The following is a 72089-nucleotide window of genomic DNA, read 5'->3' on the forward strand; positions in this document are numbered from 1 at the left end:
CTTCACCTGTGTTCTAAGCTGCACGGCATCGGGAGAAAAGCTTCACCGATGGTGATTTTTAAACGCATGACGATGCCAAAAGAAAAACTCTCGAGAGAAATAATTGTGAAAGGAAGGAGGAAGACAGTGAACAATGACTTTCTTGGTAGGCTACTGTTTAGATACAAGCCGTGTAACAGACACTGTCTTTCGTTAAAGCCTGTGTAAAGATCATTAGTTTCAGTGTAGACACCTGCGGCTTATAGACAGGTGTGGCATATTTATGTTCAAAATAAAAATCTTTGTAAAATTCAGTGGGTGCGGCTTATATTTGGGTGCGGAAAATATTTGGGTGCGGAAAATAATACCGGAAATTACGGTATATGTATGTATGTGTACAATCTACCATACTTTTTTAAAGGACCCGCCTGTGCACAGTACTCATTCCCCAGGTTTTCAGCAGGCTTTAGATTTAAGCTCTAACTGAATCATTCCATAACATCGACCTTCATTGTTCTGGAAAAAAAATTAAATAATAATAATAATAATTTCCTTATCTTAAAGAGTTTTTGCAAGTTTCTGTACCAAATTAGATTATTCTAATTATTATTTGAGCTCTGCATGATCCTATCTTGCTGCTGAACAGAAGCAACCTCATATGATGCTGCCATCACCATGTGTATGTTGATCTTACGTTATCTTGTTTTTGTGGCAAACTTATTTTTTAGTGTTATAGTTTCTGTAAAGCTGCTTTGAGACAATGTCTGTTGTGAAAAGTGCTATAGAAATAAACTTGTCTTGACTTGACTTGACTTATAATTTTTTCAACAGCAAAAAAACCTGCCATCTTAACAGGGGTGTGAAGGCTTTTTTTTCAACTGTAGATATCTTTTAATCTAAAGTCATAATAAAAATCACTATGTTAAAAAAATGATGATACTTATGTTAGCAGGAATGTTAGGTCAGGGAAGTATTAAGTAAACACACTCCAAAATCTAGTGGAAGTTCTTCCCAGAAGAGTAGGTTTTATTATAACAGCTAATGGAACTAAATGTGTTATGGGATGTTCAAAAAGCAAATACATCAGGTGTCTACAATCTTTTGTTCATAAAGTGTATCTGACATTAATGCAAAATGAACACATGCCACCTACCCCACCCATAAAATGTTCTAGGTAATGACTAAAAATTACTATCTAAGGTAAAGTTGATACATCATGGTCCAAATGTGAATTTAAAATCTTCATCTTCGCTTTGTTGTGGAGTTAAATCCAAAGCTGGAATATATTTCTTTTTGAAGCAGTTGAGTAATGTAGAAGTCACTTTCTATTCTCAGCCTTTGTGGGTTTATAGTTTCTAATGAGGGGGTGCCACATTTTTCTGTCACAGATTGAATCCTAGTGCAATGTCTGTCTTCCGCTGTCCATATTTCTTCCTTCAGTTCTCTCCGTCTCTCTTTTCTCCTGCTGATCCATTGCCAGTGTGTCCTCAGTTCACCTATGTGCCGGACTGCACCACTCAGTCTTAAATGATCACTGCACGTCTGGTTTTGGATTCCTCAAGATGCTTTTTAAATACAGTCACGCTTCTACAACAGACAGACCCACACACTTCAGAGTTGGCAACAGCTATGTGTTCAATGATAGCAAGGCTGTTATAATAAGCAACTAATGCAGTTATGGGGATAATGGTTAGGTTGGGTAATTTAGCAAAATTGTGAACGTTTGTTGTGTATATAAAGAATGCACTGTCATTATCATGGGCTTTTTTTGTGTGCAATAACATATGGATACAAGAAAACCCATTCTGCAACCGATGCATTTGTCTTTCTTAGCTAAAAATAATTTTTAAAAGAGTGATATTCTACGATTGATATCTAATAATAAATAATTAATGAATCCCTCACTGTATTGTCTCTTAAGAAAAAAAACAGTGTGTGCGTGTGTGTGTGTGTGTGTGTATGTGTGTGTGTTTAAAGGCTGTGGAATCAGTTAACGGAATGCCTGGGTGGCGCTGCAGAACTGCATTCCTCATCATCACAATGCACTCACTGACCTACTCTCTGCCACGCCTTCTTTCCAGACTAGACACTCGCACAAAAACTGCGGAGGTCCCCTGCTGGGCAGATGTGGAGCTTTGTCTATCTACTCTCTTATTACAATCTCATATGTTTTGCAAAATGATATTACCATAAGGTTATAAAAAGTATGTGATCTTTCCTGAACCGATCTCAAACGGTGAAGTGTGTGTAATACTTTTAAATGCTGACATAAAGTATTTTTTTTGCATATGTAACCAGATATTAGTTTTACTAGAAACACTGAATGTACTGCCTGCTTTTTAGACCGCACTATGTAGAGTATTTATTACCATATAGTTCCTCAAATTTAAAGGTATTCTTAATAATCCACCAACTTATAATAACAATAACAACAGTGGCCATGTGGTCAGAAAATAAGAGTGGAAAAGCATCAGAGCATGAATAACACAAATTGTGCATCAAAGAAGAGAAAAGTCTCTTATTGTACACATACTTGGTGAACTAAACAGATAGGTGCAGCATCTGGAGCCTCAGCTGGATCTGAAAATTCTACATCTGTACAGAGTCAGTGCTGTCTGTAGCCAAGTGCCATTACTGTTGAAAAGAAATTAGCTATTATCTCTCCTTGGTTTGAAGTATAAATAAGATAGCATAAGTAATTATTTAAGACACAAAAGAAATTCCCATGGTGGACATGCTTAATTTAAAAAGAAAATGTTTAGTAAAGCTGTGTGTAAATGCTTGAGCCACCAAACTGATTTAAAATATATATATTTTTTAGAATTGTACATGGATATACAAGTTTCAGAAATGCTTGAATGCATTTGTTGAAGAATGGCAAACGTGCAAATTAATCACAGAGCTTGTAGATGACACAAGTCATTTGCATTCAGAGATGCCCATAAAATTCCATAAAAGGCAAAGCTTTAAAATTACAGCTTTAGAAAGAGAAATACATTGCAAAAAAAAAAGTGGAAGTTCCTTTGTGTCATATCTATACATGCTCAGCAGTTTAAGCTGATGTTAGTTTAGAGTTGCCTTGCAGAAAAAGAAATGTAGCCATATACTGTATATATATGACTGATCTCACATTTGATAAATAACTGAACACAGAGATTCTTTGACTACCTTTATCAAAAGATTGTATAGTAACAATATTATCTGACTTGTCTACCTTTAGATTTAGAGACAAACTGCAAATGAAAGAATGGTTGTTATTGTTGTTCATGATGCATGGATCAACCAGATAGTTGCAGCATAAACAGCCACAGCTGGATTAGAGAATTACACATCTGTACAGAGTCTGTGCTTTTTGTAGATAGTTTGAAAATTAAAGACTGATATGCAATGTTTAAACACACACACACACACACACAAACACACACACACATACATACACAAACACAGACACACACACATGGTGTGGTAGCAGCACTGGGTAAGTGCACCCTCAATTTTGACTAAATCACCAACAGTGTCACCAGCAAAGCACCTCGACATCATCATACCTCCTCCACAATGCTTCACAGTGGGAACCACACATTCAGGAACTGTTCGTTCACCCTCTTTATGTCTAACAAACACACAGTGGTTAGTACAAAAAATCTAAAATTTGGATTAATCAGACAAATGGATTGTTTACCACTGATCTAATGTCCATTTCTAGTGTTTTTACTTTTACTTTTACTTTACTTTTATATAACACATTTCTCTGACACACAATAAGCCTCCCCTTGTGTTTACATTTGTATCTGATCACTTTAGATCATGATTCTTTAGCATCTCTCAAAATATTTAAACATGTAGGAACCTGTGGTGCTATGACAATGTACCTGTATTCTCTACACTATCATTCAACTTTGTAACTTTTTAAATTTACCCTTACAATTCTTTATCTTTAAAAAAAAGGGTAGTGAATGAGGTGGAAGGCTAGTGATGTGGTGTCTTAATGCAAACAGGTATGCTGTATTCCACAACTGCATTAATTAAGAAGTTTCTGAAGACTATTAGCTCAAAGGGTTTGCCACCAGTTGGCTCTTAGGAGACACTGCCTCCTCAGAACTCATTAGAAAAAGTGGGCACACACTAGCAAACCCACAAGCATCTCCATGGAAACAGCTGGATCTTATTTTGCTGTTGGGTCCCCGGATGGATGAGCTGAAATATTCACATGCTTCAATGCGTCTTATCCATCTGGAGGAAAGAAGGCATTTATTTAAAAAAATAAAAAACAATACACACACAAATTACAAATATACTCTTATGCACACTGACATCTGCAAGTTTTTTTCACAAATTCTTGTTATGCATTATTGATATTGCAAAGCTTCAAGTGTATGAATGATTATCATTATAACAAACTTAAAAAAATGTTAACAGCCAGATCTGCATTCTGTACTGAACGCTTCACATTAATTTCAATGAAAGCTAAAGAACACTAAAATACCTTCATGAAATACTTTAAATGAAGTCTTTCACAATGACAGGTAAATCCTTCCTTTTCTGCTGTTACTGTTCTCATCCTCTGCTGAATTCCAGCACACTTATTCACGAGATCTGCACTTTCTCTCAGAAGCCTAATGCTTAACAGCATCTTCTGTGACATTTAGCTCATGCATGCAGCCACATGTTTAGCTTTTCACATCCCTAAAAAGGACATGTGTCTTCTTACTGTGCCCCAAACAGAGATGGTTCACATTGGCTTGTGATGGAGCGGCCATTGTGAAGCAACAGCTGACCATGTAGGGATCTGGCATAAGGCTGCCCACCCACTGGCAGATGCTGCAGATGTGACTTATCACAAACTGCGGATATTATATTGGTCTCCCAAGTCATCCACCCACCACACACAGATTCAGTCTGTACAAACACATCTTGGGCGGCTGTGGATGGGGTAAAATTTCCCTGAAAGGCAGACACCAGTGAGTCAGGAACAGCTGGGCTGCAGTGCTCATGGCCCTATGTGCTAATAGAGTAATGAGGCCATTTGCTTTCATTCCAAGTAGACACACTTGTCATCCCAAAATATGAATTAATAAACTAAAATTATGATTGACTTTGTTAATTATTTTGTTAGGGCAGAGAAACATAACTAATGACATAGTCTCAAACCAAATCATGCAATTTGAGAGTCTACCACTTTGCTATTTTGGGCAAATGTAGTGTCTTTATTTAGATTTTATTAAATTGTTAAGTATAAGTGCTTGTTGATTTATGATCTAAACTTGGTGTTGGAATCCAAGCAGCCATCACCATACTTCATTATCGATATTAGCATCTTTTTTTCTTTTGTTACCCTTTATTTTCAAGACACAGGTTGTCTTGAGATCTTGCTTTTCTCCTTGATCACAAATAAGATCACAAATCTGAAGTCCTGAAATCCAAATCTAAATCCTATATTCTGAATCAGTCGTAAGCAGAACCTGTTAAAAAGTATTTTATTCAAAAGCATGAAATGAGTATTACTTAGATTAATTAACTATGTTGACCTTCATTCTTCTTTATTTTAATGTCATATTTGGCAAATACTTTTCATCTACTCACTGCTTTTATTTTAAATGATTAACTAAGCATAATACACTGGTTTGTACTAGTACTCAACATTCTTCTTACTTGTTCTCCTTATTTAGGGAGAGATGAAGAGGCTGGAGGAAGATGCTTTTGAAAGGTGGAAGCTGAGTGGGGGTGCTTTGTCAGGGACCATGTGCTTAGATCTCTTAGCAAAAAAGGCCCAAAGGAACCTCCTTGCCTTTTCAAGTAAAGTAAAAGGAGTCAAGAGGTCACTAGACAAAGGTGTTTCTTCTTTTCATTTACCAAAAGACCTAATCAGATTTAGTCAATAAACTGAGCAATAAGGTAAAATGTAATAAAATATGCATTTGTCTTACATATGCATCATGCATTTAATCAACAGCACCAAAGCCAATAACAGGCACAGCTCCATATAGCTTTTTTGAAGAATAGATGCTGTATAGAAGGAAAGCACTCTCCCTTTGTTCCAAGGGGCTGGTAACAGGTGTCACTTCTAGTGCTGTCTTTGGTAAGGAATGAGACACTGGCTGAGCTCCAATGAATAGCTAAACAATGCTGTAAATCTGTAAACCTGTAAATCTATATACTGTATTAAAATCATGGGATATTTTTCTGTGTTTTTAGTATATCGTCATTTTAATTTTTTTTGTTTGCTTTCTGTATAATATACATTTGATTTTGTTCTTAGGAATAAAAAAGTCTAAAAATTAAATAGAATACATGAAGGGGGTCAACCTGATTTTTGGAATCTCAAATAATCATTAAAAATTAACTAGTGAAATTTCATCCATTTCCTTAAAAATCTTCTCTGTGAGTGTCAAATGCTGTTTCTTGGTGACAGTTTCTGAAAAAATACTTCACATTACGGAATTTTATTTGTAAGGATTTATAGGTTTTACCACAAAGATTGTAACATTTAACATTTATATATGTTAAATATTTGACAGTTTAGAAGAATTATTTTAATAATTATAATTAGCTACTTAGCAAACTACAAATGCTAATACTTTTATACGTTTTCTAGTGTACAGTGAGCTGGAAACCAGTATAGCTTCAGCATCTTGGCAGGTCTACCTCTGAATGCTCTTCGTCCACTGCAAATGATCCAAAACACATCTGTGTGAACCTGCACCCCACTGCTGTGCTCCCTCCACTGGCTTCCGGTGGCTGCATGCATCAGATTCAAAACACCGATGCTTGCCTACAAAGCCTGAAATGGACCAGCACCTTCTTACCTCAAAGACCTCATCATTCCTCGCACTGCACCACGCTGCCTGAGATCACCTAGCACTGCTAAACTGATCCCACCTTCTCTCAGTGTAAGCGGTAAGTATTCTTAAAGGCTCTTCTCTAGTCTGGCACCGAGGTGGTGGAATGAACCTCCCCTAGATGCCCGAACAGTAGGGATGGCGATACCAATAATTTTCGTTTTCGTTTCAAAACCAAGTACTTTCAAGACAAGTATCGTCGATATTGATACCGATACCAATACTTCTATAAAATATATAAAATGTTTTAATAAAAATCTTACTGTTAAAAAAAATGTCCAGTTGGAATATTTATACTCAAATGCAGTGTAATATTCTGCTCCACATTAAATACTGTAATATTTTCATATCTGAAACAATCTGTATGTTATAAAGTATAGCTCTCTGAAACGATTCTGCTAAAGATCTCTGCCTCAAGCCAGAATATGGGGGTCGTGTCTGTGTTACCTCCTTTGCTCTCCTCAGCTGTACTTCGTTCTTTGTTATACTTGTGGTACTGCCACAGTGGCGTATTGTTTTTGACATGTCACATTAGCTTCATCAATGTTAACTGGAGTAAAATAACTCCAGATTATGCTTCTTTTTCTTTCGGTCATGATTGCAGCCATACACTGGAATCCCCTTTTAAACCTATGCTGTGTGAGCAAACGCTGTCATAGGAAGCAGTGGTACAGCGAAAGAAGATATAGTTCCCATTGACATTCCTATTTAAGTATTATAAATATTTATATACTATATAGCATATTAATATTATTAAAATATTCTAAACTCACTTGTTTAATTAAAACAAATAGGATAGATACTTCTATTTGAGAATCGATCCTTTTGATACAATGGCTATAAAAATCGATAGTTCAGGATTGATCCGCCCATCCCAACCGAACAGTAGAGTCACTGGCTATCTTCGAGCGACAGGTGAAGACCCACTGAAACACTTAAACTAGCACTTTTCCCAGTTTGCTTTGTCTTTGTCTAAAAAAACATTCTCCCAAAAGAGTTGTAGGCTTGTACATCTTAAGTTTTAAGTTGCTAAATGCTATACATGTAAATGTAAATCTTGTTTTAGGCCGACAGGAGTGGATGTTGATGTGGCCTTCTGCCGTTGTAATCCATTTGCCTCATGGTTTGTTGTGTTCTGAGATGCTTATCTGCTCACAGTGGTTATTTATATTACTGTAGACTTTCAGTGGGCTTGAAGCAGTCTGTTGTTGTTTTTTTGACCCCTCTAGTCAACTAGGTATTTTCACCAGCCAGCAGTTTTTGAAATATTAAGATCAGCCAAAAATATATCAAATATTCTTCCACCAACAACCATGATAAATCTTTTTATCACAAGTTTGAAGTGAAGTCTTCCTTTATCTGCTTCATTTCATATATTGTGTTCTGGCACATGATTGGCTAACTGAATACTTGCATGATTGAGTACATGTGCTGGTGTTCCTATTAAAATGAACAATTAGTATATACATAGACATGGAAGTGATCAAATGCTAATGAAGTGTTTTAAAATTTGCACATTTTAATTGCTTAAATTATTGCGAGTAGAAGATCTGTATGCATTGATATATGTTTTGTCTGGTCATGCTTTCTAGGGATAAGGGCTAGAAAAGTAAAAAAAAAACCAACACCTGAAGCTTATTGTAAACTTAAACAGAGTACAATTATAATCAACAGCTGCAGCAACAGATTTAGTGACACAAAGCTTCACTCTTCTGTAATCAAGGATCAGCCACCATTAGCAACCACAGGACCTTCTGGGAATACTGACTCACTTTCTAGGAAATTCTCTCTTGAGACACCATGTCCTAGAATTGTTTACTTTCATTTGGCAAAGCGACCACCGCATGTTTTAACATACTTGTTGCACAGCTGAATGAAATGGAATTTTCACATAAGACAAATATTTATATTTGTAATTGACTGGTTGTATAGACTTAGTTATTTACCATGTTAACAAATGATCAGTAATGTCAGAAAATTACAATAATGGACCTCTTTCTGTAACTGTGCTATGTCTCTTATTATTTTACATCAACTGTGATCATATCATGATATTAATATCATATTGTTTCAAACCGCTTTTGTTGGTGTTAGTGATACTCTTCAGGTTGCTAATGTCACTATATGCTCTTTCATGTTTTATATTTGTTTTATATACTGTTTTACCATTTAATATGACACATCATTTCTTTTCTTTCTTGAATGCATCAATAGCAAAATAGCCAATTAGTAAAGTTGATTACTATAACAGCTGAACAGTGTGAACAATAAAATGAATTTGCTAATAATAAAAAAAAAAAATCAGAAGGTGACTAGAACAATTCATTCTTAACTGCATGTAAAACCCTCCAGTGCAAACTTTACACAAAATGCTGTAATTTCACAGTATAACCACAGTAATCTCGTAAAACCAGATTACTCTCATTATACAATAGACTGAGATGTTTACGTTGACTTTACTATTATGTTAACTGACCTTTACACATCAGTTCAGCTGACCACTGGCCTGTCCATTCAGGAGGTTAACGAAGAGCAGATGGGGAAGTCTAGAAATGTATTGGGAAGCTCAATGTGTCTGCAGGTGCTACATATTTAGGTCTCTACAGTGCACTAGTAGCAATTGCTCTTCACAGAAGGGATCATTATGGTTCAACAGGTTGAACTGAAGCATATGAAATGACATTGTTTGGTTCAGTGGACACTGCATTGCCCATTATAAAGGAGGTGTGTTTAAGGCATGTAGAACAACACATGGAAAACCACTGAGGTAGATGTCTGCAGGACAGCTAAATTTTGAAGACAATGAGGTCATTTGTGAAGATGCTGACATATGGTCTTACTTTCACGGTTCCACGGTGCTTAACACACCTAAAAACTGTGAATAAACTCAATCCATATATTACACACAATATAAAACTTTATGCTTTCAATTCATGGAGTTGTTAACCTTATACTGTATTCTAGGAAAGTTACTGTAAAAAAAAAAAAACTTTTTGTACAGACATTTTGATGTAACAAGACTATTTCTTGCACACAATTTGCATTTACTGCTAAGCAGAATGAGACATGAATGCACATAAGCACACTTATCTTACTTTTTTCTGTGTCTACATTGGAGAGTGTGGCAGAAGAAAGCCAGTGTGGCTTTTTTGGCTGCATATTCCATATTCCATTGTGTGGCTTTGACTTCTATCAGTAGAGACAACTAGCTATGTGGACAGAGAGGTAGGGTGACCATTATGTTTGGAAGGTTTTGTTTTTAAGAACAGGTGATGATTAGTTGCCAACTCTACTCATTTAGATCAGCTGAAACGACACTTTAGGTTTGTTAATTTACTTAATCAACTAATATTTTTAACATACCATCCAAACCACCATTTACACAAAAGCTTCAGCAATAATAGGATTGTATAATGAAAAATAAATGAATAATACATTTCACAAGTATTGATGTGATGACCACACAATTTTGATCTCGATTTACAAACACATTTACAGAGCTTATACTAAATGCTGACAGTGCTGACTGACTACTGTGCTCGCATTATAACAATTGGTATAAGATGAGGAAACATACAGTTCCATTTTAAAAAGTGGTAATTATTTAATCCGAATAGTATCCAAAAATGAAATATATCTGAAAAAATAAACACAGATTTTTATTTTTTGATATTGGACTGTGTGTTTGCATATATATATATATATATATATATATATATATATATATATATATATATATATATATATATATATATATATATATATATATATATCTTGAACCGACTTGAATTCACTGGCATTTATATTGGACTGTGTGTTTGCATATATATATATATATATATATATATATATATATATATATATATATATATATATATATATATATGCAAACACACAGTCCAATATTAAAAAATAACAATCTGTGTTTATTTTTGTATTTCAAAAAAATTATAAATGCCAGTGAATTCAAGTCGGTTCAAGACAAGTGGTCTTTAGAGCCTCTTCAGTTGTGCCTTTTATTATAGACTATAGTCAGATAGTCGTGATGCACTGCAGTTAGCAATACACCAATCAAGGTACACCACAAAAAAAATTACATTTACTGTAAGCTATTTAAACATGTAAAATGTGGTGCTCTTGCTGAGACTGTCAGCTAACATTTAACATGGATTTTTCCTTCATACATTCTCATATGCTATGGATCATCAGGGATTGACTACTGATTTAGATGCATTTGTAGAATTCGTAAAATATCTATTAATTCCAGTTGTTTCAACCATCAGATTGATCCAAAGAGACATTTTCACAAGTTGCTTGCAATGACATAGGCAGGTCTTTACACCCCTAAGATTTGCATACTGCAGCTGTAAACTAATACTATGCAAATTATAATTAATTTCCAAAAATGTGTCATGGTGTCTGGAGGAAAAGTTATCTTATCATTTGTTTACTAATGACATCACTGAGCAGTAATCACTGAACACTGACATGAGTAGCCAAGAACAAAGATATAAGACTATCTAGTGCTCAGTTGTGCAAATCAACTAATGTGAAACTTGAAGCACTGTCTATGGGAAAACTAAGAGCCTAATTATCTTTGCATGTTTTGCATGTCTCTGTCAAAAACAGCTTCTGAGCTCAACAGCAAGGTAGCAGTGCCACCTGGTGCATTTTTATGTGAAGTTCACAGAGCACAAAAACTCATGGTCAATAAGCAGGTTATGCATTACACAATCACAATCATTATAGATTAATTTGTTAGTGGTTAGTTAATTGAGAGGCGTCTCTGTCTGTTGTGTCTCTATGTCTCACATTTTTAAACAATTAAGTAAATAAATTGATTCGTATATTATACTGGCATCTATATTTTGCATAGCTAACAGCCCCAGTATAATGACTCTACCTAGATGTTACTAGTAGTGTTACATAAACAAGAGTGTATTTGTAAACATATTGTGCAAAGACATGAATATGTATAAATTTAAATGAGTATTGTGTGTGTGTGTGTGTGTGTGTGTGTGTGTGTGTGTGTGTGTGTGTGTGTGTGTGTGTGTGTAAATGTGGTACAGTTCAGTTCTGTGTGTTGAGCAGCCTGGTGGCTTGAGGAGAAAAAAGTCTGGATGTGAGGACCCGAATGCTTTGAAACCTTTTTCCTGATGGTAGGAGAGTGAAGAGTGTGAGGGGTTTGTGGTGTCGTCCACAATGCTGTTGGCTTTGCGGATGTCCCACTACCCTCTGTAGGGTCTTTCAATAGGAGATGGTGCAGTTCCCAAACCAGGGAGTAATGCAGCTACTAAGGATACTCTCAATGGTCCCTCTGTAGAACATAGTCAAGATGGGGGGAGGGAGAAGGGCTTTCCTCAGCATTTTTAGGAAGTAGATTGCTGATGGAGCTAATGTTAAGTGACCAGGTGGAGTTCTCCGCCAGGTAAACATCAAGGAATATGGTGCTCTTGATGATCTCCACAGAGGATTCATTGATGTTCAGTTGAGAATGGCCTCTTTGTGTTCTCCTGAAGTCAACAACCATCTTAACAACCAGTCTGTTAGCTGTTGCACCTCCTCTCATGTATGCTGACTTATCATTCTTGCTGATGAGATCCACCACAGTCATGTCATCAGCAAACTTGATGATGTAGTTCAAGCTGTGCATTGCTACTCAGTCATGAGTCAGCAGTGGGCTTAGCACACAGCCCTGAGGTTCCCCAAACGTGGTGGTGTGTGATTTGACTAAGGTCTCCTAGTCAGGAAGTCCAGGATCCAGTTGCAGAGGGATATGTTCAGGCCCAGTAGCCTAGGCTTCTTAATTAGGTGCTGAGGGAGGATAGTGTTGAATGCTGAACTGAAGTCTATGAGCAGCATTCGTAAGTATGTGTCCTTATTGTCCAGGTGGGTAAGGGACAGATGGAGGGTCTTGGCGATGGCATCATCCGTGAAATGGTTTGGAGGATATATAAACTGCATGGTGTCCAGTGAGAGTGGTAGCTGGTTTTTTATGTGCCTTATGATAAGCCTCTCGAAGCACTTCATTATGATGAGTGTTAGTGCGATGATAGTCATTTAAGCAGCAGACTGTAGACTTCTTTTGTCGTTGTCTTGAGGCACGTAGGAACAACGGTGCTGTTTAGGGAGATGTAAAGGATGTCAAGTCAAGTCAAGTCAAGATTATTTCTATAGCACTTTTGACAACATACATTGTCTCAAAGCAGCTTTACAGAAATCAACAGCTAAGGTGAATGGTGTACATTTGTCCCTGATGAGCAAGCCGTGGCAACTGTGGCAAGGAAAATCTCCCTTAGATAGTCAGTGAAGACATATGCTAGCTGTTCTGCACATACCCTGAGCACTCTACCAGGAATGTTGTCTGGTCCAGCAGACTTCCATGGGATAAATCTGCATAGAGTTTTCTGTTTCATTGTAAGTTCAAGTGAGTGAATGTGTGAGTACTGGAGAAGTCAGGGTAAACATTTAATTCAGAGTTGACATTACTGAAAACAACAAATTGTGATTGAGTGTATGACATGAGTGAGTGAATAGGTGATTATATGAGTAAGCGAGTTATATGAGTGAGTTTGTAAATGATTGTTAGTGAGTAAATGAGTGAATAGGTGATTATATGAGTAAGCGAGTTATATGAGTGAGTTTATGAATTATTGTTAGTGAGTGAGTGAGTGAATAGGTGATTATATTAGTAAGCGAGTTATATGAGTGAGTTTGTAAATGATTGTTAGTGAGTAAATGACTGAATAGGTGATTATATGAGTAAGCGAGTTATATGAGTGAGTTTATGAATGAGAGTGAGTGAGTGAGCTATTATATGATTGAGTGAATAATTGATTATGTGAGTGAATGATTGTATTAGTGATTGAGTGAGCGAGTAATTATATGAGTGAATTAATAGCTGATTATGTGAGTGAGTGCGTGAGTGAGTGAATAAATGATTCTGAGTGAGTAAGTGATTATATGAGTGAATGAATTAGTGATTAGATGAGCGTGTAAGTAAATGAGAGAGCGAATGAATATGAGTGAAATACTAAAATACATTTTGCAATTCAGAGAAAACACAAATCAAATGTGTGTGATATGATTATGTATACATATGATTATGTAAGTGAGTACTGGGCAGGTCAGGGGACTACACATTAACACTAACACACACACTAACCCTGATGACAGTGATAGAAGTGGGCTTCTCTCCCTCTCTCTCTCTCTCTCTCTCTCTCTCTCTTTTTCTCTCTTTTCTCCACCCCTCCTTTGTTACTCGGTGTAAAAACATAGGCACTCAGAGCGGTGCTAGTTGTTAGCTAGTAGGCTAGCTGTGCGCTCGCTCCCCCCGCGGCCTGGCTGGAGATGAGTGGAAGATGTCCGTGTCGGCGCTTAAGGCCGAATTAAAGTTCTTGGAGTCGATTTTTGACCCGAATCACGAACGTTTTCGAATAATCGACTGGAAACCCGACGAGCTTAGCTGTCAGTTTAATGTGACTGGTGAAAAGCTACTGATCATCCATTGCAATATTACGGTAAGGGCAGATGTGGGAAGACGCAACTAGCTAGTTAGCCTGATCAATAACACCTCATATGTGGGCTAAAATTAACGTTAAATAAATAACACATTTAAATATTTTTTCTAAAAGAGCTCTAATAAAGGCTCACTTGTCTATTAATATTTATTTCACAACTTATTCTTTTAAATCTAATGAATCTAAGAAGCTAATTGGGTTGGTTTGGGGTGAAGTTCTCCCAAGTGATTAAAGTTGGCCCGGTGCCTGTATAGTCGCCATTGGTAATTAATTCAGTCATCTGTTTACGGAGTCCTGAAAACCAACAGGAGTATGTTTAAAGTGTAAATGTATTTGTAAAGTTTGCAGTAACTTGTTTTAAAAGCGATGCGCCACTTCTGCTTTATTCAGCTAATGCACTGCTACATGTTCGCTACTTAAACCCCCTTCACTTGTACTAAACTATTAGCAGTAGCAATCTGTGTGTAGTTAAGCCCTGGTTAGCAGACCTGGAATTCCCCCAGAAATAATGGCAACCCAGTGTTTATGATTTGGATTAGGCCCCGTGTCGGCTAATTTCAGCGCATAAATCCGTGATGGTGTGTAACAACACTATAACCAGTTTATTTAAGATTGGTGACTGCTTGCCTGGGTGGCTAGTGCTAATCTACTCTTTAAAAACAGAGGAAACAGTTGGTACCAACGACCAGCTGGTTAATTAGCTAGCAAGGATACTATTAGTAGCAGTTTGGTCTAATCCACGCACGCAAGGATTTCAGACATCAGATAAAGTCTGTACAGTCTTGTTTGAGTCTTGGGTAATGTAACAATAACTGACACCTTCTGATAAAGTTGTCGAACCTGGGAAAAGATTGTCAAGTCAGGATCTTGTGTTTATAGATTGATGATTTTTAGCTCATGAAATTTTGAAATTCCCACAAGCTACTTCATGACATCATCTTGTAATGCCCACTAGCTAGGATCAAGCTATTTCACAGCCAAAACCTTGGCATCTGTTCCGTTATCTAGATGTATATGGTGTTAACAGATATGCTAAAATATACAAAAGATATAAACACTTACAGAGTGAACTAGGCTGATACTTGGTATGGCCTTCTTTCATATCAGCCTACATTCCTTTTGGATTCCACAAGATGTTGGAAGATGTGGGTTCCTGCAGATCTTTTCAGCTGCTCCATGCTGCTCCTGAAGAAAATTAAACTTGTCTTGAAAGCAAGATGACTTGTTTTGTGATGTGATGCATTATCATGCTGAAGATTAGAAGATGGTAAATTATGTTTAGGAAGGAATAACAGGAATACTTTAATAGGCTGTGGTGTTCAAGCGCTAATTGATTGGTATTACTAGGCTCAAAGTGATTCAATCAAATTGATCAGACCAGGGAATGTTTTTATGCATTGCACTGCCACCACCTTACTGGCCTATTAGATAATTGCATGAATGATTAAGTGTGTAGGTGTTTCCCATACAATGTTCCAAATCTATTTTTTTTTTAAACAAGTATGGCATGTTAACTAGCTTATTATGGTCAATATAGTTAGCGCAAAGTTATTTACAAAACGTATTCTACTTTCGGCTGCTCCTGTTAGGGGTTTCCACAGTGGATCATCTGTCTGCATACTACCCTGTCCTCTACATCTGCCTCTTTTGAACCAGCTACCTGCTTGTCTTCTTTCACCACATCCATAAACGTCTTTTTTGGCTTTCCTCTTTTTCTCCTGCCTGGCTTTTCCATCCTCAGCATTCTTCTACCGACATACCCCATGTCCCTTTTCTGCACATGTCCAAACCAGCTCAATCGGGCCTCTCTCACCTTGTCTCCAAAACGTCCTCATGCGCTGTTCAGGACACCATCCTTGTCACTCCCAGTGCCACTCTGCCACCTCCAGCTCAGCCTCCTGTCTTTTTAAAAATGCTTCTGTCTCTAAACCATACAACGTTGCAGGGCTCACAACAGTCCTATAAACTTTCCCTTTCACAAATCACTTCTGACACTCCTCCACCCTGCCTGCACTCTTTTCTTCACTTCTTTAACACACTCTCCATTACTTTGCACTGTTGACCCCAGGTACCTGAATTCCTCCACCTTCTCCACCTCCTCTCCCTGCAACCTCACCACTCCACTGCACTCCCTTTCATTCACACACATGTACTCTGTCTTACTTCTACTGACTTTCATTCCCCTTCTCTCCAGTGTGTACCTTCACCTTTCCAGGCTCTTCTCCACCTGCTCCCTACTCTCACCACAAATCACAATATTGCAAAGTTATTTACACATAAAAATACAAAAGAAGCCAATGTTAATTCTTAACATGACAGGCATTACACAAGCAGTCTTGACTGTGAGGATGTTGTTTTTAGGGTTAAAAAAATAATAATAATTATTTGGTAACCAAATTGCTATGTATCAAGGACAGAAAGTCTTCAGTAAAGTTCACACAGTTTTTTCTTCGGCTGTGGAAGAGCTGCTGGATTTGATCATAGAAAAAACTAAGACTTTTTTGATCAAAAGTCAAAGTGCTGATATATTTTAAAGGCATGTTCTGCATTTAGGAGGCTTACCCCTCAACTCCCCCTTTATGGTTTGTGGAATCAGATGATCCGAGCCTGACTGAGGTGTTCGAGCGCCTGGAGGATGTCCGGAAAGGCAGTACCTTGGTAAGAAATGATTCTTAAAAGATCTTGTCTCCTCAAGTTGTTCTTTTGATTTTGATCTATTACTGCTATTCAGTAATTTACAGGGGTGTAATAAGCACTTGGAGAAATTGACTGTTATTCTCTCTCTCAGCTTGTACAGCAGTTGAAAAGACTTATCTGTGATCTTTGTCGGCTGTATAACCTGCCCCAGCACCCTGATGTAGATATGCTGGACCAGCCTCTTCCTGCTGGACCAATCAGTCATGAGAGAAAGGTTAATTAAATCAGTCATTTTCTGTATGCTTTTGGAAAAAAACGTCTTATCTATATTTAAATATATTTTTTCTGTTATTTGCCAAAAGCATGTAACAACAGATGAAGTAACATCTGATGAAGAAGAAGAGGAAGAAATGACTGAGGTTGACTGAGGCTTAATACAAATGCCCTTTTTATTTGTTTATTATGAAGTGTCTTACATGACTTAAAACATTGTGTGTATTAGCAGGACATCGAAGATCTTGACCACTATGAGATGAAAGTGGAGGAACCTGTAGAAGGCAAGAAGTCAGAAGATGACGGGATAGAAAAGGAGAACCTTGCTATACTAGAAAAAATCCGAAAGACCCAAAGGCAAGATCACTTGAATGTAAGTGTTAGTTGAATGTGGAAACATTAACACCGAACCTGATTGAATAATATAATATCTTAACCCACCCATTCTCAATAACTCATTGCCCAAATTAATTTCATAAATTGAAACTCCTTTGTGTTTTGATTTATTTTATTTTATTAAATTTAGTTTTTTTTATCACAAAAATCATTTGTTTGTCCTCTGAATCAAGGCTGCACCATTATTAAAATTGTCTAATATTACTGATGTTACTGAATTTAAGATCCCCTTATGTATCTCAGTACAGGCTCACAGAAATGTCTGTGATTTGTTATAGTGCTGGACCACTTCACTGAGCAGGAACATCTAAAATTGGTCAGCATTCACACTGCACATTTCTGTAGCAATGCTTGATTTTGATGCAGAAGGTGTACTGCTGCAAGAAGTATATTCCTGGTCTCCACATTGTTCTAAAATCTCAATTTTTACATGTCAAAATTAATAAATTTTCTTGAAAAGTCTTTGTTTTATGTTCTTTAGGGTGCAGTGTCAGGCTCTGTTCAGGCCTCAGACCGTCTTATGAAGGAACTCAGGGAGATCTATAGGTCACCGAGTTACAAGATGGGTAAAGATACAGTTTTGTGTGTTGTACATATACATAAATGGGTATAGGGGTGTTTTGGAGAGAAATGTGATGCTTATGCAGTTATGTTTTTTGTAGTTTATATTCTAAGATGAAAAGAGGCCTCTAACAGACTGAGCCAAATTAGTTATGCTTGACCAGATGTCATTTGATGTCAGTCAAGATGGACTTTAAAGTCTAGAAAAACAAGATTTTGATGATTCTTAATTAATATGATGTTTATAGATAGATAGATAGATAGATAGATAGATAGATAGATAGATAGATAGATAGATAGATAGATAGATAGATTTCTTTTTATATTAAGCTATTTTTGTTTGTGTTGGTATGTCATGTATTGTGTATATGTTATGCAGGTATTTATTCAGTGGAACTTGTCAATGATAGTCTTTATGAATGGCATGTCAAGCTGAGGACGTAAGTACAGTCATTTCATCATTGATATTGATATATAAATGCTTGTGACTTGACTGCTTGTTCTAGCTTTCAACTAAGAAAATTCAATGTATTACAGGGTAGATCCAGATAGTCCATTACATAGTGACTTGCAAGTCTTGAAAGAAAAAGAAGGAGTTGACTATATTCTGCTCAGCTTCTTTTATAAAGTGAGTTAATTGCCTAAATAACTTGATTATTTAAGTGTTCACGTTTTAATAATTTCGTTCTATTGGTTTCACAGGATAACTTTCCCTTTGATCCCCCCTTTGTACGAGTAGTATCTCCTATACTCTCTGGAGGGTCAGTACAAAAACCTTATTTATGCTTTTAGAGTGTGTTTGTATTTTTATCAGCTGTATCCATCTTATTATTAGCTTAATCTCAACTTATTCAACTTTTCCATAAAAGAAATGGCTACAGTGATCAAAACACATGGAAATCAAAACACATCATTGTAATTGTGTTTGTTATTGTTTTCTTATAATTAATATCTTATATGACCCACCAGATATATTAAATGGGTTTAATCCAAACCTCTATAACTAATGAAACTAATGACAGCTTGGATCTAATGTGGTATGTTGGTAGCAAGTTCAATAATTGAAAGCTCTCTTGTTCTAATACAAAGATTCCCAACCCTGTTCTTTTAGTACCCCATATTATTGTTTTCACTGCTACTTCAGCTCAGGAGTGGCTGTTTAATCAGTTGTTAAGTCAGGTGTGCACTTTAGTACAGGGGATACTCCAGGACTGGGAACCTGTGATCTAATAAATTAATTCATTTCTATTGTATTCATTGTAATTGTATTTAAGAAATACGTATGCAAATGTAAGGTTTAAAATGTATGTTATAAGTGGAGGCATACATTTTATAGCCCATTTCCTATTTTAAATATTTCAAATTGTATATTATTTCTAGCTATGTTCTCGGGGGAGGGGCCTTATGTATGGAACTACTAACAAAACAGGTTAGAATTCCTAATGTTTTTATGGCTCTTTGATATAGTTCATGTTGCTGATTGTGTATGTGCATTCTAATCAACACTCTCTCGTTCTCTCTCTTTTTCATATGCACTATCAGGGCTGGAGCAGTGCCTATTCCATAGAGTCTGTCATTATGCAAATCAATGCTACTCTGGTGAAAGGGAAAGCTAGAGTACAATTTGGAGCTAATAAGGTTTGTTTTCCTGGCCTCTTGGCTTTTTTTCTTCCATTTATTTGTAAATATTTATTTGCTAACTGCAACATGCAACATTGTTTTTTTAAATATTGCTTTTTCCTCCTAACAGAACCAGTATAATCTTGCCAGAGCGCAACAGTCATATAAGTCTTTGGTCCAGATCCATGAAAAGAATGGTAAAAATTGTTAACATATTTTATAATTTGCTGTTTCTTATCGTTATACAACAGTGCTTTCAAACTTATTGCTAGAGTTTGTTTTTTTCCTCTACTGAAATATCATATTTGATTTTTGAAACCTTTCAAATTAATTACACCCCACAAGACAAATGATCATTTATAAAACTGATATTAGTTTATTGAATGGTCTTGTTTTGGGACTTTGTTTGGTGGTGTGTCTATGGGTGATATTTGGGATCAACTTGCATTGTCAAAAGTGTTGTGGTGTGTTTTTGTAGGCTGGTACACACCTCCTAAAGAAGACGGTTAAGAAGAAGTAGAAGACGACGACGACACATCATTATGGGAATGTGGCACTTGAGATCAACTATTTTGCATTTGAATTGTTCTAAAATTCCGCTAAATTTCTTTCGTTCAGCAGGAGTGTGAGGTCCATTTAGTCTGTTCCTCTTATTTCACTCGATCTTCTGTCTGTAACCTTTTTCCTTCCTGGATGTGTCTGAAGCACACAGCTTTGGTAATAATGCGTGATTTACACCGAGCAATGTTTAGCGACCAAAAGATTAATGTTTTGCCTGGAACTGAATGGAATAATGTAAGAGTCTGGATTTTATTCTCATTCTCTTCTTTTCATGTAAGATATTGTGGCTATCAGATCAGGCTTTTGGTTCACTGAACTTCAAAATGATATGGATGCAAAAAAAGACAATATGAAGATTTGGCACCTATCTTATCTCTGCAGGCATTGCTCTATCTTTTTAAAACCTTTGTGTTCGATGTTGTTAAAATGTGCTGGTATGTTTAATGCTTTTAGAAAAAATATTATTTTCTGTAATAATAAAATTAAGGTTATTGTAAGGTATGGGATTCATTCCAGTTTTCAGTTTAATAACTGTGAATGAATACCACTCTGTGCCCTGTTTTCTGCTTTTAGCCTTGTGTTTAATCTGAGGTCTGTTTAGCAAACACAAGCCTGAGAACATGCAAATAAATAAATGCCATGTTCTCTAATTCAACAGAAACTTGCCTGTGTACTCGTTAATGTGCTGTTAATGTGGAATTTCGGCTATGCCATGATATACAGTCAAGACCTTGATCATAAAATATTTAATTGGATGTCATGTGGAAAATTATAAGACACTAAACGTTTTTTTTTTTTTTTTTTTTTTTTTTTAAATAGGGGCTTTAGAAACATTTATTTGTTTAATTCTGAGGTTGTCGAGTAGTCATTCCTTATTACCTTAATCCATGCCTGTTTTTAAATCTTGTCCTTTATTTTTCATACTGACACTAATTCAGCAACTTATTTTTCTGGTTCACCCAACCACCCCCCACCCTTAGTTACCCACCCTGCCACCTGTTTCCTAATGAGAAGGACTCTTCTTTTCGATGTCCTTCCCCCACATTGGACTGCTGTAAAGTGCTAATTGTACATTCAATTTTGCCATTACCTGGAAAACCTCAGGAACTCTGCTAGACTGATGTTATTATTGATGATATTACCATGGTTCATATCCTAAAACCAATGGGTTTAGAGTTTTACATAAGCTGGTTTAATTGAAAGCCTATTGTTTCAACAGACTTTACAACCAGGCATTATATAGTGTACTATAATGAAGAATCCGTTTCTGTTACTGCTGTTTTGTTTGTATTTTTAATTTTTTTTTTATTTACCAAGTGCAGCAGAGGACCAAATAGCAAGGATCATGGTTTCATTATGATTATTTGTAACTGTTTCCTTCCCAACTTCATTGTCTCCTAGTATTGTAATTTTTGTTTTAGGAAATTGCCCAGGGTTAAACTTCTTGGCTTTTTTGCACAGAGTATAAAAATGTGCCTCAGTAATAAACATAAAGGGTTGGAGTCATGTCCAGACTCTAAACTATTCATGATTACATAAAAGCCCCATCTAACAGTGGCTTGCTGTTCTGTAAATCTGTGAAATAAAATCAACCTGTCAAGTAAATGTTTGGTGAACAGGAGTATTAAGTAAGGTGTCTTGAAGGTTATGATGGCATTTGCACTCTAAGAGAAGCACAGCTGAGCACAGTCTTTAAATGTATGTTCTCCGGGTTTTAGTGTTCACCCCAGGTTAGTCATACTCTGTTACTGCAAAGTCGCTGTTTGATATTTAAGTTAAGTTTTAAATTCAACACATCTGCACCTTGTAATCAGGATCCACCTGGTATGCTGTGTTATTATTATTATTATTATTTTTTATTTAAGTAATGCTATGTTTGTTGTCCTACCAAGTATGACTGGATATTTTAAATACTGACCTCAGCTTAACTAATGACTGTGCTCTTACTTTCTTTTTTTTTTTATTGGCGCCATCTCATGGTGGAATTATTCTTTTGGCATGCATTCAGGTTGTTCTTTTCATTTGCAAGAGAACTTTGATCATGTACAGTAAATTTTGTAAACTTGCATCAAGTTTATGAATAAAGAATTTTACAACAGTTGTTTTGTAATTGAATACCTGGTTTTTGCAAAAAAAACTAACAAACAAAAAAATACATTAAAAAAAAGTCTGAAAAGCAGTTCTGTGTATTCTATTAATCAGAAAAAAAAAATCATTTGTTTAATATTGTGTATGAATATGCAAAGGGCCAGACATCCCCATCAACAGGGTCAGTAACTAGTAACCTACATTACTCAATTATGAATGAATTCTTCAATTATCTTTTATATGCATATTTATGATTCTGTGGTCTGGGTTAAAGGCTTGTCTTATCTACTTGGCCCTGCAGTGATTCCACAGGTTGCGCAATGCTAGGGGTGGCTACAGAGAAATTTAAAACTTCCAATCTAAAACAGTAAAAAAGGAAAACTCTTTAGAAAATGCATAATTATTAATGAATAATTATTTAAATTTAAAATAATCAGTTTTAAAATTCATTCAGTTGGTCAGACTGAAGCATTTTACCAGGCTGCTCCCAGCCCTCAATCCACAAGTGTAACAATGCTGTAGTTTGAAACTACAGCGTCAACATCAGCCGTACTGAAGCCTTATAAAGTTGTTATCATCACGAGAAAGAGCAGGACCAAAAGATATTATCTTATTGTTTATCCGTTTATTTTTTTATTCAATAAACTACTGTAGGTTTGTGAACTGTATGTTCTTTAGATGTCGGTCTGCTTATCTGTTTATGTATCGATTTTTGTATTAAACCATTCATTTCTCTATACACCATTTATTTTCTATGCCAATCTTGAATGTGGTTAATAAAGAGCTTCTTTCAAAGTCTGACTTAAACAACACCACAACCCAGATAACCATCATTATAATATAATCACAGTTTAGATTTTTAAACAAATAAAGGCTTTTGGTTGACTGTTGTGTAGATGAGAATTCATTAAGATACACATAACCATTGCGTTGTTTACGTAACTGAATAACTTTATAGTTATAGAGCATATCAGAAGGGGAAAGTGGTTTTACCCTTTTATCACTAGAACATGATCTTTGGACATTATGTGTACACTGCTTTCCAGGTCTGAATGTCACTGATGAGCTCTCGCACTGCTCATGCACTTACATTGTTTTTTCTTTTTTTTTCTTTATGTACATGCTTAATGTAAGCAGTATCCATTTCCTGAAGATTATTTACATACTCCTGTTCTGGGCAAGTTCTGTTTTTGCTTAGGTGAGTATCTGTAATTCTCTTTGTGGTTCATTTTAGAGAAAAAAAACAAAATAAAATTAATACGTATAATAATAATACCGAAGAAGAAGAATTTATTGTGGACCACTTTAAAATGTTTTTTTTTTATAAATGTTGGCACCTCTAGAACTAGCAGTCGTTGTCCTTTCGTGTATTTGTATAAATCTCAGCTAAAATCTACCTTCAAAGACAAAAATTGTGTCTGGCTTATTACAATTAATCTACACTCAAATAATGAAAATGTTTACTATTAAAACACTGTAGATAAATTAACACAATCATTGTATTTGCATTTTGGGGACGGATTGGATCAGTAACAATATTTTCAATGCTACATTTATATATTAACTGCTTTTTTCACATTCACGCTTATATACCCTTTTAATCATGTAATGAAACACCATTTTAGCATCATAAATTTATAGTAAATTTAAGGATTATCTTTGCAAGAGCTGGAGGTTATATATTCTTTTAGATAGGATAAAGTACTAAACGAAAACCTGTGTGTTAGTCAGACTGTCCAGATGAGCTGCAGCAGGTTCTCCAAAAACTATACAGACATCTTGTATGTCATTTTAGTGAGCTTCCTGGTGACATCTACAGGTGCATTCACAAAGTTAATGGCTAATAAGCTTTAATAGATTTTTTGGCTCGTGTACCAGCAAATGTATATACATTTTTTTACAATAAATTAACTGTTCAGTAGCTGCTCATATTTTGGAACAACTGTAATACAGTGTTTTTACTGCACTCAGGTCTTTTTATTTCAATATATCAGAGAACATGCCAGCTTTAATGGAGTGGGTGTAGATAATAATCAGAGCACCTCCCACTTCTAAATCAGTTAAACAATAGATATTTATATTGAACGCTCCAAGACCCACTCCGCTAAATTACCATTAAAACTGTGACTGATCAGCAAATAAAAGAGTCTGAATCACAAGTTAAGTTTAAATAATTAATTTTGATTCTTATTATATTTCTTTATATTTTGTTGTATATTATATATGATTTTTTTTTACATTCATTTTACATTTACGATCATTCATATTTTTCAATATTTTGCGATATTTTGTGTATATTCTCTATTTTACACAAAAGGCTTATTTTATAATGCATATTATTTAAGCTTTTTTTCTGTTTTTTTATTTATAGGTCTTAAAAGATGATGTATTTCTCAGCCCTTCTTATAATATTGTCCCTGTTATCTGTTCCATCTGGAGTCTATTCTGGAAAAATTCTGGTATATCCAGTGGATGGAAGCCACTGGATTAATATGAAAGTTCTCATTACAGAATTATATTCAAGAGGCCACAACATCACAGTGATTCGCAGTTCAGACAATATGTATATTAAAGAGTCACCCTACTACAGTTACATCACTGTTGATATGGGTGAATATAATGAAAAATATTGGAATAATCTTTTGTCTGTGTCACTACTAATGCATCGTAACGAAATATTACCTTGGAACAAAATCATCTTTGGAGTGGAGGTTATGAAAATGTTCTCTGAGATTCATAAACAGATTTGTAACATGACCGCCAAGATATTTGAAAATGAGACCTTGATGAACTCTTTGCAGCAGGCTAACTATGATATGCTTTTAGCTGACCCTGCTATGGGAGGCGGTGTGCTACTTGCACACAAACTTGGCCTCCCTCTTGTGCTTAATGTTCGTTGGACTGTTCTTGGAGAGAGTCATTTTGCTATTGCTCCATCACCTCTGTCTTATGTGCCTGTTCCTGGTGCAGAGCTAACAGACAAAATGACTTTTACTCAGCGAGTGACAAATGTGTTGATTTATTTCATGACTAACTATCAACATTCAAACTATTTTGGCCATCATTACAAGGAGTTTTGTCAGAAATACTTTGGACCCGATGTGGATTACTTTTCCCTGTTTCAGAATGCAGATATCTGGCTCATGAGAAATGATTTTACCTTTGAATTTCCACGACCCACAATGCCAAACGTAGTATATATGGGTGGTTTTCAGTGCAAGCCCTCAAGTCCACTTCCTGATGATCTAGAAAAGTTTGTCCAGAGTTCAGGTGAACATGGGGTCATCATAATGTCTTTGGGAACTCTTTTTGGGGAACTTATAGATGACATTACAGATGAGATTGCAGCTGCCTTTGCCCAACTGCCTCAAAAGGTCATTTGGAGACACACTGGACCTCGACCCTCTACTCTTGGCAACAACACATTACTAGTGAACTGGATGCCACAAAATGACCTACTTGGACACACCAAGACTAAGGTCTTTGTAGCACATGGAGGAACCAATGGTATTCAGGAGGCTATTTATCATGGGGTTCCCATTTTAGGTTTACCACTAGCATTCGATCAGCCTGATAACCTGTCAAGGATGAGAGAAAAGGGAACAGCTAAGGTTTTGGATATTACTAATTTGGACAGATCAGTATTTTTAGAGGCATTAAAGGAAGTGCTGTATAATCCATCTTACAGAGAGAACATGCAAAAATTGTCTCAGCTGCATCATGACCAGCCCATGAAACCCCTTGATCGCGCAGTCTTCTGGATTGAATACGTTATAAGAAATAGAGGTGCTCCTCACCTGCGCACACAGTCTTTCAGGATGTCTTGGATTACCTATCATTCTGTGGATGTTATCCTTACATTGTTGGGGGTTGTGATGATTAGTGGCTGGATAATGATTTTGGCCCTGAGATGTCTTTGTGTTACATTAATCTTCAAAAAGAAAAACAAATGTGAATGATATGTTTGTTTAAATAATTATGTACCAATGTATAAGTTGAAATTAGTATAAACTATCTACTAAGATTTTTACTCTTTTTAAATCTTGATTATCAAGCAAATTTGTTAAAATTTACACAACATAGAACTGACTTCATTGTATTAAGGTAGAAGTAAATATTGCGCAATTCAAATTATTCTGACAATTTCTGATTTCAATATTCTATGCTATCTCTGGTTGGAATAACTTACAGAAGAAACACACTTAACACAGAGGGACTCCATGAAACTCCAAACAGACAGTATCCTGAACTGTGGCTCTAACAGGTGACCATAGATCCGTGAGATGGCAAAATATTACCTCCTACATAACTATTTCACTCCATAAGTGAATATAAATTGTATCATTATATACCTAATCAATTGTTTCACAACATAAATGTGACAATAAAAACATGCAGGTTTTTAAAAAAAATAAAGACAACACTAGGTTGGACTTTTTAAGGCATGTAAAGCATGTTTCTGCTCAGTTAGCTATTCATCATTAAGTGCTCCATTTGTTTACACGCTAATTAAGCATTCATGAGATCTTATTATTAGTTTATGATCATGTTCGTGACACAAATACTTTATTATATAGGTCTAGGCTAACTATAAACAGATTATACGTGTGCGTATGATGTATAGGGAATGTTGAGAATGTCTGTAACCCCTTTTTGTGTATAAATGTGTTTCCCATCATTTACTGTATTTTCCTTAAGTTTCAAACAATTAAAATGAAGAGTATAATAATCAATACTTGCATTCTTCTTCTTCTTCTTTCGGCTGCTCCCATTAGGGGTCGCCACAGCGGATCATCCGTCTCCATACCACCCTGTCCTCTACATCTGCCTCTTTCACACCAACTACCTGCATGTCTTCCCTTACCACATCCATGAACCTCCTTCTTGGCCTTCCTCTTTTCCTCCTACCTGGTGGCTCCATCCTCAGCATTCTCCTACCAATATAATTCATGTCCCTCCTCTGCACATGTCCAAACCATCTCAATCTCGCCTCCTCACCTTGTCACCAAAACATTCTACATGCGCTGTCCCTCTAATAAACTCATTTCTAATCTTATCCATCCTCGTCACTCCCAACGAAAACCTCAACATCTTCAGCTCTGCTACCTCCAGCTCCACCTCCTGTCTTTTACTCAATGCCACTGTCTCTAAACCATACAACATCGCAGGTCTCACCACAGTCCTATAAACTTTCCCTTTCATTTTGCAGATACCCTACTATCACAAATCACTCCTGTCACTCTTCTCCACCCACTCCACCCTGCCTGCACTCTTTTCTTTACTTCTAACACACTCTCCATTACTTTGCACTGTTGACCCCAGGTACCTGAATTCCTCCACCTTCTGAAGCTCTTCTCCTGCAACCGCACCACCCACTGCCCTCCCTCTCATTCACACACATGTATTCTGTCTTACTCCTACTGAGTTTCATTCCCCTTCTCTCCAGCGCATATCTCCACCTCTCCAGGCTCTTCTCAACCTGCTCCCTACTCTCACAACAAATCACAATATCATCCGCAAACATCATAGTCCAGGGAGACTCCTGTCTGACCTCGTCCGTCAACCTGTCCATCACCACTGCAAACAGGAAAGGGCTCAGGGCTGATCCTTGATGCAGTCCAACCTTCACCCTAAACCAGTCTGTCATACCTACTGCACACTTCACTGCCGTCACACTGTCCTCATACATGTCCTGCACCACCCTCACATACTGCTCTGACACACCTGACTTCCTCATACAATACCACAACTCCTCTCTTGGCACTCTGTTGTACGCCTTCTCTAAATCCACAAATACACAATGCAATTCCTTCTGTCCTTCTCTATACTTCTCCATCAACATTCTCAAAGCAAATAAGGCATCTGTGGTGCTCTTCCTCGGCATGAAACCATACTGTTGCTCACAGATGGTCACCTCTTCTCTCAGCCTGGCTTCCACTACTCTTTCCCATAACTTCATGGTGTGACTGATCAACTTAATACCCCTGTAGTTACTGCAGGTCTGCACATCTCCTTTATGCTTAAAGATCGGTACCAGCACACTTCTTCTCCATTCCTCAGGCATCTTCTCACCTTCCAAAATCCTGTTAAACAATCTGGTCAAAAACTCACTGCCATCTCTCCTAAACATCTCCACGCTTCTACCGGTATGTCATCTGGTCCAACCGACTTTCCACTCTTCATCCTCTTAATCGCTGCTCTCACTTCCTCCTTACTAATCCTATCTACATCCTGCTTCACCAACTCCACATCATCCAACCTTCTCTCTCTGATTTTCCTCATTCATCAGCTGCTCAAAATACTCCCTCCACCTTCTCAACACACTCTCCTCACTAGTCAACACATTTCCTCTCCATCCTTTACTGCTCTAACTTGCAGTACATCCTTTCCAGCTCGGTCCCTCTGCCTGGCCAATCGGTACAAATCCTTTTCTCCTTCCTTAGTGTCCAACCTCTCATACAGCTCCTCATATGCCTTTTCCTTGGCTTTCGCCACATCCTCTTAGCCTGCTGCCGCATCTCCTTGTACTCCTGCCTACTTTTCTCATCACTCTGTCTATCCCACTTCTGTTTTGCCAACCTCTTTCTCCTTATGCTCTCCTGCACTTCCTCATTCCACCACCACGTCTCCTTGTCTTCCTTTCTATTTCCAGATGTCACACCAAGTACTTTTCTAGCTGTCTCCCTCATCACTCCTGCAGTAGTTGCCCAATCATCCAACACCTCCTTAACACCACTGAGCCTCTCTCTGACCTCTTCCCTGAACCTCACACTACACTCTTCCTCCTTCAGTTTCCACCATCTTATTCTTCTTTCAGTCCTCACTCTCCTCCTCTTCTTCTTCGCCTCCAAAACCATCCTACAGACCACCATCCTATGCTATCTAGCTACACTGTCCCCTGCCAACACCTTACAGTCGCCAATCTCCTTCAGGTTGCATCTCCTGCATAGCACATAGTCCACCTGTGTGCACCTTCCTCCACTCTTATACGCCACCCTATGATCCTGCTTCTTCTTAAAATAAGTGTTCACCACTGCCATTTCCATCCTTTTAGCAAAATCTACCACCATCTGCCCTTCCACATTCCTCTCCTTAAAACCATACCTACCCATCACCTCCTCATCACCTCTGTTCCTTCACCTACATGCCCATTAAAGTCCGCCCCAATCACCAACCGTTCTTTCCTAGGTACACCATCTACCACTTCATCTAATTCACTCCAGAATCTTTCCTTCTCCTCCATCTCACAGCCAACTTGTGGAGCATAGGCACTGATGACATTTATCATCATCCCTTCAACTTCCACCTTCACGATCATCACCCTATCAGAAACTCTCTTCACCTCCACTACACTCTTACTGTACTCTTCCTTCAGAATCACCCCTACACATTTCTCTTTCCATCCACACCATGATAAAACAGTTTAAATCCACCTCCAATGTTCCTGGCCTTACTCCCTTTCCACTTGGTCTCCTGAACACACAGCATATCTACCTTTTTCCTCTCCATCATATCAGCTACATCTCTCCCTTTACCCGTCATAGTACCAACATTTAAAGTACCAACCCGAACCTCCACTCTCCTACACTGCTCCTTCCCCTGCCGTCTCCGTAGACGTCTTTCTCCTCTCCTTTTCCTCCTTCGGCCAACAGTAGCCCAATTTCCACCGGTACCCTGTCGGCTAACGATACCTGTGGCGGTCGTTGTTAACCCGGGCCTCGACCGATCCGGTATGAAATTCTCATTTGTGATCCGCATATTTGATTTGGCACATGTTTTACGCTGGATGCCCTTCCTAACGCAACCCTCCCCATTTACCCGGGCTTGGGACCGGCACTAAGAATGCACTGGCTTGTGCCTCCCTAATGGCTGGGTTTATAATCAATACTTGCATACATTGCATATTTTGCAGTGATCCTCAGTAAAGTCCTCTGGTGGACTTTGGACTCTTTGGACTCTTTGGACATTATGTTCAGATGTACTGTTTACACTGCATTCCAGTTCTGATTGTCACTGATGAGCTCTCGCACTGCAAGTGCATTTACATTGTTTTTTATTTTATTTTTTTATTTATGTACATGCTTAGTGTGAGCAGTATCCATTTTTTGAGGATTATTTACATACTCCTGTTCTAGGCAAGTTATGTTTTTGATTAGGTGAGTATCTGTAATTCTCTTTGTGGTTCTTTTTAGAGAAAAAGAATAAAATTTAATTAATAATAATAATAATAATAATAATAATAATAATAATAATAATAATAATAATAATAATAATACAGAAGAAAAATAATTTATTGTGGACCACTTTTAAATGATTTTGATTATAAATTTGTCCAGTTGTTGGCACCTCTAGAACTAGCAGTCATTGTCATTTCGGATTTTTGCATAAATCTCAGCTAAAATCTACCTTCCAAGACAAATATTGTGTCTGTCTTTTTACAATTAATCTACACTCAAATAATGAAAATATTTACTACTAAAACACTGTAGATAAATGAATACAATCATAGTATTTGCATTTTGGGGACTGATTGGATCAGTAACAATATTTTCAATGCTACATTTATATATTAACTGCTTTTTTCACATTAGCTTATATACTCTTTTTATCATGTAATGAATCACCATTTTAGCATCATAAATTTATAGTAAATTTAAGGATTATCTTTGCAAGAGCTGGAGGTTATATATTCTTATAGATAGGACAAAGTACTATACGAAAACCTGTGTGTTAGTCAGACTGAATAGCAATTATTTTCAAATATTAATGTATAACAATAAAGCTTATTTATCTGTTTTTTTATTTATAGGTCTTGAAAGATGATGTATTTCTCAGCCCTTCTTATAATATTGTCCCTGTTATCTGTTCCATCTGGAGTCTATTCTGGAAAAATTCTGGTATATCCAGTGGATGGAAGCCACTGGATTAATATGAAAGTTCTCATTACAGAATTATATTCAAGAGGCCACAACATCACAGTGATTCGCAGTTCAGACAATATGTATATTAAAGAGTCACCCTACTACAGTTACATCACTGTTGATATGGGTGAATATAATGAAGAATATTGGAACAATCTTTTGTCTGTGTCACTACTAACGCATCCTTACAAAATATTAGCTTGGAACAAAATCATGCGTCAAATGGAGGTTATGAAAATGTTCTCTGAGATTCATAAGCAGATTTGTAACATGACCACCAAGATATTTGAAAATGAGACCTTGATGAACTCTTTGCAGCAGGCTAACTATGATATGCTTTTAGCTGACCCTGCTATGGGAGGCGGTGTGCTACTTGCACACAAACTTGGCCTCCCTCTTGTGCTTAATGTTCGTTGGACTGTTCTTGGAGAGAGTCATTTTGCTATTGCTCCATCACCTCTGTCTTATGTGCCTGTTCCTGGTGCAGAGCTAACAGACAAAATGACTTTTACTCAGCGAGTGACAAACGTGTTGATTTATTTCCTGACTAACTATCAACAGTCAAACTATTTTGGCCATCATTACAAGGAGTTTTGTCAGAAATACTTTGGACCCGATGTGGATTACTTTTCCCTGTTTCAGAATGCAGATATCTGGCTCATGAGAAATGATTTTACCTTTGAATTTCCACGACCCACAATGCCAAACGTAGTATATATGGGTGGTTTTCAGTGCAAGCCCTCAAGTCCACTTCCTAATGATCTAGAAAAGTTTGTCCAGAGTTCAGGTGAACATGGGGTCATCATAATGTCTTTGGGAACTCTTTTTGGGGAAATTATAGATGACATTACAGATGAGATTGCAGCTGCCTTTGCCCAACTGCCTCAGAAGGTCATTTGGAGACACACTGGACCTCAACCCTCTACTCTTGGCAACAACACATTACTAGTGAACTGGATGCCACAAAATGACCTACTTGGACACACCAAGACTAAGGTCTTTGTAGCACATGGAGGAACCAATGGTATTCAGGAGGCTATTTATCATGGGGTTCCCATTTTAGGTTTACCACTAGCATTCGATCAGCCTGATAACCTGTCAAGGATGAGAGAAAAGGGAACAGCTAAGGTTTTGGATATTACTAATTTGGACAGATCAGTATTTTTAGAGGCATTAAAGGAAGTGCTGTATAATCCATCTTACAGAGAGAACATGCAAAAATTGTCTCAGCTGCATCATGACCAGCCCATGAAACCCCTTGAACGCGCAGTCTTCTGGATTGAATACGTTATAAGAAATAGAGGTGCTCCTCACCTGCGCACACAGTCTTTCAGGATGTCTTGGATTACCTATCATTCTGTGGATGTTATCCTTACATTGTTGGGGGTTGTGATGATTAGTGGCTGGATAATGTTTTTGGCACTGAGATGTCTTTGTGTTACATTAATCTTCAAAAAGAAAAACAAATGTGAATGATACAGTGAGGAAAATAAGTATTTGAACACCCGGCTATTTTGCAAGTTCTCCCACTTAGAAATCATGGAGGGGTCTGAAATTGTCATCGTAGGTGCATGTCCACTGTGAGCGACATAATCTAAAAAAAAAATCCAGAAATCACAATATATGATTTTTAAACTATTTATTTGTATGATACAGCTGCAAATAAGTATTTGAACACCTGAGAAAGTCAATGTTAATATTTGGTACAGTACCCTTTGTTTGCAATTACAGAGTTCAAACATTTCCTGTAGTTTTTCACCAGGTTTGCACACACTGTTGGTGTTTTCCGTAAGTTTCAGACAATTAAAATTAATATAAAATGAGTATAATAATCAATACTTGCATACATTGCATATATTTGCAATGATCTTCAGTAAAGTCCTCTGGTGCAGGTGTTCTCTTACCAGATACGTAATTTAGTCAGTAAATGCAACACCTGCAAATTTATAAAATGCACATATGCACTAAAAAGGTATTGAATTTACCTAATGCAAATATGTACATCAGTTCCATGTATCTTTTGTGCCAACTAACTTTTCATTTGTTTGTACATGCAAACATGATATGTTAGTGTAATTTTTAAATCCGTGAATAAATTTATACTGCAGCATCACAGCAGATATAATTACTATTGAAGAACTTGGATCATGTGCAGTAGATTTGTAAACCGGCACCAAGTTTATGAATAAAGTATTTTACAAGGGTTGTTGATGTGTTTAATTGAATTGCAAATATGCTATTGAACTAGTATCATACATTACTTTATATTAATTGTCTGTAATTAACATTTATATTTTATATTCATGTTTCTATGGCCTGGGTTTAGGGATTGTGTTATCACAGTGCCTGTGCAATAATTCCACAACTTGCACAATGCTAGTGGTGACTACCATAACTTTGATCTTGATAAAGAAGAACCCACCCCAGCTGAGAAATCAGACTAAAATACTAAACTAGAGTGAGAAAACAGTATAGAAAACAATATCAGCTTTTAAATTAATTCAGTTGGTCAAGTCAAATATAAAACTACATTGTCAACAGCAGCTTTACTGAGACCTTATGAAGTTTATAATCATCAGAAATCAGGACTAATTTTTTATACAATAAACTACAGTAGGCTTTGACAGGCATCTTTTGTCCTGAAAATATTTATACTTCTGAACTGCATGTTCTTTAAATGTCATTCAGTTTGTTTGTCTGTCTGTCTGTCTATCCATCCTTTTATTAATAAACAATAAATTTTTTTCATATACTATTTATTTTACTATGCCAATCATCAATGTGCTTGATTTGGGTGGAATCGCTTGAATGGTAACTTGAGCTTCTTTCAAAGTCTGACTTGAGCAACACCACAAGCCAGATAACCAACATCATAATATAATCACAGTTTTTTTTTAACAAATATAGCCTTTTGTTTGGCTGTTGTGTAGATAAAAATCATTTAGATACACATAACCATTTGCTGTTTACGTAATTGAATAGCTTTATAGCTATTGAGCATATCAGACGCGGAAAGTGGTTTCACCCTTTTAAGCACTAGAACATGATCTTTGGACATTATGTTCAGAGGTACTGTTTATAGTTCATTCCCAGGTCTAATTGTCACTGATAAGCTCTCGCACCACACGTGCATTCACATGGGATTTTTTACCTATGTACATGCTTAGTGTGAGCAGTATCAATTTCCAGAAGGCTTTTCACAAAATCCTGAAGTTCTAGGCAACCAGCAAGATTTAGTTTTGCTTAGGTGAGTATCTGTAACTCACTTTGTGGGTTTTATTTTTATTTTTTTTTAATAAATTGAATTTGTACCATATAATAATTATAATAATAACAACAACAACAAAGAAGAACAATTTAAGATGGACAACTTTTAAATTACTTTATGAATTAGTCCAGTTGATGGCAGCTCTAGAACTAGCAGTCAGTGTCATTTCAACTATGTATAAATCTCAACTGAAATCTACCTTCTAGGACAAAAATTGTGTCTGTTTCATTATAATAAAGCTACATTCAAATCAATTAAATATTTACTACTAAAACACTGTAGATAAATTTATACCATAATATTCTTTGCATTTTGGGCACTCACTGTTTCAGTGTTTTCAATGCTACTTTTACATGTTAACAATAATATTTTTCCCACATTATATACCCATTTTATCCTGTAATGTATCACCATTCTGGCATGTTAAATTATAGTACACTTTAGGCTTTAAAAAAGACATTTCAAAACATTTTATCAGTGGCGGGCCGTGCATTTGATACCTGGGTCTTCAGTGGGGACTTGCCCGACTTAATCCAACTCTTAATACCACCACTATCATGTTGCAATTATAGAAACTATCAGTAAAATATAAAAACGCAATATAACAACACGTGGCATTACAGAGAAAGAGGCATTTAACATATAGAGGGTGAATATAATTTTACTAAAGCAAGAAACTCAGTTACAACTCCAAACCTCTACACTACAACTGTGCCACCTACATTATCTGGAGCAGTTCAGAATCAATATTTGTCTAATAACATGACAAAAACATAAATAAATAAAAATAAAATACAACCTACTCACCAGAGATGCAGAGTCATAATTTGCACCGCTCCTCAGAGGCTGTAATCCAGTGGTGCTGCTCGTATTCACTGGTCTGAAAGTGGTAAACAAACCCTTTCCCAGGCTGAGACAAGCTAACTAGCTTCAGGGTTGGCCAACCTCCTCATGATGTCTATCTTTGGGCAGATTAAATTGACATGGCAGCACATAGAGGTTGAAATCTGATTGGGCAAAAAATCTGACATCCACATCCACATACTGGAAGCAGTGCAGCCAAGAGAAACACTACGAAATGAAGATAATAAACTGTTGGGAATAAATTTATACAATTTCATTGAACAAATATTAGAATTTAGGTTGTAAATGTAGGTCAGTGCTTCTGATAGTGTTTAGGCCAGCAGAGAAGGCTTTGCTGACCCTGACCTCCCGCCACTGCATTTTAATGTGTTTCACATACAAAAACAGAATGAAGTGTGGCAGTCAGATTCTCCAAAAGAAATGCACTAGATTCTCCAAAAAAGATTTCAGACAATTTCACATGAGCTAACACTTGTAGATGGAGTTACACTCACACAATAACCTTCACCATTAAACCTTATTCTTAAAATGTCCCAAAATCTGAAAATCTTGTTTAAAATAAATAATACTAACAACAATAATAACAATAATAATGATAATAATAATAATCTATTTTTCTTCCTTGTAGCTCTATCCTCAGCATTCTCCTACCGATATACCCCATGTCCCTCCTCTGCACATGTCCAAACAATCTCAATCTCGGCTCCCTCACCTTGTCTCCAAAACGTCTTACATGCGCTTTCCCTGTAATAAACTAATTTCTAATCCTGTCCATCCTTGTCACTCCCAACTAAAACCTAAACATCTTCAGCTCTGCTACCTTCAGCTTCACCTCCTGTCTTTTACTCAATGCCACTGTCTCTGAACCATACATCATCACAGGTCTCACCACAGTCCAATAAACTTTCCCTTTCACTCTCGCAGATACGCTTCTATCACAAATCACTCCTGCTACCACTCTTTTCCAAATGCTTCACCCTGCCTGCACTCTTTCCCTCACTTTTCTAACACACTCTCCATTACTTTGCACTGTTGACCCCAGGTACCTGAACTTCTCCACCTTCTCCACCTCTTCAACCTGCAACCACACAACTCCACTGCCCTCCCTCTCATTTACGCACATGTACTCTGTCTTACTCCTACTGACTTTCATTCCGCTTCTCTCCAGCACATATCTTCATCTCTCCAGGCTCTTCTCCACCTTCTCCCTACTTGCACCACAAATTACAATATCATCCGCAAACATGATAGTCCATGGAGATTTCTGTCTGACCTTGTCTGTCAACCTGTCCATCACCACTGCAAACAGGAAAGGGCTCAGCGCCGATCCTTGATGCAGTCCAACCTTCACTTTGAACCAGTCTGTTGTTCCTACTGCACACTTCACTGCTGTCACACTGTACTCATACATGTCCTGCACCACCCTCACATAGTTTTCTGACACATCTGACTTCCTCATACAGTACCACAACTCCTCTCTTGGCACTCTGTCTCAGCCTAACTTCCACTACTCTTTCCTATAACTTTATTCCCCTGTAGTTACTGCAGGTCAGCACATCTCCCTTATTCTAAAAAAGCCAGTACCAGCACACTCCTGCTCCATTCCTCAGGCATCCTCTCACCTTCCAGAATCTTGTTAAACAATCTGGTTAAAAACTCCACTGCCATCTCGCCTAAACATATCCAGGCTCCATGCTTCTACCGGTATGTCATCTGGTCCTACCAACTTTCCACTCTTCCTCCTCTTAATAGCTGCTCATACTTCCTCCTTACTGATCCTATCAACTTCCTGCTTCACCATCTCTACACCATCCAACCTTCTCCCTCTCTCATTATCCTCTTTCATCAGCTGCTCAAAATACTCCCTCCATCTTCTCAAAACACTCTTCTCTCTAGGCAAAACATTTTTATATCCATCCTTTATTGCTCAAACTTGCAGCACATCCTTCCCAGCACGGTTTCTCTGCCTGGCCAATGTGTATAAATCCTTTTCTCCTTCCTTGGACAAATCAAATCAAATCAAATTTTATTTGTCACATACATATAGTCCAACTTCTCATACAGCTCCTCATATGCCATTTCCTTGGCTTTCCTTTCGCCACATCCCTCTTTACCTGCTGCCGCATCTCCTTGTACTCCTGCCTAATTTTTCCCATCACTCTGTCGATCCCAATTCTGTTTTGCCAACCTTTTTCTCCTTATACTGTCCTGCACTTCCTCATTCCACCACCATGTCTCTCTGTCTTTCTTTCTATTTCCAGATGTCACACCAAGTACTTTTCTAGCGGCTCACGAATAAAATTTTTTTAATTTATAACGAAATTTTAACGACTAACTCTAGTTTCTTTTTAATTCCCCTGGCACTGATGAGTATGTTTAAGTTTAATAATAATAATAATAATGGAAAAAACAGTGACAAAAACTCACACAAAGTGTGAGGTGCCAAACTTTCGATCTTCCACTTAATCCTTAAACCGAGAGAATGTATAATTTAAACTATATTCCTCACGTAAAAAGGATTACAGTAATCTATTTACACATTTAAAGTACACATGTGCATCAAAACAAAATCCGTGTAACAAAACCTAATCTTTTTTATTTTTTTAAATAACAATGTTTAACAATAATGCATATTGTTATATAATATATAATACATAGTGTATAATATATTTTATTCTGTCTATAGGTCCTGAAATAAGATGTGTCACTCAGCCCTTCTTATAATTTTGTCTCTGTTATCTGTTCCATCTGGAGTCTATTCTGGAAAAATTCTGGTATATCCAGTTGATGGAAGCCACTGGATTAATATGAAAGTTCTCATTACAGAATTATATTCAAGAGGCCACAACATCACAGTCATTCGTGGTTCAGACAATATGTATATTAAAGAGTCACCCTACTACAGTTACATCACTGTTGATATGGGTGAATATAATAGTAACTTTCTGAACAGTTTTGTGGCTATTTCACTACAAACGCTTGACAACAAAAGATCTTCTTGGAACAAAATCATGTTTGGAGTGGAGGTTCTGAAAAAGTTCTCTAAGGTTCATGAGCTGGTTTGTAACATGACCATCAAGATATTTGAAAATGAGACCTTGATGAACTCTTTGCAGCAGGCTAACTATGATATGCTTTTAGCTGACCCTGCTATGGGAGGCGGTGTGCTACTTGCACACAAACTTGGCCTCCCTCTTGTGCTTAATGTTCGTTGGACTGTTCTTGGAGAGGGTCATTTTGCTATTGCTCCATCACCTCTGTCTTATGTGCCTGTTCCTGGTGCAGAGCTAACAGACAAAATGACTTTTACTCAGCGAGTGACAAATGTGTTGATTTATTTCCTGACTAACTATCAACAGTCAAACTATTTTGGCCATCATTACAAGGAGTTTTGTCAGAAATACTTTGGACCTGATGTGGATTACTTTTCCCTGTTTCAGAATGCAGATATCTGGCTCATGAGAAATGATTTTACCTTTGAATTTCCACGACCCACAATGCCAAACGTAGTATATATGGGTGGTTTTCAGTGCAAGCCCTCAAGTCCACTTCCTGATGATCTAGAAAAGTTTGTCCAGAGTTCAGGTGAACATGGGGTCATCATAATGTCTTTGGGAACTCTTTTCGGGGAACTTATAGGTGACATTACAGATGAGATTGCAGCTGCCTTTGCCCAACTGCCTCAGAAGGTCATTTGGAGACACACTGGACCTCGACCCTCTACTCTTGGCAACAATACATTACTAGTGAACTGGATGCCACAAAATGACCTACTTGGACACACCAAGACTAAGGTCTTTGTAGCACATGGAGGAACCAACGGTATTCAGGAGGCTATTTATCATGGGGTTCCCATTTTAGGTTTACCTATAGCATTTGATCAGCCTGATAACCTGTCAAGGATGAGAGAAAAGGGAACAGCTAAGGTTTTGGATATTACTAATTTGGACAGATCAGTATTTTTAGAGGCAATAAAGGAAGTGCTGTATAATCCATCTTACAGAGAGAACATGCAAAAATTGTCTCAGCTGCATCATGACCAGCCCATGAAACCCCTTGATCGTGCAGTCTTCTGGATTGAATACGTTATAAGAAATAGAGGTGCTCCTCACCTGCGCACACAGTCTTTCAGGATGTCTTGGATTACCTATCATTCTGTGGATGTTATCCTTACATTGTTGGGGGTTGTGATGATTAGTGGCTGGATAATGTTTTTGGCACTGAGATGTCTTTGTGTTACATTAATCTTCAAAAAGAAAAACAAATGTGAATGATATGTTTGTTTAAATTATTATGTACCAATGTATAAGTTAAAATTAGTATGAAATATCTACTAAGTTTTCAACACTTGTATTAAATTGATTATCAAGCAAATTGGTTAAAGTTTACACATAGTTGGAATTGCTGTATTTGCTATAGAACTGACTTCATTTTATTAATGTAGGAGTGAATTTTGCTCAAAGTTTCAAAATTATATATTCTATGCTATCTTTTATTCAATTTACAGAGGAACCACATATGGACATAGAGGGATCCATGTTGACATCAACAAAACCCCACACAGTCTGTATTTTGAACTGTGTTTTAAACAGGAGACAATAGAGCTATAAGGTGGCAATATATTACCTTCTGCATAATTAGTTTACTCCATAAATGAATATAAATTTTACCATTATATACCTAATTAATTGTATCACAACATAACTGTGGCAACTCGAAAGAAAAACAAAGCAGCATGTTTAATGCATGTAAAATTCTTCATTAAGTGTGCCACTTGTTAACGTGCTAATTCAGCATTTATTAAGTCTCATTTTAGTGTATAATTATGTTCATGGAACAAATTCTTTGATTTATACTTTTCGACTATAAGCAGATTAATTGATTAATTTCTCCTTGTGTACTTTGATCTATGGGTAATGTTGAGAATGTCTTTACCCCCTCTAGTGGATAAGAACACATAATGAATTAAATAACCGATCAAAATAAATGTGTTTCCCTTCATTTACGGTGTTTTACATAAGTTTCAAAAAAATAAAAACAGTGTATGAATACTTGTGTGCAAAGATCCTCAGCGAAGTTCTCTTGTACAATAATTCCCTTACCAGAAATATAACTATAAATATAACAACTACGTTAATCAGTTTTTAAACAACCTGCAAATCTATAAAATGCACGAATGCACTTAAAAACTTCATGTATTTACCTAATGCAATTTTTTTTACATCAGTTTCATGTAATAGCATAAATCCTTATTTTTGCACAATTTGTTTTGTGCAAACTAATTTGCAATTGCAAGCACGACTTTTAGTGTAATTTCCAAATCTCTGAATAAATTCAAACAGCAAATTTGTGTCTATCCCCTATCCTTAATCTACAGAAACAATAAACCAGCTGTTATGACAAAAATGTTAAATCACAAATCGAAACGACAAAATATCACGCAGTAACAGGCTATTAAAAGCAACCTATATGACAATATCCTGAAAGCAACAAGCTGTTGAATGAAAATAGCAGCACAGCTTTTACAACTTTTACAGCCAGAGGCTCAGATTTTTTGATTCCTTATTTGTACATTGTCGGGTGATAAATATTGAGTGGCAAGATACGTCAACATAATAACAAAAAGTTATCACGTCATAAAACAGGGTTATTTAAGTGAAATATATAGATGTTTATTCAAAATAATGCAATGAAATAGTCATTAAATCGAAATAAGGACACAAACCTATAACGTTATGAATAAAATTACAAAAATATTAAGAAGCCGAAAGAAGAAGATTACATTTTTGAAACGTCTCATGACATGTACATGCATCCAGTGTTCAGCAGGTGGCGGTATAAAAATATCAGAAGAATGACCTTGAGTTCTCCTTGTCTTAATACAGTCCACTGGCCTCACAGTCACATGGAGAGCATGAACAGGGCATGAATTATGATGATTAATGAAGTATTTAGTGATGTCGCTGGATAAAGGATTATAGCAAAATGCACTTATAAACTAGAAACATATAATTCGATAATACAGTGGAATAAAATTATATATATGACAAATCAAATAAATGGCTTCTCCAGTAAATTGTTTTAAACCTGATAGTATACCGTTTGTTAGTAAATTAATAAATGAACCAATCAATGAATCAATGAAACAATAAATGAATTAATAAATTAATTTATTTTTGGGTCTAAGCTGTTTGTGAATTATTGATCATGCTGTGAATGGCAGTATTTATTTATTTTTTTCGCATTTTACAGAACGATCAGTATCTAGTTCACGCGAGAAAGTATCGCGAGATTTGGCGAGAGCAGGCTCCGGTGCGCTCCTGCTCTCTCGCGTTTCACAGCGGGTGGATAGAGAAGGTGCTCTCTGGTTACAGCGCGATATTGCTAGGAGACCAGCGTGCTCAGTGACCCGGTTCAGGCTCCGTCGAGGCTTGCGCTTTCACTTTAACGAGCCTGTCTTGATCCGAGCTAACGCACATTTGCCTACCTGCCAGGCGAGACTGAAGATGTCTGGTCCCGGGAATCGAGTGATGCTGGTGCTCGGAGTGGCGGTGCTGCATGCGGTATCTGCTCTGACCGGTAAAGCTGAGATGTTTATGATTAATGAAAAAAATGTCCCCTGACTGCCAGGCTGTGTCCTATTTTTGCGCAAGTTATCCCTATGATGATAATAATAATGATGATGATGATGATAATAATGATGAGTATGATGAGTATGTGCGGTCTTTTGGTCAAGATGCAGGATGTTTTAGTGATACATGAATATAAAGTAAAAAATATATAGTATGCACGTCAAAAACCATGTCGATTATTAATGGGGGATAAAATAGGTTACCATGTGAAGAGAACCGATTAAGACACTCAGCCCAGACCTGTATAACTGTTACAAATGGGATATGCGCTTTTTTCCATTCATCACTATGCCCTATTCGAGAACAGACCCTTCTGCAAAGGCCTTTAATTTATAAACCTAAATTAACCACCGGGATGTTGGGAGTGAAAATGATGTTAATCTGAGATCAGTACTTGTGCTCCGGCACCATGCAACACACCGAAAATAGCAGCTCGAGCTGCTGCATGGTGCTATTTATAGAGAGGCGCTGCAGCATCCTCCTGGTGGTCCTATTCCAGCCTCCAGAGTGGACCATAAAGAAGCCTAACCTGCACTACGGGTTTGTTAAACGAGTTGTGAATTAACGAGCGAATGCATTCAAGTTGTCATCAGCAATGTGTGTTTAGTCGGCGAGGCATCTGGTGTTAGACCTGAGGAATGCGCTCTGGTGGCCTTTTCAGACACGAATCGAGGACCAGCGCCACCACTTTTCGTCATCCTCAGAAAGCAAGCCACTAAACTGCTTCCAGATCAGTGGAAAAGCAGCTTGCAGCATCACCCCAGAACATGGCCGCACAGTTTGAATGCATCACATATAGCGGTAGTCTCAAGGATTTTTTTTTACTGCACTTCTACAATGCTATAGTGTGAGAATACAGCTTCTGTATGATTCCTGTTTAAAAAGTCAACTGCATGTCTCTATATATTTGTTTGCTTATTTGCTTGAGAAAACAACCACAAAATGATTAAGGTGTTTGTATGTTTTTTTGGCTGACCTCATTTATACAACCTAATGACAGCAGGCATTTTCCATTAGATCAAGTTGCAACATTTGAATAGATTTCATTAGATAGTCTTGTTTTCCATCTTCTCACACCGTACGAGACAAATGCGTTTGACCTATTTAACCTATGAACAAGGCTTTCTTTCCCACCCTGAAGGCAACAGTGTTTCAGAATTCTCTTTCTTCCAAGCTTACTCCACTCATGTGTATCTATAAGACCTACTACAAAGCTGACTTCTTCACTGTTTAGGTCTGCTTCACACAACTTCACAACTAAAGAGCATTTTTTTCAGGGCTTTTGAAGAGATTGCAAGATTTAAACAAGTGTACACATTTATACAAATTGTCAGTTAATTTACAAATTCTTCATTGAAAACAACTCAAATGGGTAGATATTGGACAGAACACATGCTTCATTATTTTAACCAAACTAGTTGTGTTACAAAATTTGACCATTCTGATGGGTAATCTTCTGATCTTTAATATTTCTACGACAGATAATAATAATAATAATAATAATAATAATAATAATAATAACATTTAGTGTTCTTTACTGCACTATAAGGTTTAAGCTTTATTTAATGTTGAAGAAATAGCTTTTTCGCATTGTGTGTATAACACTTCAGTTTCAATGAGCCTATGCCAGGGACATCCTCAGTTTCCTGCTCTTGGCTGACAGGAGTGGAACCCAATGTGGTCTTCTGCTGCTGTAGCCCATTAATTTCAAGGTTTGATGTTTTATATCTGTTGAGATGCTTTTCTGCTCACTAGATCTGTAAAAAAAAACATTATATGAGGTACCTTAATGGGATCTAAAACCTGTCTAATCTGGCCATTTCCACCCTTGTAACTGTCACTCAGTCAAGGTTTTCTGTTTTTCTTGTTATTCTGTTTAAACTCTTAAACTGTATTTGCATGTATTTGCATGATGATTTGCATTGTTCTGCTATCCCGTTGTTGGCAGATTAAATAATAGCATAAATGATAAGCTGATCTTAAATAGTGGATAGGTACAGTGTTTCTAAAATGAATTCAAAGAACATTACAAAATCACATTTTCTAATTTGCCATAATTGATCATATTTTGACTGCTGAATAAAAATGCAACATTTTTATATTAATACTAAATGTAAAAAAAAAAATTTATATATAGAAAAGTGGTGCCACCTGTGACCTAGTTCTTTTTAAATAGAACATGGTTTGTATATGCTTTAAGAATACAAAAACATGCCATCAATAAAAGTGTCTACACAGTACAAGATGTTTACATACATGTATTAGTAATAAGAATAACTTTTTGTGAAGACCATACTATATTTTAGTATTAAGAAAAATACAAAATGTAAACCTTAAGAGTATTCAGGATCTTTCCCTGGTAAAGCAACATTTCATTTAACTAACCTTAACAAAGACCACGCCCTGCACTGAACTGCCGAATATGAAACACTGTTTGATAAGAGTTGGCAAATTGTAGGGAGTTATTTCATAAATAATTTGGCAAAAATTTGCAACATGGAAGGCTTTGATGAATTTGATTTAGATTTTCAGTTTTCCTAACGCAACCAAAACTGAGCAGTCCCAATTAATTTACTTAAATTAACTCACTCAATTTTATCAAAAGCACATGATTAAAATATATTTCACACGTGTCCTTTGAAGTTCTTTAAGTACAGTATCATCAACAGTTCCTCAGAGTGTTCCAAAGGTTTACCTTCTTTCCTCCCTACTCATTAATACACTGACTACTTGATTCCTGCTCCACTTGCTTCCCAAATGTGTGCTAAGACATACTAAACACTATGGAATATTAATTAGTTAACTAGGGGTGGTGGATGTTTGTGGAACGTGTGTGGCTCTTATCCCTCCCTCCCCTGATGACATGAGTCCTACCTGTTCTGTTGCTGTAGGCTGCTACTATGGAAACAGAGGTCATCTTTCTGTGCACACCCACACAAGACTAGGTAGATATCTCAATGAAGCATATCACATCAAAGCATTTTAGTTGCAGAAGAATTATTCAAGGTCATCCTGTTTCATCTGTGGACCTGAATTTTAATGGCTTTGTGTTAATCCCATATATATATTTTCTTATCTCCGACTTCTTCCACTTCTTACAAAATTATTGGAGAATAATTGGTTTATCACTGGTGTAGTTTTTCCAGCTGTGCAATGGATCACAAAATATTTGCCTGGCAACACAACATATTTATTTGTCATCTTGTCATGTAAGCCAGAGCTGCAGTTTTTTCTGCCATTTTTTTCAATGGAACATCCTATTGAAGCTATTGAAGCATTTGATATTTACAATCAAATGAAAAAAAATGAAAAAAAAAAAAAACCCACGACTGAATTCTGTAGACACTGCCAGTCTAGTGACTGTGTTATCCTCTAAAATGTCATTGTTTGAAAATGTTCAAAAATTTGTTTTTTAGGTGGAAAACAGCATGTGGTATTGCACATACACAAAAATGCTGAGAGCTTTAGGATTGCAGCCTTCATTATCCTGAAGCTGTTGCCTAAAAAAGTGTACAAATGATATCAGATGCTTCACCTCCGGGAGTGTCTGATGATGAAACTGCTTGTCACCATGCAATTCTCTGCAGAGGGTTTTGGGATTTATGCGCTCAGTAATTGTGCTGCTTTGATCTGTACCAGAACCCACCATTTAACAGGATAAGTTTACCCATATAGCAATGCATCAAATGTAGTGCTTGCAGTATTACTGATAAAGATTATAGCATATTTATGAAGTAACCTTTTCTGACACCAAAAAGTGTCAGAAAAGAGCACATGGTTTTAACATTACGGTCACATTAAATAATAAAATATAAAATAATAATAAAATCAATGGCAATTGGTGCTTATTAAGAGATGTAAAAAAAAAAAAATCACCTTCTTGAATGAATAAATGTTTATTGCAAACTAGACTGGGTGATAAGTAACTTTTTTAGCAGAGATAATTGGTATTTGGGAATTGGATGGGACAGGATAAAAAACATGTAAAGGGTATATTCATAACTTTCCATATGAACAATACCTTTTCCAGTGATTTGTAACATGAATCCTGCAACATAAACAATGCACCTAAATAAAATGTTAATAACAAAACGGAGATACTCTTACTTAATTAGAAGGGAAGGCCTGTCTGCTTAAGAATATCTGGTTCCAATGTGGTTTTCAAGTAGACAGGGAGAAGCATTCAATCAGCTTCTGGGATTTCTTTTTATCTGAGTTGGAACAGTGAATCCCACTTTCTTCTTCTGCTTCTTCTTTCGGCCTCTCCCATTAGGGGTCACCACAGCACGTCTCCATACGTGTCCTCCACATCTGCCTTTTTCAACCCAACTACCTGCATGTCTTTCCTCACCACATCCATGAACCTCCTCCTTGGCCTTCCTCTTTTCCTCCTTCGTGGTGGCTCCATCCTCAGCATTCTCCTATATGTCCAAACATCTCAGTCTCGCCCCCCTCACCTTGTCTTACCTTGTCTCACCTTGTCTCCAAAACATAATGAATCCCACTTTACATAAAGTATAAGCAAAATTTCGTCAATTATTATTAAAATTATTATTAAAACACATTATTGTAGCAGCAATAAAACACATTTGCACAACCTTTATCTGCCTAGCTCACCATGATAAATGACACAGTGGGAACATTGGCTTGGCATCTGGATTAGTGGTGGAATAGTTAATCAATCCAAATTTTAGGAATTCATCCTGACAGTGACTCCTGTTTAATTTTTTTTTTTTGGTTGGCTCAGAAGCAATATTGCTGCTCACTGCTGTCTTTTCTAATGCTTTCTTCTGCTTGCTCTGATGAAGAATGGAGGAACATTTTCAGTTGCTTGTGGAGTTGCTGGCTTAATCCTTCAGTGCATTTAATTGGCATCATCGTATTTATTTTCAGCATTTTTTGTGCAATATTCACTATATGGTCAAAGATATTTGGATACATGACCATAACAACCATTCCTGGTTCTTCTACAATCTATTATCATGACATTGGAGGCAAAGTAGGAGGTCTTCTAGAAGGTCTTAGGATTTCTAGGTGCTTAAGACATCGTTGAAGTCTAAGAATTTGAGTATTTGTGACCTGCAAAGAGTCATGATTCCTATGCAAAATAACAATTTAATATTGTTGTTGAACATATTTGGCTGATTTTGTGATAACTATTTGACAATGATGCTGCTGTTTTTAATGTTACTGACCTTTTTCACAGATTACTGATTTTTACAGTGTTTTTTCCAAGATGAAGTGGTTTGGGAATTGTTGCTATTTGTGAAAATGGTACTGACAGGCCTAATGTGAGCTTAAAATTGAACTAAAGGCACTAATAGTTCTATTAAATACACAGATATTAATGCTTGGTAAACTTCTATGAATCTTTGTAGTTGTTATACTATATATACTTTTGGGTGTCAGGGTTGAAGCTCTATTCCATTTCAACCAGCAAAGTTAAGGGGTTGTACTATAATATAATAAAACTCTAAGCAATTTCTAATTTAGTTAATGGAAAAAAAAAACAATTTAACTGTTAGGAGTCTCTGACTTTTTTTGGGTGCTATGTGTTCATACTGTAGCTGTATCATCCTACTAGATAAAAATAGTTTTTTTAATTAAAGAGTTTGCCAATACAGCTAACTACAGACTTTCAAGTGTACTTAGTGCACATAGAAGCTTTTTAGACTTTCCAGAATTTACAAAGGCAATTGTTGTAAGTTAGGCAACACAACACAGTTGGCATCATAATTTGCCCCTGTAGCTTCTGTTTTTAGATCCCAACAAAAAATTCATGTGACCAAGTGGTCAGATATGAAGCTCATGTGGCAGAAAAATGTAATCTTTATATACATGGGAGCATAGTGGAAACAGTGTGGTTCTTGTAATGCATTTACTAAAGTCATTCATTAATCATTAGAAAATAATTTATTCTGCTTAGGGTTGCTGTTTTAATTAATAATTTATGTTTTAGGAAATAGAAGCAACTAAGTTCATTACATAAATGCATAGGCAGGTAGAAACAACAATAATGCTGCTGGAGAAAGCATAAATGGTCAGACTTTCTGCAGGTATCCAGAGCCGCAATAGCCGAATTCAAGTAGGCTTTATTTTTAAACGTTTGTGGACACCCGAACTCACCCAGAGTGCTTTTTCCTAAAACTGTTTTTATAGATTTATTGTAAAGAATGTCTCTGTATGCTCTATCATTACAATTCAGCATGACAATGAGCTGCACAAAATGCATGATCCATAAATACATGGCATGCCATTGTTAGTGTATAAGAACCTAAATAATTTGCACAGAGCTTTGGGATGAACTGAAATGCTGACGGCAGTCACGCTCTCCTCACCCATTATTGCCTGACCTCATTAAAGCAAATACCTACAGCTATGCTCTAAAATCTATTGGAAACCCTTCCCAGATGAGTGGGATCTTTTTTTTTGAGATGTGGATAGTATATGAATAGAAATGGAGGTGGTAGCTCAGTGGTTAAGGCATTGGACTTTGGATCGGAAGCTCACAAATTCAAATCCAAGCAAGGCCCTTAACCCTCCCCTGCTCAGTTATAAATCATTCTCGATAAGGGCATCTGCCATATGCCATAAATGTAAAAATGTTCATGAATGCAATGGCCATGTATTTAAATGTTTGGTAAGATACTGGAGCTGGAGGTAGATAGTTTGACAGTGCCATGACTTTGTGGGTCTTAAACCTTTTGGTTGTACATTTCACCAATACAACATTTAAATGTAATGGCATTATTGATCATCTAGTTTTAAGAGCCAGCTTTCACCTAGCATGTTTTTTCAATAGAAAATCCTAGACCAGCCAAAAGTTCTTACATAGATTTTCAGTTATTTTCTTCATAGTTTCTTTTCTTTTCTGCTGTGTTTGAAAATGTGAGCAAAACCAATAGCATGCCTACTTGGAAATAATGGTAATCGAACCTTAGAGACACATTAAAATGTATTCAGTACATATAAACCAGACCAATGTTTTTAGTTTTACTGTACTTCTCCCAGAAATTAATAAACAAATAGTTAACCATATACAACTGAACTTATGGAGTGTTTTCTATTGTCTTACATTATGTTTTCAGATCCATTAATTAACTCATCAGACCACATCACCCTGCCATTAGATTTCCACGGGCCATCAATCACACTGCAGTGTAATCTGACCACCTTCCAGTTTACCCAGCCTGAGAGCTACTGGATGAAGAATGGAGAAGAGATCCAAGGGACACGGACAGACCTGAGGGCCATTGAGTACACGTAGGCACTGCTTCCTACTTCCTACTACAGTACTACTTATCACGTGTCATGTAAATAATGGCAGCATATTTTATGATTGGTGTATTTTGTGCATTTGACTAAATTATAAATTTGCTTTAAATGATAATCTTGATTGCCTCTCTGCCTCACTGAGCATGGTGCTAAGACTGGACAACTTTTTTTTTTCATTGAAACATGACCAACAATTTCGTGAAATGTTTTTGAGGCAAACCTCTGACGCAAAAAGGCTACTTTTTTAAAGCTTCAAGATTGTACAGTATGGTCCATGGGGCAGCAAAAAATAATTCTATTTACCTAAAAAAATAATTGATTAACTGTATAGCTCTTTCTTGAAATGAAAAACATGCAGCTGTTGACTTATATCAGCTGCACCCAAGATAGTTTAGGCTAATAATAGGCTAATGTTAAAAGTTATTTTATGCAGTCAGATGGCAAATTGTGCTGATTTTGTTAGCTTTTTTCTCCTTTTTTCTCTTTTATGAAATGAAATATATCAACTGCAATAAAAATTCAATATTTCTTTTTCATGGGAGAGGTCTGCTTCAGGATGACAGTGTCCACATGCACAGAAATCAAAAGCAATAATAGTTATTGATAATTATAATAATTTAATAGTTTAATGAGTATTAAAATATAAAATAAAATAACTAAATAAAGAAAAATCAGGTAGCAGTAGAAAAAAGCTGTTGAGAACAATGGGCCAGCAGTACATTTTAAATTTAGCATGTCATGTTTAATATCATGTTCCTATAAGTATGTTACAATTTTCTGGTTCCCATTTGATTCACCTTGCATCACCCAGTTGACCATTGAATGGCAAGTGTTTGCACACCATGGCATTAATAAATCAAATATTTTTTAAATACAGTATCTCTAAACCAAGGGCAGATGATGCAGGGGAGTACATGTGTGTGTACACATTTGACATGGGCTATGCCAATGCCACCATTGAAGTAAAAGGTAGGTTCTTCTTAGATTATCTCACCCTTTTAATAATTTCTATATTTTTTTTAGAACTTCAAGTGCAATTAATAACAGATTACCATTATACACCTATCTTTTCAAAGTCATAAGCCGACATGTACTGGTTTTCCTTTACTGTATATGTTGTCATCAAGGCTGCAAATAGGCTTATTAAAAATTGAAGTGCACTTATATGTCTATTAAAATTGTCTATATTTAAATAGGGCCTTCTATATGTCTATTAAAGAGGACTATATTTAAATAGGGGATTTTTAATCTATATTTCAATAGGCAACATTCCTGATGTCCTGTTTAACACTGTTTTTGCAACCTGGCACCTAAATATAATTAGTGTTAGTAATCACTCTAATCACATGTTTTTTTTATTAATTATTTTTGGCTCTGTATGGCCTACAGGCAACAGTCAGAAGCAGCTGAAAATCATGTGACTTAGTGAGTGTACTGAGACTGAAGGACAAAGTCATGAAACAAGGTGTTAAAATGGAGGCCAGGATGACTGTGCAGGATTGTTAGCTCTCTCTCTCTCTCTCTCTCTCTCTCTCTCTCTCTCTCTCTCTCTCTCTGTCTCTCTCTGTCCCCTGCACTTTCCTATTTCGACTTCTGCAGATACTATAGAAATATTTATGAAGAATTATGCCAAAAGATGTCACAAAATATTCTGTTATAGATGTAAAACTTGGATTGTGAGAAAGAGCTTCATGGCATGACCAGATTGTGTAGTGTGGAGTTTGTCATTTTGTCTATACACCTGTTTCTCTCTCACCCTCTTTTTCTCTCTTTATTTTCGACTGGTTTGTTCTACACTACTTATTGATTGTGAAATGAATGCCACCTTTAGTGTATATTACAATTCAGTATTTCATATGTATAGTTAATAATAGACTTCAATGTTTACAATTTTGAGTTTTTGATTGTGGCACTGTTGTAGAAATGTTGTCTCTAATCACAAATTCTATCAGGTTAAATGCAGTACTGTGTCTATAATGAGTCTAATATTTTTATATACAAGAAGACAAATAGAGGAAACCAGGAATAAACTGCAGTACACTCCAGCACAAATAGTGGATTTAGAAAAAGTTGAACATAGTACAGAGTTTAGGTGTAATACATTTTTTAAACATTTTGCTTCTCATTTAAAACATTAGAATTTTAAGTTAAAATTGAATGACACTTTCATACTTTGAGAAAATTCAATTTGCTGTTCAATATATACATAAAATAGAATGTAAACTGTACTTTATGTCCATTATGTTTGTTTGTTTCTCCTTCAGGTGCCCCAGACATTGTAGGGCACAAACGCAGTGAAAATAGGAATGAGGGAGAACAGGCTGTCCTGTACTGCAAGTCCGTTGGCTACCCGCATCCTATTTGGTTCTGGCGCAAGTTAGATGGCAGTGTGCCTTATGTATGTTTCACTAACATCCAATTTTAGCTGTGTTTTGATGCATATCATAACGACATCCATTCTTAATTCTTTCAGATTTATAACTACTTAAGCTTGTGGAAAATTTAGTGAATTCAAAGGCTACTAGATCAGTGAGTTACACCAAACAGGAGTTACATCATAGCTTCTTGCATGTGGGAGAAATGACAATAATGACCAGCTACATGTTGGCAATTTAGCTGAATAACATTTAATTTTCCACATTTGTAATCACTCTTTTCAAATGCTGCTTATCTTCTGTGTAATGCATTTTTTGCATTAATTTATCAGACTAACACATTTAGGTATGAGTTTTTCAGTTCTGGTGTGTCACCACATTGAAAGAGTCCAATTTAGATGTGTAAAATAGGACAGACTTGGTTTTTTGGGTTCCAGTAAAGAAAACATTTAAGTGTTGTAGAAATAAGGACAATCTTTGTTCAGTCTGCATCTGACAGACAAGGTACAAAACCATAATAACTGAATTAATCCAACAACTTCATATTAAACATTAAATTACCTTGCAGGATATTGACAACTCCACTGGCCGCTTTTTCATCAGCAGCAAGGACAACTACACAGAGCTGTCAATCATTAACCTGGACATTAAATCTGATCCTGGAGAATATGTGTGCAACGCCAGTAATATTGTTGGCTCCAATATCATGACCTCGGTGCTTCGTGTGCGGAGTCGCCTGGCTCCCCTCTGGCCCTTCCTGGGCGTACTTGCTGAAATCCTTATTTTGATCCTTGTCATTGTTATCTATGAGAAACGCAAGAAGCCTGATGATTTTCAAGATGGTGAGTGAATAGGTGACATCCGCCTTACAATTTTGAAGCATTTCATGTTTTACTAGTTTAATTTTGTATAAAGGTTGAGGTTAGGACCTGACCTTTTAAAAATTCAGAATTTGTTAGGACTGATTTGACGAACGTGAGATGATAATCACACCGTTGTTTCACTCTTACAGTGTTTCAAAGTATCCTCTGTATAATTGATATTGATACACTTACACACTTAATAATTTAGTTAAAGTCTGACCAACTCACACACACACACACACAAACACACACAAACACACACGAGGTCAAAGTTGCTTTAATCTGATAGGAGAAATGTCAGCGTTCACGTATTGATCCCGCTCAAGTCTAATTTAAAGACACGAAGATGAGCGCCATTTTCACATTAGCTTACTGAATAATTTTAGGCTATGTGGCACAGTTAGCTTGTTTAAAGTCAGTAGTAAGATATCAGGTATCTTTCAGATATAAGAAAGGCAGGCTTCTCTTTTGTGCCATTGTTTTAACTGTATTTGTATGGGTCTTACTGCAGGTGTGCTGTTAAATAGTGCCATCTAGTGTCTAAAAATCGTTTATCTTCATTAAATAATCATTTGCAACATAAAGTAGTAGTCCTTAAATTTTTAAGTTTTTCATATTATAACACACCTTTCTCTCCCCGATTTGCATAACCTAAAACACTGGGTGGTAAGTGAGAGAACCTGCATGGTGTTTAAGTTTGCTGTCTATGCAGACATTTTCCACTATGCTGCATTATGTTGTGTGGCTTTAATCCACTGGTCTTTGCTATACTCTTTATGTTTAAAAAGGAAATCTTCCCTGTTTCTGTTTTAAGTTTAAACTGATATCATGGAGAATTTCTTTTACTCACTTACATTGGTCAAATGTTATAATTGTGTCTACGTGAGCATGACATTGCTACATGCTTTACATTAGGCCATCGTCATCCATTTTAATTGTGTAAGAGAGCCAAAGAAAATCATCAAACCAATAATTCAATTGTGCCATTACTCTCATATCAGCATTGTTTGAATGATTTTTTTTTTTAATAAGGGTTTTTTTGTATTTAATGTAAGACTGATGGGATGGTTTTAATTACCCTGTAGCCCATTTTAGTAATCATCCTGAAGATATGGTATAATGAGTGACATTTTGCATGACCAAGTCTAGTGCATTATAACATATTTAACATGCTCTAATGCCTTCAAATCTGTCATAGCCATTGCTTATAAATCTTTGTAAGTTAACATTGCCAAATATCTTTATCTAACATGGCTCATGTCTTTTTCCCTAATCTGCTCAAGATGATGAATCAGCTGGGCCAATGTAAGTATTAGGTCACCCATTTACCAATAGTTAGTGCTACTGAGAGCGGATGCTTAACACACATCAAAAAATATTTTCCTATAACTCAATGTCTACCTTTATCTTGAGAATAAAACTCCATAAGGCTTTTTTGGAAGGTGCTTCATATAGCAAAAAACAGTTCTGTTTATATCAACTTTATATTTCTCTGACTTTCTTACATTACTGCCTTATTTTGATATATTATGGTTGACAGTTTTTATGGTATTATTATACAGAACACAAGGTTAAGATGCAGTGACAATGATTTTTACTTTGTTCTGTGTGAGCCTATTAAAGTGTATATTCTCTACACTTCTTCTGATTATGATTCCAGTAAAGATTAGTCATGGCATTGTAATACAGTAGTCGTGCAGTGCCGTTTGACCGGCTGAGTGAATCTATGATGTCTTCCAGGAAAACCAATTCAACTAACAATCACAAAGACAAAAACCTACGTCAGAGGAATACAAATTAAACCGACCACTAGTGCAGTAAGTGCAATATTCCAACTTTCATTAACACCTGCTGTTTATATGTCAAAAAATTATAAGCCTATCTTTGTGATCTATTTTCTAATCTTTTCTCTTTTTTTGCTTTTTTTAGATGAAGATATTCATATCATGACCATATGAACGTAACACAAAGGAGTTCATTGTTTAAGAAAATATATATTGGTGTTAAGAAAGTATTTGTGAGATGATATATACATATATATGACCACTTAAGGCATGACTTATGAATGTGTTGGCAAGAGGATGTCTAATTAGAAACATTACAAATAACAAATAAGTGTAAATATTATGAACATTTTATTGCATGATTGTGTTACTTTGAATATTTATCTTTTATTCACAATGCCTTTTCTTTTAATGTAAAAAAAAAAATAGATATGTAGTGCTTGCAATATATAAATCTTCTGTTTGAGAAGGATATTAGGTTTTTGTTTGTGTATTTTAGAGTGACACCATGTAGATAATATTTATAATCCGGGCAAATCTTTAACTTTGCATTGTAAGCCAATCTACCACCATGTTTTTGGGTATGACAGGTTTTGTACAGCTTATAATTTCACTGCATACCTTTGGAAAAGTTGGCTTATCATTTTAACAGTTTATTCAAGTCATAGTCTTCAATTATGGATAAGGGCTTTACAATGTCCTGTGATGTTTCATTTTCACATAGATTGTACATGAATTTATTTATGTATGTATCATGCCACTGGAGATAACCATAGATATATGAATGTCATTCATTCTGATGCAAGTGTTCAGATGAATTATGAATTGGTAATATCATTTTCTAATGCTAAACCTTATCTATATATGACTAGGCTTTTTAAATATGCATACTATACAGCATGGCTTTTATCCTATGCAATATTTGTTCATAACTATATAAATAATAGAATAAGCATTCTTATTTCTTATTCTTACATTCTAGTTTTAACTGTTGGCTTTTGGTTGCGTGTTAAAGCTTTAATCTGATAGCAAAGTGCACTGTTCAGACTAAGAATGAGTTCTAGAAATATTTAGCTTCACACAGCACCATTCTATCTGCATGAGCCCCCTGCCAGTGCAGAGGCCCAACTCCACAGACAGAAGGCCCAACCCCACAGACAGAAGAAACTCCAACAAAGTGGATGGTCATAAGGCACTTCCATATCATTTTTAACAATTAAACATTCGAATGTTATAAGTAAGTGTCTGTGTGTTTTTCTACAATGTGACGACTTGAATTCTAGAATGTGAAGCAAACAGACTGCCAAACTGAACATAAAATTAAGTGCAGACTTAATTCTGTAGTTTCAAGATGTTTTTGTCCTTACACTCCCTGTTCAATAGCTATTCCTGTAGTGGACTTTAAGTGTATATTCCTGTTTGCCTTTGCCTTATACTGTATGTCTTATATGATGTGCTATTATCTTACAGTACATACCCAAAGGAAATTAATACTAAATGAGACTGTGGAACACTGTGGAACAGCAGCAATACAGCAGCAATTCTAACAGCATAACAGAGGACGGCATTACTGAACACTGTACATTCTTTTTTTCTTTATCTCTAAACTGCATAGATTTCATAAAATAATGTTATACGTTATATACGTTATACATATATGTTTTATTACAATCAGATTTTCTAATCAGCATATGTCCTATGTATATTTTTATTAATATTACATATACTATTCTGATTGAACATGAATTGTTGAAGTTGAAGTTAACCGAATACTTGCCCACTAAATTGAAATGTCAAATTATTAATGCTAATAACTGTAAAATTAGCAATTAAATTATCTGTTAAATAATGTATTTATTGTATGGCATCCCACCAGAAGGGCTGGTCTAAGGATTTCATATACTGATGATCTCTTGTGATTGTCACCGACAGCATACACTAGAGTTTACTTAGAATAATTCACAAAACAAAAATATCCTGTTAGCAGAATGTCTGCAATCTAAAACACCTTGTTAATGAGAGAAGTCAGAGAAGAATTCATCTCTCTTTACAATCATTGTGAAAAGCATTTCAGAATGCACAACACATCAAACCTGATGGTGGATAATCAACAGTAGCAAAACACCAAATGAGGTTTTATTCCTGTTATCCAAGAATTAGAATCTGAAGCTATGATGGGACAGATTTTCTATTATTATTATTATTCAGCTGTCTAGAATGAGTGAGCCATTTGTGACCATTTGACAGTGAGGGTATGTACTGTATGAATTTGTGAAAATTCCCAACTTTAACTTTATCGTACACATTTGGTTGTACATGCAGCAATAGTTCAAAGTATGTCATAGTTGAGTCAAATGTAGCAAGTAGTGCTCGCATTATATAGCACTTTTCTAAACCTTAGTTACAAAGAGCTTTAAAACACTCAATAAACCACAATCCTTCACATGAAACACGTAAAACATTCTAATTTCTCATAAACAATAAAAATAGTTTAATCATAGGATTATAATAGATTTATGAAACATCATCATTCTTTCATTGCTGATGTGTGGTTTAATCAGATAACCTGGAAGCTGCAATGTGCCAACCTTAGCTGCTGTACCACTGTTACACTGTTACAATTCATTAAACAGATAGAATTATGATAAGTAGGTGGAGATACTAAAAGACTAATTAAAAAAAAAAACATTTCCTAAATAATTGTAATCTGATCAAGTAAACTGAAAAAGTAATGTCCTAATAATGTAATTTAATGTACTTCCAAAATGAAGTGGAAGTCATCAGCCACTACACAATCCTCTATTCACTTTTAACTAGTAAATAGATAAATATGTAAATGTGGAGATGCTGATAGTGTCTTTAAATAGATCTGGTATGTTCTACAATGTATTACACAAGTTTAATTTTGAGCAGCTCTCCAACGCTTGGTTTATGTCTACAAAGCCAGTACTGTAATTAATAGAAATGTAAACCAAACCAGGACATAACAGTGATACAGTGATAAAGTGTGAACTATTTCATCAGTCTTCATTTCTCTGTATATACAGTGTATTTGACTATTCAGGAAAAAGGTTGTCCATGTTTGCATTGGATGGGAGTAGAGTTCAATATAGTACAGAGCAACACACACAGGAGGGAGGAAACCAGAAAAACCAGAGAAAACTCTGGAACAGAACATGCAGAACATCTGCAACTTAGCAGTATTTTCTCCTCCACATTGCTTCCCCTGTTATTTTACATGCACTCATTTTTACTTGCACTTTTCACTTCACTCGAATGTACCAAACTGTATATTTCCTTGTCATTTGGATGAACCATCTAGTGTACATGGTTGTACCTTGGATGTCTATTCTTTAAAAGGGAATGCACAAGTGGTGCCATTAATTCGCTTTTATGATAAAGTTTGAAAACATATAAAGCTTTTAAGATACATATTAAGAACCTAACCTCCAAATACGTGTTGATATTGATATTATTAGTTCCTAAATTCCTATTTCATCCCTGATTACATATACACCCCCGCAAAACATTTATACCACTGAATTAATCTGTCAAAAGTTGTGCATGTAGGCACACTCATTACCAACACAGTTATAAATATGAACCAAGTTCAACATCTGTTTGTCAATCATAGTCTTAAGTTATTAAATGTTTTATTCCAGTTACAGTGAGTTGAACTATACGATCACAATGCAGTTGTAATACTGCAGATATTAGATACACATTCATACACCGTTTGATTGTTAATGGGCTTGTTAGATCATATCTGCTGTGATTCATTAGAACCCAAACAGAAAGTGGGGAGGCTGAGACTGGTCAGAATGACAGGCGTCACTGCAGAACAGTGAAAATGACTACACGGGGCCCAGGGGTGAAGGGAGGACCATAAGGGGCCAACATTTGCATGTACAATAGATGGGAAGGAACGGGAAAGCAGAAAGGTCGCATTTGCACACAACCAAATAAATAAATCATGTGCAAAAATGTGTTACACCTGTTGTCTGGAAGCACAACATCTTCTTTCATACTGCAACGTCCAACATCGCAACAACGATTCACAAATAACATGTTGCGCAACGCTAATGGAGACCTTTAGGTTAATTTCCCCCCTAAACCCTGTGTGATCACCTAACGTCTGGCACGTAGTGTGTTTTTATTCTGTCTTCCCACCATGTGCAGTATGCCATAGTCCCAGCATCAGCAAATGAATAGCCTACACGATTCTGTTGCGTTTTTGTAACACCCCTCCTCCACTGTTTGGTTTAGGTGGTTCGAGCTTATTTGCTGTGGCAACGTGACAGATTTATTTTGTCCTCGTGTGTGTTCACACAACAAGAAGAAACAATATTTGGATTGGCGATGGCGTTCGTTTGCATGCACGTTCGCGTTTTTGAGCTTCAAATCTGCCCTTTACGGAACACTTGGGAACACGCGGCGCTTTGTCATTGAAACGCTCGTCAGATTTCCTCATCCCTCCGATACGTCAGGGGATCCAGCATCCCGAGACCTCTCTGAGCATTCTGCTCTCACATACCCGTTACCTGGGAATGTTACACGGTGCTACAGCTGCAGCGGGAGTCAATTACACTGATTTGCGGTTTATTCCTTGTGGCCAGGCGTCTGCGTCGCACAGAAACGCGTCTGTCGTCGGATACTTACGGGCTATGCACGCGTTTGCCCTTATCTAACTCTGACCACGAATCGTTGTCTCGCTCGTGCCCACCGTCTCTTCGTGCGCCAAACCAATATGGACAGGCTGCATTCTTCCATGCGCAAGCGTCTCTACAGCTTGCCACATCAAATCGGACAGAAACCGGATGAAGTCGACGCGGACGCGCGGAGGAAGAGCGTACGCATGAAGTCGCTGGCGCCTTCAGTCTCTCCCGAGGCCGCGAGCGGTGAGCCAGACGCGCTCAGCGCGCTCAGAGGCAACGCGAACGGCGACTGCCGGAGGTTCAAAGGCAGCCTGTCGTCCGTCACCAGCCGCCACGGCGCGGACGCCGAAGCGCCCGAGCAGAAGCGCCTTATCGCCGAAGAAGAAGACGAAGACGGCGCTGGAGGAGACGGAAATCCAGAGGAAGATGGGGCGGCCGAGGAGGAGGGCGCGCACGGCGGCGGCTCCGGCGGTGGCGCGGAGAGCCAGCGCGCGGCCTCTGACGAGCACGCGACTTTCATCAAGTTGGAGGGCATCGAGCAGCTGGCGCCTGACGACGGCTTCGTGCACCGGCAGCTGGGCGCCATGCTGCAGCCCGGACTAAACAAGTTTTCTCTCCGAATGTTTGGCAGCGAGAAGGCGGTGGAGCGCGAGCAGGAGCGAGTCAAGACAGCCGGCTCGTGGATCATTCACCCGTACAGCGACTTCAGGTAAGGATTCAGCATAGAAGTGTGTTCTCTGAGTCGCAACTCAGCCGCCTGTCTGTCTGTTCCTGTATAAATCACTATCAACACTAGGACCGCTCTTTTCCAGATGTCTACACGTCACACGTGTGCACCTTTTGACAGTTGTTTTATTTATACCTATCAGCCTTTCATTTATTTTTTACTTTTGTCCAATGTGATGGTTTGCGTTGAACTTAATTTGTGCGGACAAAATGAATTTGTTGATGCTCTCAAAGAAAAACCTCAGTAAATACCCATTGCAGAAATGACTGGCACACTGCTTGTCCTTCAACGAGCTAGTAATAGGGGAGAAAAGCCCTGAAGCATCAACTTCTGCCAAACCCCTGGAAGCCAAAAAATAGTCTCTATATTTTCAACACAGGCCTATTAAGAAAATCTATTAGCTTGGACTTACAAATATATAAACAAATCTGCCATTGGCTTCCAGAGGTTTGGCAAAAGCATCAACTTCCCATGTTGAAAATATAGAGATTATTCTTTGGCTCAGGATAGAGTGGCTTAGGGAAAATCCATCAATACCATGTTTAAAACTGGACCAAACAGTAATAAAGATGCAAACGTTCAATTCCCTTTAGTGTATTATGAGTGTCCATAATTGTGCTAACAATGTCTATGAACCCTAGAAACAGTGTAATCAAAATAGGTTTGCTGTACCTCAGGTGTTATTAGAAGTGAACATCCAAAGAGATTATGACAGCACAATTTATTTAATGGATCTCTCCTTGTGTGGTTGGCGGTAATTGTAACAGTCAGTTGATTGAAGTGGACCACATAGCCTTAGCACTGTTGCAATAGACAGCCTAAACTAGATCACTGATCGTGTGATGTTAATAAAAAAAAAGCACATGTCTATTTGTTTTATTTTTTGTAAAGTTTTTATTGTGCATCATATTTGGGGTTGGACAGATGCTGATGAAAATATCACAGTTGAACTTGTATGGTTTGAATACAGTCTTATTAGCTACCATATCGATTTGAAACACATGTTTTCCCAATATTCTGAGAGAAATTCTTTAGTTGTAGGGATCTACAGAGACCACTTAAAGGATCACTCTAAGAGGCACACAGAGAGCAATCCTTTAAACTGCTAGTTGTGATCGGGAATAGATGTATTTTTTGTTGTATCGTTTTACAGAGGAGACTTAAAGGGACATTTCTGTCAGGATTTATTATTTGCTACTTTAGCAGGAATAGAGTTTATAAATAACATACTCTGAATATGACATTTTTTACTTTTAACCTTGGTTTTTAGTTTGTAGTGTTATCCAGCATGTTCATAGATTACCATTTTACATTTTCAGTCTTCTGACTCCTTTTTTCCCCACATGACCTTTCAGTGTTTCCATGTTGAGTGGGATAGATGTGCTTTTCGCAAGAAGGCCTATTAACTGATTTCATTACCTGGTTTATGCAAAAATGGTACATGGCACGTATGCACTGTTGACAGGTTAAAACTACTAGAATATTATTGTGTGTGAACAGGTTGTTGGGTTTCAGCTGTGTGCTAAACATGTGGTTGACAGAGCTGATGACTGGTGCTGGCAAAAAAGTGAGGACAGTCCCAAGAGAACTCATCACACGTGCTGGCATGGGTATTGGCAAAGACAATTAGGGCCCATAAAATTCTCAGCAGTACCAGATAAAATTGGAGAATGAGAGTGCATTTTTGGCAGATTAACAAGAGAAGGCTGATTATCACAAAGGCTTTAGAGCTGGGTCCATGTTCTAGGATTTATAATGTGTTTTTTTCAACACCAGAGTATTTGACAGTTTGTATATCTCTATTTAATGCTGAAGCCTAGTTGCATTATTTTCCTATTGGAAGTGATTATATCTCTGTGTAATATACTTGTAATATTGTAATATACTGTTATATGGCCAGTTATTTATTTGGTCAATTGGCTCTGTAGTGTAAACTTTACAGGATTAGGGGATATCATCTATTTTAGTGCTAAATATTTAATGACTAGGCTTTGATACTTTCAAGAATGTGTTTAAATATATTTAAAAGCCTTATTCTCTGTCAGTGAAATCTGCCATCACAGTGAAAGTCATGCAGATGGAAAATGGAATGCATAAAAAAAAGCTTTTGTTCATGTGAAAATTTGAAGTAAGCGCTGGTGATATATTCCAGTTTGCAAAAATCGTATTCACGTATTTCTGACTTGTGTAAATAGGCTTAGTGTCCTAATGCAGACTTATATGTTATGTTGATTTTCCTAATGAGCTTGAGGTAAAGCAGTGTGTTTAAATAATCGGAAATTTGTGTTTTTGACAAGGTTTGTGTGGATTAACAGTTGAGCACAAATTCAACTTCTTGCCATTTTCTATCAGGCATGACGAAATAGCATAGCATTTGTAGTGTGTTGCAGACATGTCAATAATGTTCTCTGTGGTTATGAAGGTGGAACAAACTTGCATTGCCAACATGAGCCAATATTTTATGCAAAATAGCTTAAGAAAGACATTCTGTGCTTACTACAAGACTGAAAAAAAAGAATATGAAAATATACAAATAAATAACTTGAGCTGTGAATTGCATGATTTATGTTAATACAGCAAACCAAAACTATGACAGTATTAAAGTATTACCAGTGTGCTGCTTCTTTTTTAGTGGCATACCAAAATGCTATAAATAGTCCAGTGAATAACATTGTTTCAATATATTTTTTATTTGTTTAAATGTACAAATTATGTTGGCAAGCTCCCTTGACTTTGAATTCTTATTACTCACTTTACATAGCCTGAAGGGGTGATGGAAGTGTTAACTGAAAATAAAAGATCATAGCTAGGAATTGTGTGTGTGTTCTCTAAGAGATACATCATTAATCAAAGTGATGGTTCATCAGATGATTTATGCAGGGGCAGAGGGGAGGACTCAATAACAGACGCTTGCTTTTAAGACTGCGTGAGAAGCATGAATTCTCCTAAATACTTATTGGAAAAAAATGCAGCAAATGGAATGTTTAATATCTTGGTTCTGTCCCTTATCCATCACTTGTGCAATTTAACATTTCACTTAATATAAAAAAAAAATAAGCATTATCATTTGGCATGAAGTTCTGTATTAGAAAACATAACATGTCTATTAGACAGTAGTTGCATTTTTGCTTTATAAATGGTGGCTAATAAAATGAATGTTCAAATACTGTAATTAATTCATATAATGTATTTAATTAATGAAAATCATTTAAAATAAAGGTTTTGATTTAAATATTTAGGATTTTGTGTTTTCAAATCTTGATTTAGTACTAAAACTACTACACGTTCACTTAATATGGATCAGTTAAAGGCCGAAGGACAAAATGATTCAAGAAACCTACATAATTTTTTTAAGATCTATTCCGACCATTTTTGTATGCAGTCAATTCTCACAAACCAAAAGACAATAAAAGCATTAAAAAATTATATTAAATAGTAATTAACACACTATACTATCAATATATTGCCATTTATGCACTATATGGCCTCATCACAACACCCATGGAAATCATTTGCATGTATTTAAATTGAGCCATGCATTATAGGTGTAGGATGTGAAAGGGAGGGACATGTTCTGTGTGCACCTTTTTGGATTGTTAAGTGATAAATTTGGCATTATGTTGTCAGTCTAGAATAACCAAAGAATTTGCCTGTGCAATTACTGTATAAGCTGGTCTTTTTATATTCACTGTCCAGCCCATTTAAACATCTGTCAAAATGCAAGTGTCAGTGGTAAATCCTGTATAATCTGGAAACTGAAAATAATCTGACAGCTGTAGTGACACTGTGTATGCTTTGTTCTTGGGCCACCAAATGATGGCTGATGCTTTGCTCTTGGCCACCAAAGCTTCTTTTATGCAAGAGAAATGCCAAAAGTTTGGAAATTGAATACAGTAATATTAAACAGGTAAATCACAGCTGATTGTACTAATTGTTTAGTATTTCTTTTAAGCTTTGTGTAATATTAATTTCCTTACCACTATAAAGTGGATAAGATGTCCCAGATTTCATATTTATACATTTATTGTAGAAAAAAACGTATATTGTTACGCTTTACATGAATGCTGTATCAATATATGTATGTTTACATGAATGCTTGGCAGAAAAAAGACATGTTTATCCATGTCTTTTTTCTGCCAAGAATTTTTGCAAATTTGACTTGTGTAAATAAAAAAATAACTATTAAAAAGATGAGCAGCAAACTGTACTGGTTTATTAAGTGTATGAACCATCTGTGTGATCAGTGTCTGCTTAATTACAGTACTATAGCTTTGGATTAAAATATATTATACATACAATACATATACATATATACATTTAAAACTTGTATATGTGAAGAAGAACTGACATTCTCCTCTTTTATTATTATAACATGCTTATTATTATCATAACGAGGCTGATGCAGAAATAAAATCTCTTGGGATGATTACTGGTTTGTGACTTATGAACTGACGAAACCAAATAGCTTAAAATCTTGCAGGCCTGTATGCTAATTAAAGCTGGAGACAACAATTATATTGTCTTCTGTGTAACAGTTTTACCCTGCAGCATCTGTTTTAATGATAAAAGGGCAGTCTTGCATGTGGTGCTATGTTCAGTGTAAATATGCTCCATTTACATATGCATCAAACATAGATCCATTTATAGATACCACAATGAAATATTTAAAATACTATATTTTATGATTGTTTCAAAAAGCTTTATCAATGGTTTTGTACCTGTTACTATAAAATAAACCTATTCATTTTAGTGTATATAGTCGGTGATTTGTGCTCTCTTTGTCCAAAACAGGTTCTATTGGGACCTGATAATGCTGCTTTTGATGGTTGGAAATCTAATCATCATCCCAGTGGGCATCACTTTTTTTAAAGATGAACATACACCAGCATGGATTGTTTTCAACGTGGTCTCTGATACCTTCTTTTTAGTGGACCTTGTTCTAAACTTCCGAACTGGCATTGTGAAGGAGGACAGCACAGAGATCATCCTGGACCCACAGCAGATAAAGGTGAGGTACCTGCGCAGCTGGTTTGCCGTGGACTTTATCTCCTCCATCCCTGTGGATTACATCTTCCTCATTGTTGAAACACGGATTGACTCAGACTTCTACAAGACAGCCAGAGCTTTGAGGATTGTTCGCTTTACTAAGATTCTGAGTTTGCTCAGGTTGCTGCGACTGTCGCGGCTCATCAGATACATTCATCAGTGGGAGGAGGTATGTCTGCACAGCTGACACATTAACTGTCTGAATACAGTGCTTTTGTAACTATAACTGTAACTGTAATCAGATGTTAGCTGTGTTTAATCATATTTGTCCCCATTTGTGTTATAATAACTTTTACTCTTACAGGAAGATATTCCACTAGATTTTGGAGTGTGGGTGTGGAGATTTGTAAAGTCAGGTACTAAAGTCAGGGTGTGGATGCCTGGGGTGCAGTTATTATTCCAATTCATACAAAGGGTTCAGTAGTGGTTAGTTTAGAGTTCTATAGCAGGCTACTCAAGATCTTTCACTCCAACGTATGTCAACCATATCTTCATGGATTATCATGCTGGAACCTGTTTGGTTCTCCTAGTTCAAGTAAAAAGAAAATTCAATGTTACAGCATCCAAAGACTGAAATTGTCATTTATACCAATACTTTCATCCATACAGTGTATATGAAGAGAGCACACTGGCATTATATTTGTTCTCCTCTATTCAACCGCTTCTCTCAGCTGATCAATTTGGAACAATGTAGATAGCACAGAGTTTGAAATAATGTGTTTGGCTGGCTTCACATGTTGGCCTTGGTAGTTGATTTATGATAGCTGGCTGGTGAGTAGGAATTGGAAGGTGATCACATTGGGGAGCAAATGTGAAGAAAATTAGTGTAAAGAAGAATCAAAGAGACACAGCGTTACCAGCATTATGTTATTTTAACTGCAAAAGCCAATCAGTCTCATCAAATCTATGTATAATGGACTGAGGGTATTGTATCACTGTGGATTTCCCAAAAAAAGCTTTAACTATAAAAAACATTTTTTTCCTTGATATCACAGATCTCTCACACAATTAACAATAACAGCAAGGATATATGGAGCATTATGTAATGTGACATCAATGGCAATTGGCTAACCTAAACCAGTTTAACAGCAATGTGGCCCATAACTGAACTTGGATTAGGTCTTAAATGGGACCTGTACAGTATGCTGCTGTCAGAATAACAATATCTGTCCCATTCTTCCGGTTCTTCCCCAGATTTTCCACATGACCTATGACCTGGCTAGCGCTATGGTGCGTATAGTGAACCTTATTGGTATGATGTTGTTGCTGTGCCACTGGGACGGCTGTCTGCAGTTCCTTGTGCCCATGCTTCAGGACTTTCCTGCTGACTGCTGGGTCTCTATAAACAAAATGGTGGTAAGCACAAACCAACAAATAATTGTTTCATTAGTCATCCATATTATCTTCAATTAGTTTTCTGATATAATTATCATATTTAATCATTATCAAAATTTAATGTTAAAAATATTTTTAATGTTTTGCTAGTGTAAGTTGTTTATTGATCTGGAAAACTGTTTGTGTTCATCAGTAGAATTTTACAGTTTAAATGGCAAATGGTAAATGTAATTTTAATGGCTGATGCATTTATTGTATTACAATATATTGTAGTATTATAAAGAAAAGCACACAAACGAGAAAAATGACAATCCAGCTGTTGATTGCAAATGGTTTTGACAGTTATCAACCAAAATAGCAAACAAACACTGATCTACCATATGAAATACGTAGGGTAGATCATTTCAAAACATAGACTTTAAAAGATAAATAAAATAGCAAATCAATATATAATATTGATACAATAATATTATATTGCAATATTTCTCAACCAGCATTACACATGAAATTTTATAGAATCTCAAAGATGGTTATACTTTTTAGCTTTCATTAAAATCAAGTATCTGTTCCACTTTAGGCAGCTGTAAGGAATTCATTCTTTATTTACTATTTTTGCATCATTTTTAAATGATTTATTATGAAATATATATATTTCTTGATGGTTCCTTTTCATATACCTCTGCCTGTAAGATTTCACAAGTTTCACATGCAAAATGATGTGCATGATGTGTTTTATTCTTTGTGTCTTCTTTCATATGTGTGTCTTTCTTTCCTTCACCGACATATGTCTTTCTTTCTCTCCCTCTCTCTCTCCCTCTCTCTCTCTCTCTTTCTCTCTCTCCCACACTCTCTCTGTCTTTCTTGGACTGTCCCCCCCACTCTCTTTCACTGCAGAATGATACCTGGGGTCAGCAGTATTCCTATGCCCTGTTTAAGGCTATGAGCCACATGCTGTGCATTGGGTATGGCATGCACCCACCCGTGGGCATGACAGATGTGTGGCTGACCATCCTCAGCATGATTGTGGGTGCCACCTGCTATGCCATGTTTGTGGGTCATGCTACTGCCCTTATTCAATCACTAGACTCATCTCGAAGGCAATACCAGGAGAAGGTTAGTGTGAGGTGTATAGAAAATACTGATGGGCTTCTCTGAATAAATTATTCAATGAAAAATATAACACAAGCAAAACACTAATGCTATGTTTAGTAGTTAGCACAAAAGGCACAATTGTGTAATTACCTATATATTAGATATACTATGTGTAGCCAGTAAATCGATAAACCATTTTATATAACAGCACTTCCTGTATGCCATGCTGTTCAATAGACACTATTTTATCTTCTACACCAAAGAACCTTTCGAGTGGTAATTAAACTGTTGCCATTTTTAATAAGATGGAGACCGAAGATCTTTGACCTCTGCTGTGTCAAAAGACTTGAGTCTAAGGTTCCCCCTGCTCCACCCCATCCCCAGCAGTTTCTATGGCAACATGCCTTGTTGACACAGGATAGTTTTATTGATGGAATGGCAGCTTCCTTCTATATAAACCAGAGAGCCCAAGCTGACCTATAAAGCAACATATTACTGTGTATCTTAAGAATTGATTTATTTCATTATATGCAGAAGGCAAAGAAATGCTTTGTATGGTTATTGTATGCATTGTGCTTTGATCCTGGATTACAAGTGTACAGTTTATTCTTTACAGGACTGAAAGCATAAGAAAAATAGGAGAATGCTAATGGTTTTCTAATTAGCAAATGTAAATGTTTTTTTCATTATTTATTTTATCCAGACTTTTCATCCTTTGATTAGATAAGTTTCCTTGATGGCATTGTTATTAGCAGCAACCTGCTGACAACAGCATTACTCCTAGTCTTGAAAAGGACGAATTCCAATGACACTTTTTTCCCTGATGCTGTGAGTCATACTTAGCCTACTTTATCTTGACAGTTTTGTAGGTGGCTTTACTACCCCCCTCTGGTCTTGAGAGTCCAGCTCAACAGCACTGTCTGACATTATTTCCCGTTGTCTCAAGTCATCCCTGCTGGCTTTGTCTTGTGTCCTTGAATATGTTAATATTCATATTGGAATATCAGCAGCAGTACAGAGGGAAGCAGCAAAGCTGCATTCAGCACTCTTGAAAGCAGACACAGCTGACATGGCAGCATGGAGCAATAGCATGAAATGAAGGGCACCGTAAAACCACTGCAGTTAAGGAGGAGTTCATGAGAAGAGAGAGAGAGAGAATAATTGTCGGGGGTGGAGGCATCGTGTAGAGAAAGCTTATGAAACAGAAAGAGGGGGCATGAAAGAAAAAAGGAACATTAATTTTTCTGAGGAGGGAGCCTATAGGAAAGAAAGTGATCAAATGGCCAGGAAAGAAGGGCACAGTGAGGAGGAAGACAATGTGCAGAAAGGGGCAGGAATATTTCAGGTCTGAAAACAATCTCTATTGTTTAAAGAATCAAACAACTAGACAGTTAAAAAAAACACCACAACATCATAGGTCCTTTGTAGAAGTTAAAGAAGCAAGCAGGGAGACAGATATAAATGATAGATGGTTGTTTTTTTTTTGTTGTTATATAATATAAAAAAAACACTGCTTTATGTAAAACAATATAAACCTCTAGCTTGTTTCCTACACTTTAAAAAAACTTGTTGCATTTATTAAGTGTAAGGCATTACTTGTAATGTAAACTTTAAAAAATAAATTATTAGTTAGTTTTATGGTCCATTGAAAGATTTTGTTTCATTTATTCAGATGCTGTTTTGTTTGACACTGGCATTTTTTTTGGCCTACATCCCTGCAGTATAAACAAGTGGAGCAGTACATGTCCTTCCACAAGCTACCTGCTGATATGCGCCAGAGGATCCATGACTACTATGAGCACCGTTATCAGGGCAAGATGTTTGATGAAGAGAGCATCCTTGGAGAGCTGAATGAGCCACTTCGAGAGGTTAGCCACAAATTAATAAACCTTTCTTAATCTGTGTTAATGTAGGAGAAAATTGATAACTGTTTGCCTTCGGTGACTAATATACTTCAAATGTATTTATTTTCCTTTTTTCTTTTTCTTTATGTTCTCGTTTCAAACAAAGGAGATCATCAGTTTCAACTGTCGAAAGCTGGTGGCCACTATGCCCTTGTTTGCTAATGCAGACCCCAATTTTGTAACCGCCATGCTTACCAAGTTACGCTTTGAAGTCTTCCAGCCAGGAGACTATATCATTCGGGAAGGCACTATAGGAAAGAAAATGTATTTCATCCAACATGGGGTGCTGACAGTTCTGACCAAGGGCAGTAAAGAGACAAAGCTTTCAGATGGGTCGTACTTTGGAGGTAAGCTGACATTTATTTGTAATCAACATGACACAGATTGCTTATATGTTGGAGACAGAACAAAACTGCACATAATGATATGATGTTAACAAGCTAATGAGTGCCTGTCAAAAGTTTGGAAACACCTAGTCTCTTATTATTTTTGAGCGACACATACATCCTTTTGCTAATATGCAACAAACAAGAAAATGTAAATGTATAAAGATGTATGCAATTTTATTTTTATTGAAAAATCCTCTCTTATCATTAATAACAGCTTTACACACTTTTGGCATCCAGACAATTAGTTTCTTTAAACATTCAGCTGAAATACTTTGACATGTCTCTTGTAAAACTTACCAAATGTGTTCTTCACTAGTTGGATATTTCTTAACATCCTCCCTCCTGTTCTTCATCTTACATAAGTTTCAAATTTAGACTCATACAGAACTTTCTTCCAGTAATTCACTGTTAAATGTTGTTTTTTTTTGTATTTTAGGAAAATGTTTTTACCTTTTACTTATTTTGTTGCATATATAAACAGACAGAACAGTCATGTGTATATATGCATACACATGACTGTTCTGTCTGTTTATATATGCAACATCTCTGGCTCTAAGAGAGAAACTTATATATATATAAAACAATAAAATATAAGGTGTTTCCTACTTCTTATTATGTGAGCTTTTAGGCAAATGCAGTGCTACACATTGCAAGTAAAAAAAAAACATTTCATTTATATATTGCAATATTTTCAAGGGTGAAGAATATGTTTAACTAATATTAAAACATTTGGGATTTCCTTTTATATGGTATTTGACATTTATTAATTTAGAAAAGAGGCAATTTCAAAGTTGACAGTCATTTAAGTTATTTACAGGTTTTTATATAAAGGTGTCAAGATTTTTCATTTACGTTTTACTTATATTAATAGGTTCAGTAATCATGTGAGATTTTTGGCATTGCTATATCGCAAATATATCAAAGATGATAGCCATTAATGGCTATAGTTGTCATAATTACATTTATTTGCCATCTCTTGTCAACTTCAGAAAGCCATCAGAAATCCACTCAACTTCACTTGGCTGCCATCCTATACAAAGCACTACAGAAGTATAGCAGAAAAGAAGGGAAGCTCGCCAAGCAAGGCATATTTATACACTCACAGATACTGCGTTCAATTCACACCTCCTCACTCTCTATTGAAATACCATACAGAACTCATTTAGGGTAAAAACACTGTCATGTTCAGTTACCAATTGAACTTGATATATAAAGCCTATCTTGGCAACACTGGGTGCAAAGCAGGAATTCCCCGATTGTTCACCAGTAAATCACATGGGACCATATACACACAGTCACATACATATTCAAACCATACATGCAACAAGTGAAGCCAGAGAACCCATAAGAGAACGAATTAAAAGTTTTCATTATGTCTATAGATGTAACAGACTTATCATAGCTTGTTACCATACTGGTTTTATATATATATATATATATATATATATATATATATATATATATATATATATAGTACAGACCAAAAGTTTGGACACACCTTCTCATTCAAAGATTTTTCTTTATTGTTTCTTTATTAATTTCTAAATTGTAGATTCAAACTGAAGGCATCAAAACTATGAATTAACACATGTGGAATTATATATGGAATTATATAGATAACAAAAAAGTGTGAAACAATGTCATATTCTAGGTTCTTCAAAGTAGCCACCTTTTGCTTTGATTACTGCTTTGCACACTCTTGGCATTCTCTTGATGAGCTTCAAGAGGTAGTCACCTGAAATGGTCTTCCAACAGTCTTGAAGGAGTTCCCCGAGAGATGCTTGGCACTTGTTGGCCCTTTTGCCTTCACTCTGCGGTCCAGCTCACCCCTAAACCATCTCGATTGGGTTCTGGTCCGGTGACTGTGGAGGCCAGGTCATCTGGCGCAGCACCCCATCACTCTCCTTCTTGGTCAAATAGCCCTTGATGCCTTCAGTGTGACTCTACAAATTTCATAGTCATGAAAATAAAGAAAACTCTTTGAATGAGAAGGTGTGTCCAAACTTTTGGTCTGTACTGTATATATATATATATATATATATATATATATATATATATATATATATATATATATGCAAAAATCATTTACTTCTGTTTAAGGTAAGATTACTGTATAACTAAGAAGTACCTCGTACCTGTCTGAGCAGTGTTTAAAGCGGTATTAAATTATGAGGTATGAATTCTGATGTGCACAACAATTACATATTAAATCCAAACTAAGTGCACTCAGCTATAAACATAAAACCATGTATAATGTAATTTATATATATTCATATAAACCAGAGACCAAAATTTATTTTTAGATTTAAAATTTTTTAATTTAATTGTTTGATTCAACTATTAAACTAAATTATTATTGAAGCATATATATGAATAAATACTTGTTAAACTAATGTTATAAACTATAAAATCTTTCTTCTACCAAGTTTGTCTAATTCTTAGAGTCTCAATGTTGGCACATTGCACTCTCTCAAACACACCAAAC

General features: G+C 36.4%; 5 protein-coding genes and 1 long non-coding RNA gene across 11 annotated transcripts in view; 5 read left to right on the top strand and 1 right to left on the bottom strand.

The window, feature by feature from the left end:
• Positions 1-244: 244 nt before the first annotated feature.
• Positions 245-6940, bottom strand: LOC124392100. 2 transcript variants are annotated; one of them, XR_006927101.1, is made up of 4 exons: positions 4466-6940; positions 3528-4212; positions 2513-2613; positions 245-1566 (listed from the first exon to the last, which is right to left on the bottom strand). It is a non-coding gene; the product is annotated as an uncharacterized LOC124392100 (long non-coding RNA). The 2 variants fall into 2 exon arrangements; XR_006927100.1 differs by having other exon boundaries at positions 2513-4212.
• Positions 6941-13987: 7047 nt separating this feature from the next.
• ube2q2 (ubiquitin-conjugating enzyme E2Q family member 2) lies at positions 13988-22484 on the top strand. Of its 4 annotated transcripts, none has more exons than XM_046858782.1 (13): positions 13988-14338; positions 16892-16996; positions 17127-17249; positions 17338-17394; positions 17478-17621; positions 18126-18210; positions 18585-18645; positions 18743-18833; positions 18899-18966; positions 19586-19634; positions 19748-19843; positions 19956-20022; positions 20304-22484. In XM_046858782.1, the coding sequence occupies exons 1-13, from the start codon at positions 14180-14182 to the stop codon at positions 20333-20335; spliced, it is 1137 nt and encodes a 378-aa protein (XP_046714738.1). In that variant the 5' UTR covers positions 13988-14179; the 3' UTR covers positions 20336-22484. The 4 variants fall into 4 exon arrangements, with proteins under 4 accessions (XP_046714738.1, XP_046714740.1, XP_046714739.1 ...); XM_046858784.1 differs by having other exon boundaries at positions 13990-14338; positions 18908-18966; XM_046858783.1 differs by having other exon boundaries at positions 13990-14338; positions 17481-17621.
• A 1029-nt stretch (positions 22485-23513) lies between these two features.
• Positions 23514-27201, top strand: LOC124392097 (UDP-glucuronosyltransferase 2C1-like). Its single transcript, XM_046858779.1, has 2 exons — positions 23514-23672; positions 24846-27201. Exon 2 carries the CDS (start codon positions 24856-24858, stop codon positions 26431-26433), a length of 1578 nt encoding a protein of 525 aa, XP_046714735.1. The 5' UTR covers positions 23514-23672; positions 24846-24855; the 3' UTR covers positions 26434-27201.
• Positions 27202-30475: 3274 nt separating this feature from the next.
• On the top strand, positions 30476-40746 carry LOC124392098 (UDP-glucuronosyltransferase 2C1-like). Of its 2 annotated transcripts, XM_046858780.1 has the most exons (3): positions 30476-30630; positions 31284-31522; positions 38453-40746. In XM_046858780.1, the coding sequence occupies exons 2-3, from the start codon at positions 31294-31296 to the stop codon at positions 39799-39801; spliced, it is 1578 nt and encodes a 525-aa protein (XP_046714736.1). In that variant the 5' UTR covers positions 30476-30630; positions 31284-31293; the 3' UTR covers positions 39802-40746. The 2 variants fall into 2 exon arrangements, with proteins under 2 accessions (XP_046714736.1, XP_046714737.1); XM_046858781.1 differs by lacking the exons at positions 30476-30630; positions 31284-31522 and adding an exon at positions 34229-34642 and having other exon boundaries at positions 38214-40742.
• Positions 40747-41828: 1082 nt separating this feature from the next.
• Positions 41829-55693, top strand: nptna (neuroplastin a). The gene is made up of 8 exons (XM_046860146.1): positions 41829-42106; positions 49248-49422; positions 50312-50403; positions 51699-51832; positions 52378-52651; positions 53956-53977; positions 54413-54489; positions 54602-55693. The coding sequence occupies exons 1-7, from the start codon at positions 42034-42036 to the stop codon at positions 54471-54473; spliced, it is 831 nt and encodes a 276-aa protein (XP_046716102.1). The 5' UTR covers positions 41829-42033; the 3' UTR covers positions 54474-54489; positions 54602-55693.
• A 2268-nt stretch (positions 55694-57961) lies between these two features.
• The window catches only part of hcn4l (hyperpolarization activated cyclic nucleotide-gated potassium channel 4l), a 21894-nt gene continuing 7766 nt past the window's right edge, over positions 57962-72089 (top strand). Inside the window, exons 1-6 of the mRNA XM_046858565.1 lie at positions 57962-59820; positions 64630-65053; positions 66079-66240; positions 67114-67332; positions 69033-69179; positions 69322-69562. Of these exons, the coding sequence (XP_046714521.1) occupies positions 59204-59820; positions 64630-65053; positions 66079-66240; positions 67114-67332; positions 69033-69179; positions 69322-69562 (1810 nt within the window). The 5' untranslated portion in view covers positions 57962-59203. The remainder of the gene's footprint in view (positions 59821-64629; positions 65054-66078; positions 66241-67113; positions 67333-69032; positions 69180-69321; positions 69563-72089) is intronic.

The sequence above is a fragment of the Silurus meridionalis genome, chromosome 10 (genome assembly GCF_014805685.1).
Source record: "Silurus meridionalis isolate SWU-2019-XX chromosome 10, ASM1480568v1, whole genome shotgun sequence".
Lineage (NCBI taxonomy): Eukaryota > Metazoa > Chordata > Actinopteri > Siluriformes > Siluridae > Silurus > Silurus meridionalis.

Bases quoted from the DNA above. Each gene is read 5' to 3' on its own strand.
- nptna (XM_046860146.1), top strand. From the start codon at position 42,034: ATGTCTGGTCCCGGGAATCGAGTGATGCTGGTGCTCGGAGTGGCGGTG. The intron at 42,107-49,247 runs GTAAAGCTGAGA...TTATGTTTTCAG, and splicing joins TGCGGTATCTGCTCTGACCG to ATCCATTAATTAACTCATCA. The intron at 50,404-51,698 runs GTAGGTTCTTCT...TTTCTCCTTCAG, and splicing joins TGCCACCATTGAAGTAAAAG to GTGCCCCAGACATTGTAGGG.
- LOC124392098 (XM_046858780.1), top strand. From the start codon at position 31,294: ATGATGTATTTCTCAGCCCTTCTTATAATATTGTCCCTGTTATCTGTT. The intron at 31,523-38,452 runs GTGAATATAATG...CTGTTGATATGG, and splicing joins TTACATCACTGTTGATATGG to GTGAATATAATAGTAACTTT.
- ube2q2 (XM_046858782.1), top strand. From the start codon at position 14,180: ATGTCCGTGTCGGCGCTTAAGGCCGAATTAAAGTTCTTGGAGTCGATT. The intron at 14,339-16,891 runs GTAAGGGCAGAT...TTCTGCATTTAG, and splicing joins TCATCCATTGCAATATTACG to GAGGCTTACCCCTCAACTCC. The intron at 19,844-19,955 runs GTTTGTTTTCCT...TCCTCCTAACAG, and splicing joins TACAATTTGGAGCTAATAAG to AACCAGTATAATCTTGCCAG.
- LOC124392097 (XM_046858779.1), top strand. From the start codon at position 24,856: ATGATGTATTTCTCAGCCCTTCTTATAATATTGTCCCTGTTATCTGTT.